Genomic DNA, 72089 nt, shown 5'->3' on the forward strand with positions numbered 1-72089 from the left:
TCCCGCAAAAATTCTACGTGATCCCGTTATTACGGGATCCCGCGATCCCGGTATTGCATTCCCTAATCATAGACCAGGCCAATATCATTTTTTACAAATCCACATTTTTGAAAAAATCTACTCCCTAAGGGTAATATTTGGACACCAACCATAAAGGTACCCTTAGAAAGATAAACTCCAAGGTTAGTGTTTATGCTGTTGTGTAAACTACGTCATACGGACGTTTTATTTAGTTGTAGTTGTAGTTATATTTAATGTCATTCATTTTTGACGTTAGATGTGGTTGTTAATTTAGAATCAATACAATATTTTCGATCATATGTTACGTATTTTATGTCACTGTGTTTCGTGTTAGGGTTATTTGATTTTGACTTTCTTTAGATAATCGCTTGTTTGTTTTGTATTGTAAAGTTTATCTCCGGTCATTGCGATAAAATTTTTTATCGCTACCTAAAGTTTGACGATAATCACGTTTCGCCGATAAGAAAATAAAGGTGTCTACTTTCGTTCGACGACGCCATTTTGATAAAGAAGTCTTGGTGTTGTAGAAGAAAGTTAGATTGTGTATTCTGCAGTTTAAAGTAAATGTTGAGGTCGAGTTTAAGCGGAAGCGCCTGTGTACGTTTGTGAAAAGTTGGTCGGAGTACTGTGTTTATTGAGCATGTGTTTTTATAAGGTTTCCCAGTAACTGATTTTTTCACCATCAAAGAGCCAATATTACATTGTAAGGTAACAATGTGGACGTTATTCTATTATATTTATAGAACGTGTGAATGCTGCCTTAACTTTAACGACGTTGGTGAACGCTAAATGTCACTATCTAACAATAACTAAGCATTGCGCACAATAACATTTCCAATTCCCGTTTTTATCAATAATAATTTTTGTATAAAAGGAGGATCCCTCTGTTTCACAAAACACTTTTTCCTCTCACTTGTTTATTTATTTATTGTCGCTCTTGTTCTAGGCCCTCAACAGGCTTAAGCCCAATTACAGAATGACCCTCATAATGCTTTTTAGAAGTGCCCCTGCAGAAGGTTTTAAGTTGTTCTATACTACTCTGGTATTTACCTTACGAATTAAGAAAACTGCAGGACAACCTAATTCAGATCAGCCGGTAGAATGCTCCAAACTGAGCTAAGGAAATTCCCATCTCTGCCACAGATGAAAAATTCCTACCTCAGCCTAGGTTCGAATACCCGACCTTCGGTTTTGTAGCCCAACGCTCTACCACTGAGCCACAAAGCCAATACCTAAGAACCTGATTTCCAGACATATCGTCATGACTAATAGCCTCCACTACCTATTATTTAATTTATTTTATTAGCTGGAACGATTTTAAGAGTGATTTTCCAAATTAAAACCCGATTCACATTATCGGTCAGGTCACGGTCAGATCACGGTTCGGCCACGGTGCGGTCAATTATTGTAGCGTGTATTTTTTATGAACATGTTCTAACCGTGACCTGATCGATAATGTGAATCGACCTAAGGAATACACGCTATAATAATTGATCGCACCGTGATTTGACCGTGACGTGACCGATAGTGTGAATCGGCCTTAATTGTTTAGAGTTCGCGATCTATATTTTGCAGTTTCCGGATCCGTCATGACCAGTTAAGTGACTAGTTATCGGCGCCAGTCTGACGGGTGGTCGCACAATATTAATGCCTTTTACGTAACCAAAATAGCTAAATGAGAATTACTCATGGTGGCGTCATGGAGCATCGTGAGAAACGTGAACTACGTGACCTTAAAATCTAGTGGACTTTGAAACCCATCCAAAAAAGGTTATGAAAATTCAGTGAAAATTAAACTCTTTCGGTAAAATCACCTTGCGGAAGATTTCGTATCTAGAACTAGAAAAATTACAAGGATGCGAGCGGACTTTCCCGGCGAATGTATCAGAAGTATCTAGTGACAGATTGTAATTGTAAATCTTCGCTTTAATGTAAATAAAATTGTCTTCGGCTGCTTAGAACCTCGGGTAGGTAACCTTTGAATTTGTTTGTTATTTGTTTGTTTAACTTTAAATGCTATTGATATTTTGATTTGTTCAGGATTGCCCAGTCAATGTTCACTCGATGTTTAAACTCATTTAGATTTAGCGACTTCAATCGTTTTTTTTATGGATCTGTCCTTTTTTAAATGTGTTTAACTGTTTGATCAATGCAGAAGTAAACGTAGGAGTGTTAAAAGTACTTAGTCGCATTCATCTCGAAATATAACCTTAGTCTAAGGTTACAATTTTCAGGACCTTCTGATACCTTATGGACTAGAAAAGACATTTCATGTACTTTATGTAAAAGTATTCGGAATGTTATTTTTCACAAATGGGAAAGGACTGGAGTTGCTTTGAAATATATTTGAGCTGTCCATTCTTTGGTTTATCAAATGTATGAAATCAACGTCAGATTTCGATTATTATTAATTTGTGTGTACTGTAGATGTGATGTAAAATGTGTGTTTAGCGTTTTCCACGGTTACCTCTCTTACTCCTGATTTCCACTTATATTTACCCTCGGTGAACAATGATTCGGAATTTTCTTCGGCTCAGTTCCTTTGTTCGATAAGTTCTAGGGGAACATAGCATTTCTTTGGCTTTAAACGCATTGTGTCTAAATTTGTAGGAACTCATTTGGCATTTTGATTCATTTTGCACTTTTGATTAATTATTCGTTAAACCATTATCGCTTCTAATTGTTTACTAATTTTACATATACGCACTATTTACAATTTGGTCCTAAAACAACTGCAGCTTGAATTAAACTAATTTACTAAATCAAAGCACGATGTTAACATACCGATAGCGCGAACTCTGTGTTGTCAGTGTGCTACTCAATCGCATTCATCTTATCTCACATTCCTGGATAAAAATAATTTGTTTAACCTAGTATCACATGATAAATTAGCACGTTAGCGATACAATATGAATTTTTTTAAATAAGTACACAAATATTCTCCAAACAGGAGTAACTTTAACTTTAACTTTATTGTCTCACTAAAAAAAAATACATTAAATTAATAGAAAATTTAGGCGAAGTTCAGCTTCGAAGTAATTCTTCTTAGCTGCTCTTACACTTAACCTCGTTGGTGGCATACTAAAAATGTACAAATACAGCTTTAAACTTAAACTTACTATAACATAATCATCATGGAAAAAAAAACAAATGCGAGAAAGAGATGGAAATGTTTGCTTTTATGTGTTCGACTTTGTAGCACTAGTACTTAGGTGTTCTTTTACTTTCTTCCGAAACCTGGATAAAGGTAACAACTTGAGATTATCAGAGAGATCGTTGTAATAATGTGCAATGCAGTAGGAAAATGATCTGCGCCCTAGTTCTGTTTTAATGACTGGTATACTTAACTTGCCTCTGAATCTCAAGTTCAGGTGGTGTACGTCCGTGCGGTAAGTTATTTTGTTGTATAAGTATGGTGGCGTTTTGGTTGAAATTATTTTGTGATACAAACACAGCATGTGTAGTTTTCGACGGTTGAGCATGTTTAACCAATCGACTTCTATTAGTTTATGGGAGATTCTGTGATACTTTTTAATGTTAAATATTAAGCGTAGACAAGTATTTTGAATTTTTTGTATTCGTGCAATGTCTCGCGAATCTAGACAAGGCCCATATACGGTATCACAATAATCGAATTTAGACAACACCAGGGAATGGCATAAAATTGTTTTAATTTTCCGATTCAGAATGTACCTATTTTGATAAATTAAACGCATACTACAGTAAGCATTTTGTATACATTTAGAGATATGCTGTTTATAACGAAGAGTGTGGTCTAGTGTTAGACCAAGGTTTTTAGCTGTTTGCATAATTGCAATACTTGCGCCATTTATTTTAATGTCGATATTGTTAATTATTCTTTGCCTATCGTCACTTCTACCAAATAGTATAACACCGCACTTGTTAGGATTCAGTATTAGTTTATGATCTTTACAGAATTTGCCGAGTTTGCTTAGATCTTTATTAATTAACTTGCATGCATGATCAACATCTTCGGGTGCAAAGCTCAAGTACAGCTGTGAGTCATCGGCGTAAAAATGACAGACACATGACTCGATAACATTTATCAATTGTGAGGTATAGATTGAGAAAAGTATTGGGCTTAGAATAGCGCCCTGGGGGACACCGGATTTTAATTCCAAAAACTGAGACCGTTGGTTATTTACAATTACGGATTGACTTCGGCGGGAAATTACGGATTGACTTCGGCGGGAGTAAAAACTAATTACTATAAAAAACCGTATCCTGAGATACATGACAACAACCTGAGGAAAATCACATGATAAATTAGCACGTTAGCGATACAATATGAATTTTTTAAATAAGTACACAAGTATTCTCCAAACAGGAGTAAAAACTAATTGCTATAAAAAAAACCGTATCCCGAGATACATGACAACAACCTGAGGAAACCTCTGCGTTCAAACTCTCGAAACTATCATATTTTATTGTTTTTTTTTTCTAGAATTACAATGACTTGCATGTAAAAGTTCTCAATAATTCGTGCAAAAAACCTAATTTTAAATGGATCAACAGAGGAGGTGTTCCATCCAATTACTTTCCGGCCTCAACGATAAACATATTTACCTTTGTGAGGGTGGGGCTAAAGATGTACCTACTAATGCTGCCGAGTATAAAGTAAAAGTTCCTAGTCCCAATTCTTAGATAAATTTTAATTCCAAATAAGTGGAGGTAAATAGAGAAAGGGTTATGTTCAAATAGGGTTGATCACCCTGAACATTATACATTTTTAGTGGTGGAGCTAAAATATTAAACTTGTACGTGGTGCAACTGGTTTGCATTCAAGGGGTCTGACCCACATTTCTTGAAATGCAATCTTGACTTTTTAAAAACGAACTTAAACATTTATTAATCAATTTTTGTAACTGACCCATTGACATAAATTTACAGTCACGTACTCATTGGAAATTTCTCCTTTTTTTTCTTCTGAAGATTGACTTTCTACTTTACTTTCTAGCAAAATTAAACAAATTTCGGTGTAGCTTTGATTATATTGGTGACAAAATCAATAAGGAAACGGATCCAGTTCACATTACTTTTCGCAGGTTTTCCATTTACAATTAATTTTCTTTGGGATTTTTTTACTTACATAGATTGATTTTTAGTGGCCACGGTTTTTTGAACTAAGGAACTAACATTAATTTAATTCAATTTTAATAGCGGCACACATTCAACTAACTCATTCACTGGGAGCTTTTCTGTATAGAAATTAAAATAAAGAAAAATGAAAAAAATTGTCGTAAAAATATACAGCTTTTAATGTAATGTTTTTATTTATTTATTTATTATCCCTCTTGTTCTGGGCCCTCAACAGGCTTGCACCCAATTACAGAGTGACCAGCATAATGCTTTTTAGAGGTATTTACCTTACGAATTAGGAAAACTGCAGGAAAACCTAATTCGGAGTAGCCGGCAGAATGCTCGAAACTGGTGTAATTTCCATCTCTGCCACAGATGAAAAATTCACCTCAACCCAGGTTCGAACACCCGACCTCCGGATTTATAACTCAACGCTCTACCATTGAGCCATAATGCCGTGCCGTGTAATGTCCTGTATATGGCGATGTTAGAATAAATATGTTAAGGGCGGTTATTCCTAGTTTGGTACAATGCTTCTTGAACTGATAGGCGGATACGGGTTGTAAAATGGATTTTTCCGTCGGATACCTTTTTTTCTGCGAATTTGTTAGAGAGTCGTTGCCCTCCGAATGGAGCTACTACCACAGGAATGTAACTGTGTAACGTCGGAACGTCTTTTGTATTACTGGTATAGAAGAAATGCCTACCACGCAAAATCGTATACTTTACTTTTATGAAGGTTTATTCCAATACGTGTGTTCAGTTTATTTTCGATAGGAAGTTAAATGCCTTTTTTGGAGCATTCGCGTCGAAGTGACTGAGCATCGGCCGTAAAACAATATTACTTTGTGGCGAAAAATAAAACGACACCGGCACTTTAAGCGAATTATCCTCAATTGATAACAGTTTGTCCACAACTAAACGAATTCAGTTTAACATCTTTCCTTTTTTTATTAGCACAACTGACTTCTTTACGATTAACAGATAACACTTGAGAGATAGACGCCTATTTTGATTCCAGTTGCTTTAATCCTTTTTTAATGGGAAGATTTTCGTAAAACTCACCAGAAATTAACTTTTCAAATCAATTGCCGCAAAAATAAGAACCTTCGCTCTAGTAAACCCAGAACGGAATTCTTTGTAGCAAGCGAATGTTGTGCGCTCTTGGTAGTCTCAGACCGAATGCCCTCAAAAACTTCCCAGACTAATCCCTTCCTATTTTTTTCAATAATAATTATATGACAGAGGAGTTTAGTGATTAATTTAAACGTTTCTTTCCAAGAGCAAACTTTATTGACGGTATCCTTCAAAATCGACTAGCTTTAGGCTGCAGCTTGTTGCGACCCACACTCCTTAATTTGAAGAAGTAACTAATTCCAATCCGTGGGGGTCTGAACCCAAGCAGGTCCTAAATAGCTCATAAAATGAACACAATGAAGATGAAATTATGTTCCATTAGAGATAACAAACTGTATTTTTGTTTCTGTTTAAATCAGATATTATCGGATAGTAATGTACCTAAGCATAATGACAAAATTGCCGCTTATAATTAATTTGACATAAAAAGTGCACTTGTAGTCGCTAACCAAACTTGTGAAACGACTCGATTAGTAATTAATGACGAATTGATTGGGCAAGAATAGCGCCAGAATTGATCACATATTCCTTTTAGAGTCAACTTTTTTTTTAGTAATCCTTTAAGCCTCACTAAGAAAGGATCCCATCCTTGTTTAATCCACGCTGCGACACTTCATCCTAATCCCTGCTTAAAAGCTCTTTTGTTTCGTTTTAACCCTTTTGTTTCACAGAATAACCTTTAGAAGTAAAGTACGCAACTCTAGAATATGCATGTTATTAAATCTTGCGTTGGTGTTACACGAAAGCCGGTTTTCTCACTCGCGACCGCAGCGTTTCCAACCACCACGCGAACCCGCTAAAAACTTAACTACCATCAAAATCAACGAGGTGTTTTCCATTTTGAACTTATTGTCAACACTTAAATGTCAGCTGACAGCACTTGCAGACGGTTAAGTTTTTTCACCAACAAATAAGTGGAGAAGTCGAACCAAATTTTTATGCTCGTAATTAGAGTTTACACAGGGTAAGATACGATAAAATCCTAAAGTAGATTTACATGTCTACATCTCGGGAGCTTTTACTTCGGATCCTTGCTATCGAGCTTTCGAGTCTTCAACTCAGTCAGCTCGTAGAATAATTTTCTAAGCGGATGTTTTATTTCATTTGTCAAATCTTTGACGTTTCGCCCTTCTCGTGTGACTAACACACCACCGATTTAGCAATAAAACCCTCTAAATCCATAAAACAGAAAGTACCGCGTGTCTGGATCCCAACACATATCTTGAGCAAACATAAACCAGCCAGTTAGTCGCGTTTTTTTTTTCATAAAAAAGTCTCTCTCCGCTTAAATTTCCTCTCTCGCATTTTTCCCTTCTCGGCGCGCGGAAAAACGGCGAAAGTAAGTCGGGCGAGTTTCCGCGGAAACGGGCGCAGTTCATTCCCCACATATGACATTTAAGTTTGACGCGACTTCAGGGAGCAATTTACTTGGCCAATCTTACACCGTATTCTCGCCGAGACAAAAAGGAAATTTAAGGGTAAATAAATTGAAAACTGGCGTGCTTTATGGAGGTCTATACCGGGAACATATTAGAAAGAATCTGGGGGATGCTCTCGCTTATTGGTTTATATTGACACGTTATTTGTTTTTTATGAATCTCATCTCAAATTAAATTGGCGAGACGACTTTTGGCACTCTTAACTAAAAAAGTTTTCCCCTCTACTAATTGACCCGAATATTGTTCTGAGGAAATTGAATATTTCCTTTGCAAGGGCAATAAGGTAACTTTACTCGGATTCACTTGACCTAAATTCTATATTAGACCTGATGGTGTGGAAACTTCGTAGTTCAATAAGTTTTGGAAACTTCTTTACGCCTTTCCTTACTGATTTGAAAATTTAGCGACAATCCCGTTTAATAAAAGTCATTGACTGATAACGATCCTGCTTCATTTTAAACATCATTGATCGCGAATATTTTCCGCCCGTCCTGTACGGAATGGATGTTTTGATCCTCCAACTCGCCCCGTTAATTTGGTTGTTACTCGTTTTGATACTAGTCTGACATATCTTGGGTTCTTGGTCTAGTTTAAGTCTGGGTAAGTTTGAGTTTAAAGCCTTGAATTTGAGGTTTGTGGGCGGACCCCTGAAGCCTGTGACCTAGAAATGAGGTCCTCAAGGTAAATGTGGAAGTGTAAATAGTCTTGTAGCCGACTTTGACTTCAAACTGTGAGTATCTACATATTAAAAATTGGTTCAAGGTTTAGGTTTGAGGTTCGAAGTTGGATTCGAATGGTTTCTGAGACTCTGTGATCTGAAAAGTGAGGAATATTAAAAACTGTCGTTTGATGATTTAAGCTGAGAAATTGAAATAAACATAGAAATTAAATTGAAACATCAAATCCAAAACCTGTACAGGTAAAGCGCATTTTTTTAACTGAAATAGCTTTTGTTTTGACATCACCAATGGATATATTTCTTGCAGAAGTCTAAATCGCCCTTTGTGAGTACCCTCTTCCGACAATCCGTTCTTGAGGTATAAGGGAATATACCTGCTCACGATAAGAGGTAGAGGAGGAGGGCTATGGTGGGTAGAAATTAATTCCTTTCGTTGAGACCTTTCATTAGAGTACCATGAAGGATAAAACTAGTTCCACTCCCCCCTCCCCCTCCACTCCGTACTTTGATAAGAGGACAGAAAGAAGGGCAGTAGTTGGTAGGAAACGGTTCCTTTCGTTGAGACCTTTAATTAGAATACAATGAGATATAAAATTAACCCCCCCTCAGGCCCCGTCACTCATTGATCTCGAAAAAGAGTCGCACGGGAAAGTTATAGTTTGTACAAACCAATTTATTTCGATGAGACTTTTCTTTAGAGTACCATGAAGGGTAGAACATGTGTTTACCCCCCTATACCCCCATTTTCTAAAGTTTCTAAAACAGCATCTCAGGAAATAATTCGTGGGGGGGGGGGTCTTTTACACAGCGAAATTTGATGGCCGTCTGGCACACATTCAAGGTATGGGCTAACTACTGCAAAAAATACCAGTACTCTAGGACCGTTCCCCTAAAAGTAGTTCGAAAGGACAGAAGTGGGTTCGGACGGACGGACGGAAGGACGGACAAAACGCAAACAATTACATTGGTTACCCAAGGCGTTATGCTAACATCACATTGACCAGATAATATACTTTATTTTACAATACCAAATTATATCGAGCCTGTACAAAGAAACACCTGCAACTTTATCATTTCACAATATTTGATCAGTTAAAATAAAAGTAACAATTTTGCATTTTTGTCTAATAATGGTCTAAATTCACTTTAAATCAACAGGGACCATCGGTAGCGTAATTAGTCTTGCTAATAAACATAAAATAATCAGGCCAACTAAGATTATGTATCAAATTAATTATTACTCATTACGGTAACTATTTGTATTTTAAGTGATAGGTGAAAGATAAGGTCATAAGATTATTTAAACTTTTGTTAATGTATCCAGTGTTTTTGTCATAATTAAACCGGGCCTATATAAAAGCGACAGTCGCAATGGAAAGCCAGAATTTATCATCGAAAATCTGCCCTCAGACTTGCGTCAAGTTGAGCTAGGGTTACGTTTTAAAATAAGAGTCTTCCTACCGCTTTCCGAAGAAAGATTTCACGTCGTCAGCACCACTGCGACGAGAAGAAGCACCTTCAATGGTAGAAGAAAGCGGAAGAATTTATCACGCGGAACACCGTCGACGAAAAGAAAATTCACGCCTGCTTCATATGCAGAGAAAAATTCGAAACGCAATCAATTTGTGAAGCGTTTTCATCGATCTTCTTGGAATTATTTTCGATCTACATACACGAAGCCTGCGGACTGCGGAGTGGAACAAAAGGTATTGAAAATCGGTCTATTTGTGTCCGATTAGCGTAGTTAATTACGAGTGCATTTATTTAATGGACAATAACCGCGTATATTTTCGACAGAAAACAGAATAATTTCCTTTACAATTAGAGTCGTAGGAATTACGTATGTAGTCAGCCGCATTGTAAATATTTCATAATACTTATTTTCATTTAGATTAATTTGTTTTAAAGGCCTACGACTTCTATCATTTTAGATACGGAGGAATAGCGCGATCTTGCCAGTTGTTTTTTATTTGTACAAAGCTTTCCTTTCATTTATTTATTTATACAAATCTTATGTTGAATTGAAACTCATTAAATGTTCATATTAAATCAATTAAATTGAATTTATTTAAGTGTGAACGAATTCCCGGTTATCTATTTCAGTTGCTTCACTCCCCATTTACTAAAGTGTATATTCTTCCAGCGGAATATTTAAGAAATTAAAATAATATTGTACTTGTTTGATTCATCCTTCTATACATCTAAGGCGAAGATTTTGTATCACGGACGACATATTACTACCAAATACAAGAAGCAAACCCCATCTCCTAAATTATCACTGCGTGAGGGCTACAGATAACGACTTGTAAGAATCTATGCGCTCAAAGAAACCCATCTGCGAAGCATTGCAACGAATTTAAAAGTAAATGGAATTACGAGTACGATCAGGTAGTAAGACGCAGAAAGGAAAAGTAGACTCCGAATCACAAGATACATTTTCACTAAACGAAAATTATAGGGAACAGAAGACCTGAATGAGAAATTGATGGAAATGATGAGGATCGTGGACACTTAATTTATACAGATATTAGAAGCAAATACACATACATTAAAAGCTACCGATACTAACATTTTACAGAAAATAGAAGCCAATACGAAATGAACAAGGGAATAAGATGGAAACACAAGAGAGTGTAGCAGTAGTGTCTAAAGGAATACCAAAAAAAATCCATCGACGTGTTTAAAGCACAACTCATCGAAGTGCGGGGGGAGAATTGCACAACAAGGAGACGACCGGGTAACAGCTGAGAAAAGGAGGAGCTACGTGGTGGAAATTGTATGCTCACTTCCAATTCTTCAACGGGCCCATAGCAGAACCACTCACTGGGACTACCACTGCACACCTACAAACAACATACCAGCCCCAATAGTCAATTACGGTTTTCCGAAAGAACACCAGACACGCCTTCGACTAGAGTAACGGACCATCACCACTCCATCCACCATGCACCATTCTGGCTAAGCGACCGCACGCCCCTTTAGATAGCAACATGAAACGAGGAGTAGAGACCATGCTTGCTGACCAAATAATCGAATTTATCACGTTCAGCTACGCTTGTTCGATACTCCGGGTTAAACCACATGCGACCAGAGCGTCACACTGCCCGAGAGACATGGTCACGTCATTAGTGTTCTCCACAGTAGATATCAAGTTGGGGCACGGGCAGGTACCCCTTTCTTGGGAATGACGTTCACTCACCGCCTTCACAACCATGACCAATTCAAGGTAACACCATTCGACCTCAAGAAAGCTTCATCAACATTTCAAAAACTCGATTATCTACGGAAACCTGCTGTCGGCAGACGGCGCACTGAAAACAGAGCTCTAATATGGTAAGACAGAACGAAAGATGACAGGAGGAAACTCTGCGCCGAGGACGGGAACCGACCCTACTAGCCGACTTGTTTAGTTGATGTACATTAATGCAAGCAAAGCCAGAAGGTGTCGTACTCCTGCAAAAGTAACTGCTAAGGGTAAAAAGAGCACGATGTAGAAAAACCTCGCAGTTTGATTAATACAGTCCAAAAATTAGTTAACAAAATAATTTGTAAAATTTGTAAAAGTTTAAGGAGTAAGTAGTTAACAAAGATAGTAAATGCATTTATTCACAATCAATGTTGGTTACACTCAAGGTTAAAAGGAAGATGGAAAATTACATGGCCTTGTAGGAAAATTCAACTATCAGTAAAAATATGTGGAAGTTATTGAATCGCAACTCATATATCAGACATAAACCGAAGAGCTTTTGATTAGCGTAATCTTGCCCCTACGATTTGTAGCATGAGCCCTCGTTCGGTATTTTCCAGCATAAAGTTGAGACTCGAGAGCAGTCCCAGATTAGAGTGTTACGACATTTGGTTACACTTTTTCCACCCCTGTGATCGTCTCTTCAAGGCGAAAATGTTAGGTTACAAACAAGTCCGTACGCATACACACATCAAAACAATTCGATAATTTCCACATGTTTAAAGGCATGATCAAAACTTATATGACTATTACTTCTCGGACAAGACCAAGTAATCAACACATAAACATAAATTGAGCAAACATTACACCAAAAACGTAAACGATTACAAACAATAGGATAACAGTATCAAACATGTGATTCTGCATTGCGGTTAAATCAAGTAAATTTCAAAAACAAAGATTGAAACACAAAAAATATAGAAGGTGGCATACAAAACACAAATACGATTAAAGAAATGCAAAAATGACTACCTGCATTAAATAACACAAAATAACAACAAACATTTATGGAGCGACGCGTTCACGACCGCCATTCAGACAAGATGCCAAACGTAACCAACGTTCGTGCTCTCCAGATGGCGCAAATCTTAAAAATTGCGAGGTTGCCAACTCTCAAAAGGTGTGCATCGTCGTAAGTGGTATATACAGGATTGAACCTCTCAAAACCAAAATTTTTACGCAAATGCTAAATTCCAAACTAAATTCTAATTTATTTGATTCGGTTTTCGGAATTGAAAATAATAAATGAGGACGTAAACCTATTTTCAACTTTGTCCTAAATTAATTAGAGGAGAAAATATTTCGATATAAACAATTACTATATTGGAATCCCTATCCTGCGTAAATCGTTTCTACACCCTGTATATTATAAATATATCATATTTTCCCAAATTTTGACGTGACATGTTTCTACCGTCAGGCATTTTTATCGATTGGTATCTGCTGCCTTAGTCCCTTAGTTAACATGGGTACATAAACAAAAGAAAATCTCCATGAGTCCATGGCCTACTACTTGTAAACAGTAAAACCTAAGGTCTTTATCCAAATGAGTGGTCAACATTAAACAAGTATAAATTGTGCACAACTCTTGTGCAGATAAAGCGCATTTTTTTAACCGAAATTGCTTTTGTGTTGACATCACCAACGGATCTTGCAGACGTCTCAATCGCTCTTTGTGAGTACCCTTTTCCGACAATCCGTTCTTGAGGTATAAAGGGAAATACCCGATCACGACAAGAGGTCAAGGAGGAGGGCTATGGTTGGTAAAAATTAATTCCTTTCGTTGAGACCTTTCATTAGAGTACCATGAAGGATAAAACTAGTTGCAACCCCCCCCCCCCCCCATCTCCAACCCGTACTTTGATAAGAGGACCGAAAGAAGGGTAGTAGTTGGTAGAAAACGGTTTTTTTCGTTGAGACCTTTAATTAGAATACAATGAGAGATAAAATTAATTCTTAACCCTCCCTTTTTTAATTCTTAAAAAATGCGCTAAAAAATATACATCTAGGTTGTGATACATTAATGTAATCAGGAAAAAGAATGCATGACGTTAAGATATACGGGGTGTTGTATTTAAAAAATACCAGCATTGGGTAAAATCCCATAGATGGTGGTAACATTTTTTTATTACTACGCTACTGGATTCTACGAAAAAATATCTAAAATAAGCAGTTTTTACTATCTCACAAGGGTAAAGATGTGATGACATCCAAAAAAGTCAAACTTTTCGTTTTCACCCTGTATCTCAGAACCAAGCGTAGCTAGCTAGATTGGTGATGTTTGTGGTGTTAAAAGTTTTATAAAAAAAGGGACAAAAGGTCCCGAAAACCACACAACCACAAGGTATACAATCAGTCTCTCGGACTAAGAGCAGAGGCTAACCTCAGATCGCCCGAATCTCAAACCTGCAGGGCTCATGGGTATATGTACCTATATGGTAATCGACACCTAGAGGTGACATCAGCTTATCCTTTTGTCAGTAGGTATAGTACCGTGTTGAATAGGAGGCAACCAAAAGACGGATGATCCTAGACAGATAAGATATAAGATCCTTAGCGACAGTTTTCTCGAATCGGGTAGGATGAAGCAACGGGCTCTCTCTGAAAAAAGTTGCAAAAGGAAAGAGGGTAAGCTCAATGGGCCTTTGGTGTGCCTAAGTGCTGAGCTAGTTGGGCTCCCCTGTAAACCGATAGAGGTACAAAGTTACATGCCGTCGGAGCATAATTTGCCCAAAATTTCGTCCCCACTTGGGTCGATGGAACCTTTGCTGCTGTAGAGGTAAAAAATGAATCTATACGAAATACTTTTTCCAACTGTAAGTATACACTTAATTCCTTTAATTGGAAACAATTTTAAGTTTTTCCAGCAGTTCAAAACAAAACAATCGAACATAAACTGTAAAAGTCGACAGGGATGCACAAAGGACGCGATTATTTATCTTATCAATTATGAATAGTTTCAAATAAGTCGAACTTTTCATGAACTTCGAAGTACGTTTCATTTGCAAGAAGTTAAAAACTATAAAGTGTAAAGAGTCGGACTAATTTATTACATAGCGAGTACAAACGAGATAAAATTCGCGTTCGATGAAATCTAAAAAGAGACAACGAGGGCTCTCTTCGTGAAGGTAGAAAATAAAATTAAATCTTGCATTTTCTTACAGGGCACTAGAAAGGGACGGCGGCATGCGAAAGTCAGTGTTAGTAAGCGAGACGGGTTCGGCAAAAAAGGTAAAGACGTCTTGAAGACTTTACGCGCTTGCGTGGAACTTCTGGTAAACCTCGAAGAAACGACGCCGGTTTGGGGCTAAAAATCCGGGCGTCTTTCCTGGTTGGCGGCCAAGACGGCGGTGGCGGTCTACCTCAACATGCCCCGCCCATACCCCAAACCCCTCACAGCCCCCGACGTCCACAGACGACCCGCGACGTCCCCGCGACGCTTCTTTTACACTTCTTAATGCCAGATCATCGCGCGACGCGAAAAGAAGTTAACGTTTGAAAAGTTTCGACGTTTTTTTCTTGGCCAGAATTCGCTAATTACAAACAACCTCGTACGTGTGACGGACTTTTTAGCGAAATTAATTTAAGTGCGCCAAGTTCGAAACTAGCGAAGTTGTAAAATAGGGGAGCGGGAATGAATCACGGAACAGCTGATTGTTGCTTCCCTTCGCGTTATCTGGACCAAACGTGAATTGACTGATAATTTCGTACACAATAACTTTGTGTAAGCGAAAATACAAATAGCGTTTGTCACCTCCGACTGTGATTGCATAATTAGAAAAACATATCGCGAAGTTGCGGATTAGCATCGGGGGGGAAATTGGGGTGGAAAACTCTCACGCGCACTTTTCCAGCTGTGGTTCGCGACCGCTACACTGCCCGGATAAAATCAGAGAGCGGTGGCGATTTTTCATATAAATATACGCGCCGAATGGATGACATTATACTCGCATGTTAAAAAGTGACGAAGAAATCTCGCGCGACTACACGCATTTGTCAAGTCGTCGTCGGGACGCGCTACTTCCTTTCGCATTTGACAAAGGGAAGGGAAACCCGTCGAAAAAATAAGGGACATCAAAGAGTTCTGTGGTTCGTTGCGTTCGAATTTACTGTGACAAAAATGCGTCGGCCGTACAGAAGAAGAAATAAAGTCGACCACTTGATTTGAAGTTAACGACGACGACTACGAACTTCGAAGGGAGGAAAAATATGCATCTTGCCAGCGAGGTGACGTCGACGACCAACCACTTTGATCGCAACTATGAAAATTTAACGGCGGAAATTCTCGCGGAAAGAACGTTGGACGGACTTATGGCCGAGCATCCTGGAGAGCTAGTTAGGACTGGAAGTCCGCACGTGGTGTGCACCGTTCTTCCGCCTCACTGGAGGTCGAATAAGACGCTTCCGGTCGCCTTTAAAGTTGTCGCACTCGGCGAAGTGGGTGATGGTACTTTGGTTACGGTTCGAGCCGGTAACGACGAGAATTTTTGTGGCGAACTTCGAAACTGTACGGCCGTTATGAAAAATCAAGTAGCCAAATTTAATGACTTGAGATTTGTCGGCCGAAGTGGCAGAGGTATGACTTTTTCTTTTACCCTTTTCATTTTGTAGCTGCACTAGGATTGCGGTAAGACTGTTAATGTCGACAACATAATTAACCACTAATGGAATGACTTGGACATAAATGATCTAATTGCAATCTTCATTGCAACCCTGTTTAATGTAGGTACACGAAAGCAATTTTCAATGCACCTTGTTCAGCAGGGAAGTAATTTAATCCCACGACATCGTCGAATGGTCTTTCTATAACGCGTGTAAAGGGTTTCCTTTAGGTTGCTGTAAATTAGGAATCTTAAAATCAAATTTAAAGTGATGGTTTACGTACAATGCTATAAGGAAAGTACCTAGGTATTACTAAATAGTTGCACAAAATTCTTCAAAAACGTTTTAGTAATATTGAGGGACGGATCATGTAAAGACTAATAGTCGTGTTGCCTTATAGACGACATTATACTATTTGCGTACTTTATTTTATTGGACCCTTAAAAAATCTGATTTTCAGAAACAATATTTTAAAGATATCGTCAATACTACTCCGGTTTGACAAACTAATAAACTGCGATTTAGGGGAGTAAAGGTCGATAGGATTAAAAGTAACAGCAGGAGTAACAGTGAACAATCGAGTGTGAGACAAAAGTGCATCTTTCATCATACTGATTAGTATAGGTCATTATTAGGCCACAGCTTCTTCAGAGGTTTTTGAATATTCATTTTTTACACAATTGACGTTTACTTAAGTAAGGCGTTTTGGTCTTATAACCAAGCACTTTTTTCTAATTTGCACTTTACCATTTAAGCTACTGTCGATCGTTAGCTATGGAGTAAAGAAATAGTATATTCAGGGTGTGACATAATACGTAGGACAAAATTTCTTTTCGAAATGTTTCCAATAAAATGAATTTTGCGTTTAGAAGATAACTTAAAAAAAAATGTAGAAATTTGCATTTTTCCTTTAATCTTTTTCTCGGCAACCATAGGAATAACAAAAACAAGTGGCACTTCTTTGAACCGTCCGATTAAATTTAGTATCTGACAGGTTTTTAACAAGAAAAACATGAATCGGAAACTAATTTTGAAAAACTAACAACTACAATTCGGGGAACTCAACGAAAGTGGCAAGAATTCCATGAGTATACAGTAATAATAATAATAACTTTAATTGGGCTTCAATTAAAGTACATAAACAGCTTTCCAAATAAGAAAAATAAAAAAATAATAGTCTGTTTTAAATTAAGTCGGTGTATTGCTTACCAAAACTGTATTTTTGTCTACTGAATCCAGATCTACTGTAATAAAAGTAAACTATCGCTTTTTTCAGATAATATCAAAAATATGACTTTTATATATGTAATACCCTGTATATCATTACATCATATGACAGCCTATTAAATTCTCTACAAAAGTTCTTAATGCACCATAGCCAAAATACTTCAAGTACCTAATTTTTCAATTATTTTCATGTCGATCTAGTTATCCATGAAAAAATGGTAAAAATGACGTATTGTTTGTTGTAAAGTATCTGACAACTAACTTTGGGGTTTATTACATAGTGCTGTTTAAGTTTATCTCTTAGAAAATATGCTTTTTACGCAGAAAGTGGAAACTTTTTTGAACACCTTCTTTAACATAGGTAGGTATAATTATCTACTTTAACATGTCAGTTATTTTTATATGTATTACTTCATATTTTGCACCTCTTATTCTTGTTTTGTTAATCACGCTTTAAGTATTTTGGTTACGGTGCATTAAGAATTTTTGTAGAATATTTAATAAGCTGTCATGATGTAATAATATATACAGGGTTTTCCATATAAAAAGTCACTTTTTTGTTATCTGAAAGATGCGATGTTGTTTGGTTTTTTAATTACTTATAGATTTGGAGTCAATAGAAAAAAACAATTGTTAATTTAACCGTCATTTTACCATAGTGGCCACCTAATTTGAAACAGACTGTTTACTTCATGGGTTAAAAGGAACACAAATTGGGGTGTCCCCTAATTTTCACAAATTTGCATGGGTAGGTAATATTGAAAATAACAAAAAATTAACGATTTACAGTATATGACACTTGAAATATTAAGGTTGCTAAACAATTCGATTTCTGAAAATTACCTTTTCTTGAAAACGTCGCTGTTTCTAGTGATATAGAACTTCCGTTGTGACCAAGAATGCCATATAATATAGGATTACCAGATCACCGTGTATGTTCGCCGCATATAGTGGGGGGTTGTGATTGTGGCGTCACTTACAGACCTTGCTTCGGATTATTTTATTAGTTTTCCGTAGATTTGTGCACCACTTCAAATTTAAATATATACAGCGTGTTCCTAAATATGATGTAAATACGAAAGGGGCTAATTGTTAGGCTTATTTTATTACTAAATGTTCATATAAACATACATTCGCAAACACTTCGTTACCGATCTACAGGGTGTTACAGTTTTATCGTACACTTTACAATGTAAACCTTTACTTTATTAGCATACGAAACGAAATTTGGTTTCATAACCTACCCGTGGCGCACCGAAAAAAAGTTCAGGGGTCGAAAATTGAGCATGACTCCTGAAAAAACGCGCGGAAAAACGAAAACGACACGCGGAATAAAATGTAATTGAGTAACAAGATAACTCACCAAATGTGGATGGCTATCACTACTAATACTATAATAATACAAGTTTGAAAAGTCATTATGCAAACATAAATGAGGAGAGCGTATTTTCCCTAAACCGGACAAAAATACCGCTGGACACGAGATCCTTACCGCATTTACTTTCTAATGAACCGCTTATCGTCGAAATCTTAATGAAAAATAGTGGAGCGTATACAAATACAAATAAATTTTGAATGGGCATTAGTTTTACTTTAATTCGAAGTGTCTACATTATTATGAAACTTTTTTAAATGCTTTCGTATATAGCATTGCGCATTGTCTACATTAGAAATTTTATTGAATACCTTCATAAATAAAACATACAGCATGCGTTAACAGTAATTTTGAAACCGGTATTAATTTTAGTTTCATTGAAAGTGCCTACATGTGATATTTCATTTAAATGCTTTCATAAATAAGAAAGTTTGCATTGCGCATGCGCACAACAACAATTTGAAAACGTTGTTAATTTTACTTATATTCGTAGTGTTTACATATAAAGTTTCATTTACATATCTTCATAAATAAAAAAGTTAGCATTGCACATGCGTTAAACCAAATTGTTGTCACTGCGCATGTGCAAAACCAAAAAATATCGGTATGCACGGAATCCTTGGATCAAGCTCTTTCAAATGAGCCCTATATTGCCAAAATCGGTTCAGTGGTGTAGAAGGAGTGCGTGCGACGGACGGACGGACGGACGACAAAGTGCAGCCAATCGGGATTTTTCACTTTGACGAAAATATGCTAAAAAATATATAAATGAACCGTGAGAAAAAAAAACCTAATGTTATAATAATTTCATGGTACCACACACACACACACACACATATTTTATCTGCACCGTCTGTCCACTCCCTTTCCCCACTTGTTTTTCGTACTTCATACGCATGCGCGATCCCGAACTCACTTCTTTTTAAAAAGCTCCTCTTAACCAGTTATGATAAATGATTTCCGCGTTCGTAATTTTCGTAGAAATACGGCTAATATTACACCTACATACTGCACATCGGTGACCCATCTAGCTCGAAGGACTAATATTCAAATGAGAATGGCTTAGAAAGTATGTACAGGGTGGTGCAAATTGGCGACTTTCTTATGGAAACACCCTTTATTTTATTAGATAGAAAACAATGGAGCTAAGTGTCTGAAGCTCAATTTTATAAAGAAAATCACAAGCCCAAACAGAATTCAGGTCTCCCTAATCGTTTAACCGCGTTCACGAATTTAGTCGATTTCTTTAATCCCCGATAGCTTTCTTATTATTAAAGATAACTGATTTTGGCAAAATCTTGCTTAGAGGCTTAGAGCACTTTTGCTTGTAGAATCCATCTCGATACACAGTTGTTACAAGGTGTTTGGTTTTATATATACGACCCTAAACTACATCATTCATACGAACCGCCGCGCCGTATATATTTTTGAGTTTTTAAAACTATCGTAAAATTTTTGGGGTATCAGTTCTTAAATATTATTTACTTCGCATTTTATACATTAACATCTGTATTACTTATTTACTAACTATATGTTGTATTACCTATTTGTTTTATTCACATAGGGTTTCACTGTTTCAGCGCATTTTTTTAAGAATTAAAAAAATGTGCTATTGTTTGCGTTTTGTATGTCCGTCCGTCGGTCCGGNAGGATATTTCATTTAACTGCTTTCATAAATAAGAAAGTTGGCATTGCGCATGCGCAAAACAACATTTTGAAAATGTCGTTAATTTTACTTATATTCGTAGTGTTTACATATAAAGTTTCGTTTAAAGATCTTCATAAATAACAAAGTTAGCATTGCACATGCGTTCAACCAAATTGTTGACACTGCGCATGCGCAAAACCAAAGATCCCCACATAGCATTCGATATCTTATGTATATACATTTTAAATCCATAATGTACAGGGTATGGATATTCTATAAATATACATTTTGGATATGATATGGATGTTTAGAGGCACACACATTGTATGTATCTTTTATGTATAAATCTTATACCTCCTCACGAGGATCTTCTATGTATATTATAATGTTATGTATATACGTTTTGGATTAGATACATGCGTTTTCTGTATTACCGACGTTACAAACGTTAGCGTCTGATTTTCTGTGAATTACCACGATGAAGATAGTAAGGCGTTGTTGCAAATACAGTTCATTTTTCAAAAATCAGGAGTGTTCTTCTGCGAGTTATTAATGACTTTCTTTGTCTAATTTGGACAGTGAAAGTAATGATTTTTATTTCGTGTGTGCATGACCTAACGTTGGAAATATGTGTTAGTGATAATATGTAAAGACTGGGAATGGGAATTAATATAAGGGCAAGAATGGCAGGTATGTTAGCAACCTATTTGTTATGAACTCGTGCTATTATAGTGTTGAACAAGAACACGATCAAAATGACTCAAGGCTACAGTGTTAAATAAAACAATAATAATTTCTTAAGCACGTTTTCCATTGTATACTAAGAGACTTAATAAACAAAAACCTTCACTCAGTGAAAAGAATTTATAGAACATCCATTCTGAATGTATACAACATACATAGAATATCCTATTGAATATCTTTGCATATTACTATACAGGAATATTCATGGTATATCCACTTGTCAGTATACCAATATACACAGCAAGTCTGATGCATATACATGCATATACATAAGATATCCAAAACGTATATACAATGTATTATGTGAAGTCTGACAAACTTATATACCATGCACATACATCGGACATTTGCGACATACTTTTCCACATTCTATGGATATACAAAATCCCACGTGGAATGTGCATGTTATATACAATGTATATAGGTCTGCTATGTGGGAATATCGGTATGCACGAAATCCTTGGGCAAAGCCTTTTCAAATGAACCCTATATCGCCCAAATCGGTTCAGTTGTGTAGAAGGAGTACGTGTAACGGACAGACGGACGGACGGACGACAAAATGCAGCCGATAGCGATTTTTCACTTTGAGGAAAATGCGCTAAAAATATATATAAATGAACCGTGAGAAAAAAACTTAATGTCATAATAATTTCATGGCACCGTCCGTCCATTCCCCTTTACCCATTTGTTTTTCGTACTTCATGCGCGAGTCCCGGTGTTTGGTTTATTTATACGACCCTAAACTACACCATTCTTACGAACCTCCGCGCCGGCTGCGCCGTATATATTTTTGAGTTTTTAAAACTAGCGTAAAATTTTCTAACTTTTGAGGTATCAGTTGTTGTATTTATACTAAATATTATTTGCACTATTGCATTTTATAGATTAACATCTGTATTATTTAATTTATATGTTGTATTACCTATTTGTTTTATTCACATAAGTGTTCACTTTTTTAGCGCATTTTTTTAAGAATTGTGTGTTATTTTAAATTTAAAATACATATGTAGAACGAATATCAATTTCCATATAACCAAAAATTGTCGTTTTAAACAAACTTGCCATCTTTTGTTCGCCATCGAAACCTAGATGTCAGTAATAAAAAGATTTTACCCAACATCGTCCTGACACATTCATTTTCATGCTTACTTTCTGTTTCTATGACAGAGGCAGAGCAGACTACGTTTCCTGCCACTTGTCTAAACTGGCCGCACCTGTCACTTTACCGGCCGCACCGTCACTTTACCGGCCGCATCTGTGACATTGCTAAACGTCTGGGTACGTTCCACTTAACGCCCGTAACGATCACGACCGCGACCGCTGTTTTGTCGTTCCACTAGCTTAGAGGCGTTGTGGGCGAAACCTTAAGTGGAACGCTTTTGAGTACTGTGTGACGTCACGCTTGAGTGAACAGTTTTCCAACATGGATGCCGTTGAGGAGATCGTAATGCGTAAAGGATACAAAGTGGGGTGGATTATGAATTCAAAAATCACATTAAGTTAGTAAATATTTTTTTATTTTTCAGTACCAATTATTGACACATACTTCTTCGCTTTACACAAGATTGCTTCTTGTTAATAAAATATTGAAGACGACTTTTGAATTTCTATCATAAATGCTACGGCCATACTTAATACGATGATAATGAACACTTCTCCCCAGAATTTCTTGTGGGAATGCTGCTTCGAAAACAATTTCTCTTCTTCATTCAAAACTAACGTGCATTCTCATTTTCATCAATCGTTGCATTACCATTTATGTCTCATTCGCATTCCCTGGTAAAGCACTTTGCAGCAAACTACTTGTGTTAAAGCAGAATGTTCCTTAACAAATAACTTTAACATTCAGGAATCAGCAGATATACTTACCAGTTTGTGCATGTAGAACATCCATAGTGTAATGTCCACCACAAGGTTACGTTCTGAAACACGTAATTATATTTTCTCCATAGCGAAAACGAAAAATTTGTAACGCATGCGTGTTCAAACTATCATTGTCTGACAGTTAAATGTCTCTAGAAATGTCTCCTGTCAAGAATGTAAGGTTATAAAATTAGAACGCCCACGCTGACCCAGGTACGATAGGCGAGCGCCGTGGGCTCGTTGCGGTCGCTAGTAATGACGTCATATCTGACGTCGCGATTGCGACCATAACGACTGTGGTCGTTATGTGGAACGGCTGCCGGGCGTCGTAGTCGTTGCGGGCGTTAAGTGGAACGTACCATATAATGACTCCTGTCATGACTGACAGATTGACATTAGTCAAAAGTATAATAATTGAAAAATTGAAATTTTATGATAAAATACGATTTCGGGTAAAATTTAATACAAAACTCGTCAGTAAAATGACATTACCTGACTCATAAATTAAAGTACTCGGCCCCAAAGGGGTCTCGCACTTCAATACTTCCTCCCCAATAATGTGTCATTTTCTGGACTTTTATGTAAATAACTATAATGTATAAAGTACAATATTGTAAATAATATTTAATAGGAATATACTGGGTGTTTGTTAAACATGCGGCAGAAATTAAAGAGGGCATTTGCGTAGAATTGTGACTCGGCTTACATGGGTCCACTTTGTTTACACGGACACTGGTGATGTCGTCACGTTACTGGAAATGTTTGTTTTTGTGAACCTAAGAATCTTATGGATATGCGAGTGGAACTAGTTTTATCCTTCATGGTACTCTAATGAAAGGAATTAATTTCTAACCATGGCCCTCCTCCTCGTTTTGTAGTGTCGCCAGTGACTTTTAAAGTTTTAATGTAAGAATTCATTTCTGCAGGGCAGTCTGTTGTAGTTAGTAATAATCCATTGTTTATGAAGAAAATAAGTAAAGATGGAAAAGCGCAAAATGAAAATGATATTCTGGAATGTAGCGGGAGTAGCTGATACAAACGCGCAATTCTGGGAGTTTGTAGGAATATATTATGTCGTGCTTGGATAAAGAATGTACCTAAAAGAGAAATAGAATTAGACAAATTATGAAGAAAGAAAGAAGAGGGGAAAATATTAGCTTTTGTTTTGACGTCACCAATGGATATATTTCTTGCAGATGTCTCAATCGCCCTTTGTGAGTACCCTCTTCCGACAATTCATTCTTGAGGTATATGGGAATATACCCGATCACGATAAGAGGTCGAGGAGGAGAGCTATGGTTAGTAGAAATTAATTCCTTTCGTTGAGACTTTTCATTCGAGTACCATGATGAAAATTAATTGCAATTGGTTGTCGTATGTAAAAGCTATGCACGTTATACTTTCAAAAACAGCATCTCAGGAAATAATTTCTGGGGGGGGGGGGCCTTTTAGACAGAGAAATTTGATGGACGTCTGGCACGCCTTCAAGGTATAGACTATCTACTGCAAAAAATTCCAGGACTCTAGGACCATTTGCCTAGAAGTAGTTCAAAACGGCGGAAGTGGGTCCGGACGGATGGACGGACGGACGGGCAAAACGCAAACAATAGCACATTTTTTTTATTCTTAAAAAATGCGCTAAAAATCGAAAATGATTGGATTTGGGAAGGTGGGTGGAAAGACAAGAAATAGAAATGGAGGGGGAAAGAATAGAAGAGGTAGGTGAAAGAAATTAAATATTTGGCGTTCCAAACCAAAGAAACAATGGGGAAAATGCACAGATAAAGGAATTAGAGGAAGAAACCAAAGTGGACGAGATAAGGATAGCGTCGGGGCCCAGGGCGGTAAGAATCGAGGAAAGGAGCGATAGAGAAAGCAAATTAGTGAAAGAATGCTTTACAACGAGGATGAACTCAGAAGGAATGTGGGAAGAATAAAGTTTTCCATTTTCCAGGAAATTTCTCTCGATTTGGGCGCACCATCCTGTTGAAACCAGCAGTTTCCAATTTGTGTGTGCCGTATATCGTTATATTCGTAATAAAAAATGTTACTCAATATACAGTGTGAACCTTTTCACGGGTGTTTAAAAAATAAACTGGATTATAATTTCCCTGAAACGAAACATTGAATTGAAAATCTCTCAATGCTCAATGACAAAGTGTTTTTTATTTGTTGTATCTGTTCAAATAACATCCGATAAAATATATATACGAAATCGGTAAATTTCGGTTTCTCTGGCATACGTTCGGAAGTGATCGGAATTTTCTAGTTTTCTTTAAAGCACGACATCTATTCCCTAATTTGACCATCTTCGTGTCTTCTATGGCTTCATAGATTCCCATCATTTTCTTGGACACCGTGTATTTTTATATTGTTGTACCTACATTTGTAATGAACCGAAAACGCCAAATGCAGCATGACTCCTGAAAAAATGCGCGGAAAAACGACACGGGGAATAAAATGCGAACATAAATGAGAAGAGCGTAATTTGCTTTCTCTATCGCTCCTTTCCTCGATTCTTACCGCCCTGGGCCCCGACGCTATCCTTATCTCGTCCACTTTGGTTTCTTCCTTTACCAACGCATTAACTGTTATATTGTCTTTCTAACTTTATTTTTAGAATACAGGATGCTATTGTATGTAGTGGCAACTAAAGCGTTAATGCACCTATGGATTAGAATTGTACGTGTATATATTTACGCTCAAAATTATTAGAACGTCAACCTATTTTTGTGGTTTTGAATAATTCGAGAATAATAAATGGTTTTGAAAGTAATAAACCTGAGTACATTTACTTATAAAGTAATGTCTGTTGTGCAATACGCGTTTGCCGCACTTCACACATTGAAACCGGATAGTATTTTGTAGCTTTATCGGGAGCAGAATAATGATTAATTTACAAATCTAAAGGATATTGTGACAAAATATAAGCGAACTTGGCACGCTTATTATTTGCGTCAGGATAAACTGGTGTCGTATTCTTCCACATGTAGGTACTGTTGTCCATTGCGAAAAATCACTTTTTGTAAAGAAAATGTTCTTATAGCACAAAGATTGACATTTATGTATTGCAGCAAGTTATCAGTTGATAAATACTCCAAATGTCATTAAAATCGCCTCCGCCTGATTAAAGCTTTTAAAGAGAGCGGCTAAAGGTAGCTGTTCTCTAAATCCAAATGAATGCACGACTTAAGCAATGCTAATAATAACTAATTAACGTAGTTGATTGATCTAGAAAATCTGAGAATAGATTTGGGAAGTTGATTTTTACACGACTAAATTATTTAATGGGCATTTCCTTTTTTTGGAAGACACATTTGTATAGTTTGGCACACACCCCTAAAAAGTAGGTCGATAACATTTGTATATAACATATCGGTCGTTGATTTCTGTTGATAGTTTTATTCTATTTTATGATCAGATAATGCTAGAAAATACGCGAACGTTCCCGATAAATTATGGATTACAGGCTCGCCAACATAACTCATAGATTTACACCAGGAAGTCGAGCCGAATATCAAATAACTTATGAATGTTTACGTAAAACTGGCGGTATTTAATTAAGGTTAGATTGTGCGTGCGTATACCTAAATTATTACCGGTGGAGCGTTAATTTTTTTCTCGCCCGCCTAATTAGGGGGTAATCGTTGGAGGATTTTGAAGAGGGTGAAAGCCGAAAATACCGTTGCAGCAGATTGAATAAATTCGTATCTGATGGCCGATAGAGTGGCTGCGCTTGACATTTTTGACAAATGTAGCGGCGTCGATTGCAAATCCAATTTTAAGAGCGACGTTAACGGCAGGGATCCTTTAAGAAAACATTTCTTGGAAAATAATCAGAATTCTGACAACGCTCTAAAGTTGGCCGTAATAAAAAACACCGCTAATACATCACAATCTTCCGGTATTAATAATACCCGCTCTAGTAGCTACGTTTCGATTTATATTTTTTTCTGCGGGCGCATAAATTATGGCGCCTCGCGTTAAGGGGTTTAAATTCGAGTGCAATAATCGGCGAATTAACTTATCATGTAAACAAGTTACGTTGTCGCGTATTATATAAGGCTTAATTTCCATTTTTAACGCTCGCCTGTCATAATTTTGCGGCTCTCCGAATTTCTACGTTTCCCCAATGGGATAAACGTAAAAATGAGATTACATATAGAAATATTTATAAGTCGCTCCCTTTAGAGCTTCATCGACCGAAAGCAAACCGCCATAGTTTTTCCGACTTTGAGACACTTAAATCTTCGCGCGCCTGTATTTTTTAACGCAATTCAAAATGCAAATCGCCACGACTGGCGCCCAGTTTATTTAACATAATTCAGTCGTTTTTTCTATTGCAGGGAAAAGCTTCACGCTGTCGATAATTGTTTCGACGACGCCACCCCAAGTAGCCACTTACAGTAAGGCGATAAAGGTAACGGTGGACGGACCAAGAGAGCCGAGATCAAAAACGAGACAGCAACTTCATCACTTCCCCTTCGGTCCGAGACCTTTCGGACCCGATCCACTAACAGGTGTATTACCATTCAAATTAGGAGGTGAGTGCACGAATTTCGTTCTAATGAGGTTAAACCGATCTTATTTTGACGTTTGTAATCATCTTCAAGAACCGAGATAATTGCTCCGCTTTAAAGATATCTGAAGGGTAGATGTAACAAGCGCAACTATTAACGCGATAACTACCAATTACAGATGGGGCTTTAAATCACTTTAATTAGCGCGTGTAGTACAGTTGATTATTACTGTGACGTTAAAATAAATTTACGGCTCAGTAAACCTAAAAGCTTCACAATTTTTTCGGGATTCATCTCCTGATGCTAATTAATTAACGAGGGAATCCGCAGCAGTTCGCAGCCTTTCCTACAGTTGAGGAAACGGGCTGCATTGATTTACAGGCGGCTGAGCATCTGTAAATTTAACCCTTTCGGTTTGTATGTGTGAAACGGTTTGTGATACACGCGAGAGATGGCGTATACCTAACAATTTTCGATTTTCTCTTCTCTTGGTTTTGATTTTTGTAAATCTGAACGGTTTCCCGAATGTAATTGTGGAATTCCGTACTAACATTTATGTTTTCTTTTCATACTAAATGGGCGGAAAAATCTTTCTATAAAACACACTACACAGGATCGTTTGAACTGATTAAACACAAGACAAATAGGGTTAATAAAAATTTGAGAAGTTCGCAGAGAACAAAACCGGCATACACAAGCCTTGTTACAGAAGTGAACTGACACACCCTATACGCTATCCCATAAAACTACCCCATGGAATTGTCTGTCAATTTACCACACACATGCGACGTACTGTACACTAACAGTTGACTTTTATTTGAATTTGCAGTATACTTGGTTGCATAACCAACTAATTTCCCAAATTTAAAATTGTCTTGTAGTGATTCCTATCCCACGTCATCCTTTATTTATTTGTTGCCATTATAACTACAAAAATGTTCCCTTAACCTAGGCAAAATTGTCACAAAATTTAAAATAATTCAATAATTAATTTCGGTAGTCAAAATTCAAGATGGCCGTTGAATTTTATGTTTGATTAACAAATTTGTAACTTCGTTATGCGGCAAAAATGTTTAAAATACAAAGATAAATGTATAACAAAATATCCACCGCCTTAATTTTTTTTTTCAAAATTGCGGCCATTAAATCTATTTAGTTTTGAAATATTTAAATGACCGCCATTTTAGAAAAAAATATGTACCTACTCAAAGTTCACTGCCGCTTTAGTAGATTTTACTAATAAAAATGCCCTCATCAAAAAATTAACACAGATTTTAGAACTAAACGTATACTGAAATTGAAATGCATTTGAATTTCTTCTCGTGTGGTCTACATATTATACCAAAATCCTAACCCCCTGTAATGTTCCTAGGGGTCTATCAAGCCGACACTGAAAATGTTGACTTACCCAAAACTTACTGTTGGCAACTCTGCGAAAAAACTACAAGCAGAGCCACCTACCTTTCAAGTCGAAACTTTGGACGTTTCGCGGCACTTTTGAATTTGGATGGCAGTCTGCTTGATATGGGTGGCACGAATGGACTCCTACGTTGTGTAATCGGTTCTTGTATGGGTTGGGACGTGAGACATAATCGGGAAGCGAATTAAATAAAAGACAGAACTTTTGTGCGTAAGAAATGATAAGAACAAATAAATATATTACGCACACAACAAGACCATGCTAGGGAAACCTTCTACGGGACAAAAACCCCGGCCTAGGCTACACAAATACATGAAATAAATCACCTCCCACATAGCAGACCTAAATACATATACTATGTACATTCCACGTGGGATATTGTATATCCATAGAATGTGGAAAAGTATGTTGCAAATGTCCGATGTATGTGCATGGGATATAAGTTTGGCAGACTTCACATAATACATATTATATACGTTTTGGATGTCTTATGTATATGTATGTATATACTTCAGATATGCTATGTATATTGGTATACTGACAACTAGATGTACCATGAATATTCCTGTAATATGCAAAAGATGTTCAATAGGATATTCTATGTATGTTGTATACATTCAGAATGGATGTTCTATAGAGATTCCTCTAACATTCGGGAAGATTACAAGCATCTATACCGACATAAATAAATTCTTTTCACGGAGTGGAGCTTTTTCTTTATTAAGTCTCCTAGTATACAATGGAAAATGTGCTTAAGAAATTATTATTGTTTTATTTAACAATGTATAGTCTTGAGTCATTTTGATCGTATTCTTGTTCAACACTATAATAGCGCGAGTTGATAACAAATAGGTTGCTAATATACCTGCTATTCTTGTCCTTATATTAATTCCCATTCAGTCTTTACATATCACTAAGCGCCGATTCTACAATGCAGGTATATACCGAGAATAAGTTATACCTAGAATAAACTTTGTCAGTTGCGTTGGTTACCATTGGGTCAACCAATGGGATAGTTGTTGCTATGGCACTTATTCCAAGAATATCTTATTCTGCGAATAGTTGTAATTGTAGAACCGGTCCTAACACATACTTGCAACGTTAGGTCATGCACACACGAAATAAATCATTACTTTCACTGTCCAAATTAGACAAACACTCATTAATAACTCGCGGAATAACACTACCGATTTTAGAAAAATGAACTGTATTTTCAATAGCACTTTACTATCTTCATCGCCGTAATTCACAGAAAATGAGACGCTAACGTTTGTAACGTCGGTAATACAGAAAACGCTTGTATCAAATCCAAAACATTTATACATAACTTATAATCCCATGTATATACATAGCACATCCAAAATGTATATTTATAGAATATCCATACTGGACATAAAATACATATGTCTATAATGAATATACATATTCCCCGTACATTATGGATTTAAAATGTATATACATAAGATATCGATTGCTATGTGGGCTACAGCAATAAAATGCAAGAGAAAATACACATAAATAAAACATCTCAAATTGTATGATAAAAATCAGATAATCAAATCAAATGCATAAAAACAAAATACACAAGACATCATAAATGCAGTGGAAAACATGATAAATCAATTCAGTACAAAAACACATCAAAATAAAATAAAAATAATGTAAATTACATATAACTTATTTAAGATTAGAATATAAAACCCAGGAAAACCAAGATATTTCGAAGACTATCAGAGATAGGTATAGGACATTATTATCAAAAGTTGAAGGTTTTGGGAGGAGCTAAATGATGACAGAAAAATATACAGGGTGTTCCATTTAAAAAAGCAATGTTTTAATATGAAGTTTTGCAACCTTGGACCTACCAAAAAGAACACCCTGTAAGCTGTATTTTTAATGTCTCATAGTAACGGCCGAACAAAAATTAGTTGCTGTCGAGTTGCCTTTGGAAGTTCAAGTTAAATACGATTTTCCATGTAAACAAAAATTTCAAAGGCGACTCGACAGCAACTCATTTTTGATCGCATAGTAGATGTATTTATTTGACTTTTACTTAACCCAGGATAAAAGATATAAAACCTGGAATCAAAATTTAAGTAATAATTTTGACAATATACTGACGCTTGCAAATGCCCAATTTTTCTTAAAAATCGAATTATCTTTAAAACTAGTAACTGTTCGGATATTAACCATATAATAAAAAAGACATACAATTACACGTAGAATTCAAAAATGCATTCAAATACAGGGGGTTCTATTTAAAAAAATGTACCATTTGGGCGCACCCTGTATAATTCCAAATATTTTTAAAATGTGAAGAATATTCAACCATAGCATAACACAAAAACACTATCGAAAAATCTTATCTTCAAGGCATTAAGTTACTCCGCGCAATCGTTGACTCACCCTGTACGTAAGATCGGAACGATCGAAGCAATTCATAAGAGCAATGCTCTCCAAAAGGTTTCGATAGTTCTTGCAGTTACAATTCAGGAACAATATTCAAATCTCCAAGTGTAAATCTTTCGAAGTAGGTCAGTACCACGTGATGTCTCCAATGTCAATCTGACTTAAGATGGCAGGTCCATGTAAAATATGATGCCATCTAGGTTCTGCGTCGAAACACTAAGGTAGATGAATAGAATAAAGGAAAAGTAAACCAGAAGGAAAATTAGGAGTCTTAGGCGAGAATGAGGAAAAACTTAGGAGAGAACAATGAGGAAAGAAAACAATGAGAGAAGACAGACCCCTAAAAACTTACGTTATAATAATAATAAGTCAAGTAAAGGTAATGGCGTATTAAGAAAAAGCAACCACTATGAAAGCAGAATCATTGAGCTGATAGGTTTGCTCAAATTAGATTTTGCTATGGTTACAATAATGCTGTCACAATTGTGTCTAGCAAGATAAATTCATCACCTTTTGAGCTTAATTTCTACCAATCCAATGTGTTTGGCCAAAACAGGGCGAATCTACGCAGCATATACAGCGTGTCTCCCAATTGTTTGGCCGTCTCTTGTAAAAAACAAAAAAATTCGAATTTAATTTTGAGCTCTGGGATCAGCCCTGTTTTGTTAAGAACTAATTTATGATATAATTTTAGTTTCGAAAAATCAAAGGTGCCTTTACAATTTGCAAAAATCGTTACCGGTAACTTTGGGCACGAGATGCGCACATATGTTATTAACAAAAGCTGTTCAGAATGAAAAACTGAGTAAGCGTGCAATTTCAAAGTCCTAAGCCTACTTTGATTTTTAGCGCACTTTTTTAGAATTAAAAAGAATGTGCTATTGTTTGCGTTTTCTCCGTCCGTCCATCTGGATCCACTGCTACCGTTTTGAACTACTTCTAGGGGAATGGTCCTAGAGTCCTGGAACTTGTTTGCCATCAAATTTCGTTGTCTAAAAGGGGGGTCCCCCCACGAATCATTTCCCGAGGAGATGCTGTTTTTGATAGTTTGATAGTAAAACATGCATAACTTTTACATACGACAACAAATTTTGCATACGCATGCAAGTGCCAAGTTAAACTTTAGAAAATTTGGGGGGGGGGGGGGGGGGTTAAACACATGTTGTACCATTCATGGTATTCTAAGGAAAGGTCTCATCCAAATAAATTGATTTGTGCAAATTGTAACTTTCCCGTGCGACTTTTTTTCGAAATCAGAGAGAGACGGGGCCTGAGGGGGGGGGGTTAAAAATTAATGTTATCTCTCATTGTATTTTAATTAAAGGTATCAACGAAAGGAACGGTTTTCTACCAACTACTGTCCTTCTTTCTGTTCTCTTATGGTACTCTAATGAAAGATCTCAAAGAAAGGAATTAATTTCTACCAACCATAGCCCTCCTCCTCGACCTCTTATCGTGATCGGGCGATTGAGACATCTGCAAGAAATATATCCATTGGTGATGTCAAAATAAAAGCTATTTCGATTTAAAAAGATGCGCTTTATCTGCACAAGAGTTGTGCACAATTCATACTTGTTTTATGTTTTTATATTTAAATGTTTTTTAAGGAAATGTTACTTAACAAAATTGTTCAAAATAGAATGTAATGACCGTCTAGTAAATTTGGAGCCGATAGTTTAAGTAACATTTTTTCTGATTTCCTAAAAAATCCAGTTAAAAAATAAAAAATAAAAAATCGTGGAATTAAAGTAGGCCTAGGACTTTAAAATGTTGCACGTTTTTGATTCTGAATAAATTTTCTTATTACCATTTGTGCGTATCTCGTCTCGAAATAGCATTTTACCGGTATGCAAAAAATGTTTTTTGAAAATTAGAAAAGGATCTTTGATTTTTGGAAACTAAAATTTTGTCACAAATTAGTTTCCAACCAAGTAGGGCTGATCTCCAGAAGCTCAAAATTCAATTCAAAGTTTTTTACGAGAGACCACCAAACTCGGGGGGGGGGGGGGGGAGGGCATCTATACACCGAAAATTCAATTTACGCAAACTGCACACGCTACAACTTGTATGTACCGTCTCCAACATTAATTCGCCAAATTGGAAAATATAAAGGAAGTGGAAAACTCGGATGTGTAACCCTAAACCTCGCCCTAAACCCTGATCACATTTGCCGGTGCGATCACACATTCTGAGCAATGACACCAAAAGGGCGTTTTGTTGGTCTGGTGCATAAAAGTGGAATTTCACTGTTTGTTTTTAGTTGTGCAACTCAGTATGCGACACACAGGTTACGGGTTACCTAGTAGTTGTGTCAAAGACGAGGTTTTTAAGTCCAACCGTTTGAGTCCAGTTCTCCTGAACGCGAATTTTTCTTTGAGCGGTTTCTTGGCGGTGGTGAATTCTCCATGTGCGAATACTCAGTGCCCTAAGAGTATTCGCACATGGAGAATTATATTTCAACGGTAAATCTCCGGGGAGTGGAAGTGAATTTTTACGAGCACACCTTCTGGGGGAAAATGTTCTAGGGCGAATATTCCGTAGACGAGTTTGGAGGTGAAATATTCTGGGAGCAAATTTACCAAGCCGAATCTTCCTACAACCTAAATACAGGGTGTAGCATGTAAGACCCCTCGAATCCTAATTCCTTTATCATAAACTATATGGAAAAATTGTGCACAATTATCGTCGTCACGTTTCTAAAATACTTCTGGCCACCAGTGGCATGCTGTATTCCAATGGCGTACCTCTTAAACAGAAAGATCCTATTTTTCCACTATTTTACAAACAATGAAAATGTGGTTAATACGAGAAGCTGTTTTAAATAACGAAATAAAGCGTGGTGCACCGTCGTGTTGAAATGAATAGATATTTATTTTTGCTTAATAATCTTCTAGAATCACATATACTTATTACAAATTCTTCTCGGAAAATAATATAAAGATACAGCTCTATTCCTTTTAAAATTAAACTAAAGACTTGATTATAGGAACCATAAAATGCTTCACACTGGGTAACTCGGAACTTTTATAACACACGCAGGGTCTTGGACTTGTGGCACTCACATTATTCACACACCAGCTGTCTTCGAAGGGTACATCGTCATCTTCCTTGCAGATGGACACTGAACAAAACAGTCTACCATTCTTGCAGAACTGTCTAACGATCGATAAATCGGTAACCACATACATTCTTCCTTTAGCAATACTGCCGCCGTTCGTCGCCTGGCAACTAGCCGTCCGGTAAATCTCCCCACCATCGTTTAGGTTCTTCAGGCAAACTTCGAAATAGTAATCGTCAGCTTCTTCGTTAGAGCCCATGCAAAGGACTCGCCATATCACGAAGCCGGTCTCACTGTTGATTTCGATCACTGTCTTGAACAGTTTCCCGTAAATGTCTGACAGTATGTGGTAGTAGCTGATCTTCGATTCGAACCAGAGCGACAACAAAAAGTGCCGTTTACGTAACGTGCTGAAGTTATCAAAGTGGCACTGTTGACCATGCGAAGCGACTTGTCCAAGATATCCCGTCCATAAGCAACCGTTGGTCGACTGCAATGGACACTTAATCCTTTCAACTTCTTCAGCCACCTGCACGAAATGATGACCCAACAGGCATATTCTGCTAACAGGATGCACAGCCGCTCCACACTTTGCGCACACTAAATCCATTGTACAGCAAATTTTTTAATTGTCACTAACTCGGATTGCGACCAAGTTATAACGGACAACAACTTCAACTTTCTCTAATTATTAAATGCTCAGATTAGTAAACAATTCCCAAAACGAGATTATTACATACGATTAGGAGTGATACGGCGAAAGTGTAATTATGGAGTTCTCACTTATCTGCATCTCGATAATTACATATCAGTTTAATTCGTTTCACTTTTAATTTCACTGTTTTTGTTTCGTACTTACTCGACAACTATTTATCTAAGTTTTCCTAAAATGTGTAGAAAAGTACTAGGTGCCCGCCGAGGGGGAGAGAGTTGAGTGTTTTGCGTAGTGGGAAAATTACAATGCGAAGGAAATGATGTTATCGTAATGTTTGGAAATTTTGAATCAATTGTTTGGTTTATACAAAAGTACCTAGTTTTTTCCACGATCATGCTCATTACTGATAATAATGCATTTTGATGTACACGTTGTCGGTCAAAGATGATTATGAACCAAGTGTTTATCACTACTTACAAAATTTGGAGTTTATTTTCATTTTATCTGACTACAATGACACGTTATCGTTGGTGAAATGAAGCTGAAATGTCAGCTTTGAACATAGGTAACACTAATTTAGATTCTTTGCGTTGTGGCATGGAAGTGTGTAATCAAAAAATACTGTCCGGTATTTATTGTCCATCTGTCCGTCGATACACGGTATAAACTAAACAGCCCCTGAACTGACCCTTGAACCAAATGATACCTTATGTACCTACTCTAGTGCAACTGAAAATCTGTTTCCCCGTCTGTCCTTGTTTCAGTTATGATTTCCCCAGACTAGAAAAGAACTGTATATTGCCTTCAATCCCTTTCAAACAAAGTGTCACATGACTCCGTTTTTAATTCAAAAAAATTGTTGAAGTGGACAACAGAACAGTGAGCTGATACTTAGATCTAAACTGAATTAATGGCACTAATAACGTTTTTTAAAGGTTCTTCAAGATTATGGAAGTCTATTAAAGCCTTTTAAAAAGATAATCCTTTTGTAAAAAGCCCATGAACCTTCTTGGAAACTTGTAGAGATATTTAAAAACCCCAAAAACTTAAAAACTCATAAACAAGTATAAATTGTGCACAACTCTTGCGTAGATACATTTTTTAAAACCGAAATAGCTTGGTAAACGGTTTTATTATAAGAAAGAGGGTACTATTTGGCTCTAAGGTAGTAGCATATACTACATTTATCGATGCCCTGATCGATGCTTACCTTTTTGGTAGATGATTAATGGGGAAGGGGCTCTTTACACATAAAGATTTACAGGCCCCTGGCACACATTCACGCTATACAGGGTGTTACATGATCGCATGTAAAAACAAGTATAAATTGTGCAGAACTATTGTGCAGATAAAGCGCATTTTTTTAACCGAAATAGTTTTTGTTTTGACATCACCAATGGATATATTTATTGCAGACGTCTCAATTGTCCTTTGTGAGTACCCTCTTCCGACAATCCGTTCTTGAGGTATAAGGGAATACACCCGATCACGATAAGAGGTCGAGGAGGAGGAGTATGGTTGGTACAAATTAATTCCTTTCGTTGAGACCTTTCATTAGAGTACCATGAAGGATAGAACTAGTTCCACTTCTCCCCCCCCCCCCCCACCGTCCCGTACTTTGATAAGGGGACATAAAGAAGGGCAGTAGTTGGTAGAAAAAGTCAACCAATTGGTCTCAGATTTGGCATGCGCGTGCCTTTAGGGGTGCTAATTTAAACTTTAGAAAATTGGGTGGGGGGAACATGTTCTACCCTACATGGTATTCTAATCAAAGGTCTCAACGAAAGGAATTAATATCTACCAACCATAGCCTTCCTCCTCGACCTCTTATCGTCATCGGGTATATTCTTTTATACCTCAAGAACGGACTGTCGGAAGAGGGTACTCACAAAGGGCGATTGAGACGTTTGCAAGAAACATATCCATTGGTGATGTCAAAACAAAAGATATTTCGGTTAATAAATGCGCTTTATCTGCACAACATTTTCAATTAACTACATGCGTAATTAGGCCACTCACTAGTAGGCGGGGGACACTTTGTAATCCGAAGGCCCAATCTTCAAATGAGTATAACTTTTGTTTGAAAAATGATTTTAAGAAACTGTTGGACAATTTTGTTCCGTAACTCATCAAGTATGTACACAACAAATTTCGTGGAATTCTCTCCATTATCGTTGTCTGGCCAAGAATTGCGGTGGAACTTTTTTTTCGAATTTTCAAAAACTAATTCCAGATTCGTGATTTTTATTTTCAAAAATGCCCAGATACCAAATTTCGTCGAAATCAGAATTTTTTTCGCACCCCCAAGTAGGGGTGCGCTCATTCGTGGTAGGAATTTCGTTAAGACTTTTCATTAGAATACCATGAAAGATAAAATAAGAGTCGCACAGCAAAATTGTGCAAACCAATTCATTTCGATAAAACATTTTATTAGAATACCATGAAGGATAGAACGTGTGTTCACAAAGAAGGAGTGAGGTACTGGATGTGGAGCGAGGAAGTGAGGAGTGGATGACATGGATTTAAAAAAAAATGCAAAAAAAATTGCATTTTATTTTGTTATAAGCTTGATCTGCAAAAAGTTTCCCTAAGCTGGATTCTAATAAGTAATAAGTATGGAGTGATTGAAAAAGTGTTTTCCATTTGGCGTTAATAAGTTTTGATTGAGATTTTTTAAGCGGCAGAGCAAAGCGATGCAAGCTTTATAGCGGAGTCGATGGTGTCCATCTGTGCGTCTGTCCGTGAACACGATAACTGTCAGACGCTTGGACCGATTTGGTTCAAACTTTGCACAGTTGACCTATATGCCACATGTAATAAGCCTATTGAAAATGGGTCAAATCCAATGACCCCGTTGGGTCACGCTTCTCTGTCCTTGCCAAACGCTTGAACCTATTCGGTTGAAACTTTGCACGGTAGACTTATATACCACATCTAACAAGTCAATTGAAAATGGGTCAAATCCAATGACTCCGTGGGGTCACACCGAGGTGCTCTGCCGCTTTTTTAAACGCTCTTTATGGTTTTATTTATTTATTTATTTACTTACTTATTTATTTATTTATCTATTTATTTATGTATTTATTTATTGTCCCTCTTGTTCTAGGCCCTCAACAAGCTTACGGTCAATTACAGAGTGACCCGCATAATGCTTTTTAGAGGCACCCCTGCAGAATGTCTTAAGTTGTTCTATACTACTCCGGTATTTACCTTACGAATTGGGAAATCTGCAGGAAAACCTAATTCAGAGTAGCCGGCAGAATGCTCTAAACTGATCTAAGGAAATTCCCATCTCTGCCACAGATGAAAAATGTTGTATCCCAACGCCCTACCACTGAGCTACAAAGCCGAGATCATTTGAAATAAAAATAAACGTGTAAACACATAGCAAACAAGCTCCTGGGTATGGCTATTGCATTGGCAAAACCCAATTTGGAACCTAGTGTTGGCGTTGCTTTTATTCCAAGTGTATCTGTATGAAATTTCATTTAATTGATTCCATAAATAAGAAAGTTGGCACTACACATCATGCAAAAAACCAAACTTGGAAACTGGCGTTAAATTTGCTTTTATTCCAAGTGGCTATGTAGCAAATTTTATTTAAATGCCTACATAAATAAGAAAGTTGACACTGCGCATGTGCAAAACCAAATTTTGAAAGTGGGGTTAGATTTGCTTTTATTCCAGTCGCAAGCATCAAATTTTGATTAAATACCTTCAGAAATAAAAAAAAGTTTGCAATTTAGTTTATAAATGGTGGAGATGTGAAAAGAGCACTGTGAATGTTGATCGATTAGGCTCCACTTTTGGAATTGCGTTTTATATGGCTAAAGCTATGCCCATACTGAATTTCATGCAATTCGGTTCACAATTAACGAAGGTGTCAAAAGGGCTTTCCTTATTTTTTGGGTCACATACGAACTCTGATCTAAAAAATTGGTAAACAATCAACTGCAAAATTTCGTCGTAATCCGTGTATTCGTTTTCGAGATATCGTGCGAACGGACAGACGGACAGACACCGCAAAATTATAAACTAGGAGCTCTATAATTAACAAGGACGCGTTTCGGCAGCAAGTCTGTCTAGAGTGACGTAGTAAAAAATGTTGGACAACAGTTTCCGAGATTTGTCCCAAAGTTGGTATTTTTTAAATGCAACACCCTGTACATCAATCTATCAAAATGTCAATTGTCTTTATTCTTTTTCCTGATTACATTGATGTATCACAACCTTTTTTTTTTACTTTATCCACGAAAACCTTATTTTCTTACTGATTTTAAATAGTAGACCATAGATTCATGGAGAGTTTGTTTTGTTTGTTGTATCCATGGAAATTAAGGCAGCTGATACCAAACATAAAAATGGCTGATGATGGAAACATGTGATTAGCACATTTTGAAAAATATGGTATAAAATATAATTACAGAAGAAATATAGGTGATATATCAGTGTAATCGGGAAAAACAATTGCCGTAAAAATATACAGGATGTTGCACTTAACAATTACGAACTTTGGGTAAAATCTCACTTTCAACTTTCACTTATACAGGGAGTTTACGGTTTTGTGATTTTGGTTTTAAGGGACGATTTGACACATTAAAACAAGCTGATTCGCCCTCAAACACTTTACAAAGGTCGAATAATAAGGGGGCTACGGCTTTTTTTTTCATTATTTGTTCAAAAATTATACAAAACTCCAAATCTGTTGTGCCACACAGATAACACCAAAAATAGAGACTATCATTTGTTGTGGCACAACAAATAATTATTAATATTACCTACCCTGCTGTTGAACACAAAGTTCTCAGTTTTTCTTGACTGGCCGCAGTATATTTGTGTGCACAACCAATGTAATACACTCTAAAAAACTAGCCTGAGTAGAGTCAGAGATTTTTTTGGCTCTGACTCTTGGACTACATGGATTTTGGAGGAGGTATATCTATTTTTCCGAAAGACTGTGGTGTATTAGAAACAAATATTAGTACCTACTTACGAGTATATTTTGGGATATCCAAAATTTTCCATACTCTCTCATGACCAAGATTTTCTTATGAGCGTGGAAAACCTACAATGAGGAGTATGGGGCTCTTAGGTGAAGTTGACCGGAATACTTTCGAGATATGGCTTTCCAAAAAGATGAACGTAAAATGGTAAATAGTGGATTGTCTATTTACCAAGAAACAGTACCCAATAAATGTTATTGCAGCATTAGCTACACATCTGATCGTCTTTAAAAATGGTATGGATTTCCATGTATACAGATTGCTCTAAAATTTCTAACATTGAAAAATTACTCGTTGCTATCTGACAGTAAGAGGTACCAATTAAAGATTTTAAATTTTTGATACTAAATTGTAATTAAAAACTTTTTCAGAATTTAAGGCAATAGCGGGCGCATAAATCTACGCCTCCACGTTACAGTTTTTCTCAAATTGCTTTCTCGCGTCTTCCAAGAAACGCAAAAAGGGAAAATTTGATTATGCAAGTATAGTGTGTTGCGGGCTTTCTCCTTATAGCGGTTATAACGTGTAAGGCAATTGTTGTACTAAATGCAATAATAATTTTCGTTAGAATTAACTGATTAGGTGAAGCCGTTGCGAAATTTTATCTTCAATTTGAACGTGTGGCTTCGCAACGCTAAAAGTAAAAGGAACCGCTCGCATCGTAATGTACTGACGTCAAGCTTGTAATCAGAAGCACCGCGCGCGTGTTCCAGACACCTGATTAATGACACCCTTCCGACTGCAAATTGCCACCCTGGACTCCTTTAACATGCTGTTAGATAATATTCGTGCGTTAAAAGCATACTGTAGGTAGAACGTAAATGATTAAGTACGATCTTATGTAACACTTTTATACTTTATTTACAGATACATAATTTACCTACTTATCAAATCGACATATACAAGGTTCAGGGGTGTACACAGACGACACTGGTTCACTTTTCACTTCAGATTCACATCCATCCCTCGGCCGTTGTACAGAAATTGTGTAATAGAGATCACCATTTACGCAATATTTTGCTAGTGACTGCTTGTGGGTGGACACATACATGTTGGTAGTTGGCAGTTCGCTTAAGCACATCGGCTGGCAAGCACCCTGAACGGTTAGGGTACCGGCGCCATCCGTAAACTGAACTGAGAACGTGAACTGCGACGCACTTTCGGTTGGGCCCAAGTAAGTCACCCTCCACATCATAAAACCCGTAGAACAGTTCATATCCCACGAACATTGGAAGAGCTCTCCATAGGCCTCCATGAGAAGATAAAAGTGCTTCAAGTGAAGTACGTTTTTGTCATCGCAGGCGACGAAGTTTTCACACCTTAATCGTTGCCGGTTCCTCCTAAATGCGTTGTTGGGGTGCACCTTGAGACAGTGCTCCATCGCGTTCTGGTACGCTCCAATCCATGTGCAAAAGTTTAACCCTCGCAGTGGGCAAGTTGTGAACGTGTACCTGCAATGGGTTACGTGCGCCTTCACCTTTTCCACTCCACCCTTAAACTCGCACCCGTCCAATTGGTTCGAGCAGTTAAACACGATGTGTCTCCCGAACTCTTCCATTATGTAGTTGCGCGTCCCGTCCTGTTCACTTCGACACAATGGACACAGGGTAACCTGCTCGTAGCAGTCGTTACAGTAACTGTGCCCCTCGCTACACATTCGAATAGGCGCGGCCATGATCTCCCTGCAAACTGGGCACACAAACTCGCTCAAGACGTCTTCGTTAACTTCCATGTGGAATTGCCCAAAGACGAAGTACAATGAGGAAGTGCAGGTTCTGCACTCAATTTATAAAGGTGGCGATCGCATTCCAATAAATCCACATTTTAATTAGCGGTAATTATCAAAATATTACCAAGATCATTAGGCGGAAGAAAGTTCTCGTTTTAATTACTCTTGAATTACAGGGAAATATTTTTCGCAATTCCATTACTCATGGATTTTCTATTTTTGTCTAAAATGGGTAAAAGTATTTCTACAATGGAAGCTTATCGTGTCCTCTTAGTTTTGCTCTTATTGAAAGTGTCAGTGAAAAGCTCTTCAGAAAGGGCCAAGAAAATACTCTCCATGTACTCGTAGTGTTTTAGTGTCTCCTTAACCACAAAACATCTCTAAACTTGCCCATTTTGTCCAATTTGGTTCAGTACGCTTTGTTGATTCTGTCAAATGTGCAGGTGTCTCAGCTACAGTCCGGAAACAGCAGATTATCGGGGATAATATACAAGGTATCGAACACAGTTTAATATACAAGATATTGAGCAAAGTTTATTCAATAGTTTTATGGTTCTTCAATGTCTACTGGTCAGCAATAATTTTAATTATACAGGGTTGGTCATAAATGCATTTTTTTAATGGATCGCCCTGTAAATTCTTCGATATTTCAACTGTAAGCAGTCTGTCAGAAGCATACTGTACCCCTGACTGTACCCAAATTCAATCGTTTTCGTACACGTTATGGAGGTTTGAAGATAAATGCTATTGTTTAAAAATTTATTGAATGATCGAAATGCAGAACAATAATCATTAATGATTCCCAACAATAATAAAAAACGTCAATCGGTTTTTTTTTCAGTACCATATAAGGTTTCCAAAAGAAATTCGTGATGCCATCAATTACTGCTTTTTATTCTGTAAACTTCAAATCTATAGCGTTTATTTTCAAAACTGAAACGATTGAATTTAGGCAAATTATGCTTTTTACAAATCTTAATTATTTATTTATAGTTTTTTTTCAAATAATTTTTAGGTTCTATTCAAACCCCTTCTAATTGCCTCTACTATTGTGTCTCTTCGGTTGTTTTTGCAAGTTCCTGCAGAATTCGTTTCAAGTTGTTCTCAAGAACTTATCCACAGTTTCGTTAAACACTTCTCAAGTGTCTGCAGTTCCTCTAAAGTTCTCCTCAAAGTGTTTTGAAGTTCTTCATAAGCTTCCTTCAAGGTCCCAACATATTTTTCTCAAGCCATCCACAATTTCTTCTCTCAAATACATCTCAAAGTTCCCTTCTTGTTTCCCTTAAACTTCCTTTAAGTTTCCATTAAACTTTTCTGTTTTACTCAATTTTCCTTTCGCGTTCAATTCTTACCTTTTTCTTCAGTTTGACGTTTAGGCAGGTTTATCCCAAGCCCGTCACGTTTCCTCTTAGGCTCCCATAAAATTCCTCTCAAGTTCTCGTCACGTCTTCCTAAAGTTTTTCTCAAGTTCAAGTTTAACTTACTTAAATCTCCAGCTTCCGACATTCTCAAAATTCATTCCTCCCCTCAAGTTCATTTTACGTTTTTCTTTAAGCTTTTCCTTTATTCCCTCATGCTTCCCTCAACTTTTATTATTCCTTAGGTACCTCTAAGAGAACTTTTATTGGTTTTGAAGTGTGACTCAAGTGACTCCAAAGTTTTCCAAGAATTTGAAGAAGACCACAACAGCTTTAGTGAAGACTTTTACTTAGTTTTGAGATTTGTTAAAAGCTTTTGAAAGTTCTTATGAGCTTTTAGACATCCTCCTCAACTTTTTCGGTCTTCCGGAAACCTACTGAATCCTTCAGATTCTTCAAGAGTTGTTTGTATGAGCGCATTTAAGCGCCTTTAAGAGTCTGTATGAGTTCTTGTAGGGTCTTCAAAAACACGAAACAAAAATATATATAGGTCGAGAGATCTATACGATTCTCCAAGATTTTAAAACGTTCCCAAGTGGTTTTTAGAACCTTTAAATTTATAATCGTTTTTGGAAAGTCACAAATTGTAAATGGTTTCAGATCTTTAAAAAGGTTATATGATTACGTAGCAATAATAATGTTTTCAAGGGATTTGCACTCTTACAGTCAATTAAAATTTTACAAAATGTTTACTAACCTACAAGAGACTTTAAAAGCTTTGTTTTCGAGAGTTTCCAAAAGTTCAAATTACTTTTAAGTATATGCTATAAGGGTCTTCTATGGTTTTAGAATGTCGAAGGCAGGGTCGAAGGGCTTCAAGACATCAAACAGGAGTTTTAATATATGTGCCTTGAACAGTATTTAAAAGCCTTTAAACGCTTTTTAAAAGAAGGGGATTTTAAATGCTGAAAACGGTTTCCAAGAGTTTCTGAGACACTCAAAATGCTACCAAGGGTCTTCCAAAGGTCTTTAGATTCTTTAAAATTTTTCTCTCTCTTTATGACGTTAAGAGCTTTTATGGGTATTTCCAGGGGTATTTGTGACGTTTTAAGTGACTCCAAAAATATTTACCCAAAATCGTCCTGAAGCCTTCATTTTCATGTCCGGAAAATTTAGTTTCCGCGACAGAGACAGAGCAGGTTACGTTTCCTGCCGCTTGTCACTTTACTGGCCGCACCCCTTACTTTACCGGCCGTACCGTCACTTTACCGGCTGCATTTTTGACATTTTCAAATGCCTATAATGACTCCTGTCATCACTGACAGATTGACATTAAAAAAACTTATAAAAATTGAAATTTTGTATTAAAAGACGATTTCGGGTAAAGTATAATACAAAACTCGTCAGTAAAATGTCATTACCTGACTCGAAAATTAAAGTACTCGGCCCCTTTTGGGGCCTCGCACTTCAATATTTCCTCGCCAGTAATGTATCATTTTTCTGACTCTTATGTAAATAACTATTACCTAATTATTAAGGACTCTTTAAAGGTTTTCAAAATTGTATATCAGAATTTCTAAAGATTTTTAGGACTAAGATATAAATCTTCTTTAAGAAGACGCATGAGTTTTCCAAGGATCTTCTAGAGGTCTTAAGAGCCATTAATTATATTTTATGGCCTACAAGAGTCTTTAAAGTTTCATAGTGTATACGTGCACCTCATAATACTTATTCCACTTAAAACTTTTCCTTTGTTCCTCTCAGACTTCCCTAAAACTTCTTTCTATTTCTCATAGACCAGTCCCCAATTTGACACTTTCAAGCCAGTTCCTTTTAAGCTAGCCTCCAATTCCCATCTCCTCCTTGTGATGTTTGCTCAAGCTCATTTCTGAAAACCACTTCAAGTTCTTCTCACATTCTTACAACGTTCCCACTATCAGAACAATAATTAAAGTAAATACAGTGTTCCTAAATATGATGTAAATACCGAAGGTGCTAATTCTTTGACTTATTTTATGATTGCAAGTATGCTAGCATTATGCGAAGCTACGTATGTCTGAGGAAAACCCCTGACAAAACCCCAGACAGAGCAGTCGGCAGCGGGATTCGAACCCACAACCTTCCGAATAGCATCGGTGAGCGCATCCACTGCGCCACGTGCCTCGGTATATCGTGTGGGTTTGAAATCGGTTCTTATACCTGTCGTTACCCTCACCTTGACCACTTGGATCTTGGATTTACCAACATTTTGTTAGGTTTATGAGGGATTTGACGTTAGTTTCAACAGGATGGTGCATCCGCGCACAACGCCGTAATCGTGCGAGAATACCTATCGGATAAATTTTCTGGAAAATGGGAAATTTGTCCAATACATATTCTAGCACGATTAGAGTGTTGTGCGCGGGTGCACCATCCTGTTGAAAGCAATAATTTCTAACTTTTGTTTTTTTTGTGCCGTACATCGTTGCATTGTTAGCAAAAAATGCTACGTACTCAATACAGTGTGTACTTTTTTTTAAGGGCCATATAGAAAATAGATGATTTCCCTGAAACGTTTTCTTGTAGAGCTCAAAATTGTGGCAAAAAACCGTGTTTTTTATATCTGCTCAAAAACATCAGAATAAATTAAAACCCAGGTCGGTAAACTTCGGTTTTTCTGACATATTCTGGAAGGTTTCAATTAATTTGAGGAGTCATGCAAAACTGCCTTGTCTGCATCTTTTATCTGTTTTTTTTTAAATCCATTTATTCTACTGATCCCTGTCTACTTCCTGGTTTTTTTTAAATTTTCTTTCAACCCTACATGATCGCCTTTTATTTTTTTTCTTAAATCTTTACTCATCTACTTGACCTCTTGTTTGGTCTCTGCTTTCAATTCCGCTCGATCCATCTTCAAAGTTTGCCCACTCGAATCTGCTTAAAATCAGCTGACTTATAGTCTTCCTTAAATCATATTTTCAATTCTGTCATGTTCTATATTTTATCTTGATTTTTCAATAGCTGCATTTTGTATCTGTAAGAAAAGATTCTGAGCCCGCGAAATCATACTTTCTGAACCTTTATCTACTGGGGATACGTGTCTACCTTTTCCTCGTCTTGGGAAAGTTCGCAGATGATAAATGAGAAGGAACGTTATTCTACAACGTATCAGAAATTATTATGATTTAGAGTCGCTCTTTTATGTTACCGTTAAATATATCTGATATTCAGTTTCCACGAAAGTACATGTATTCAAAGAGGAGGATATTTATCAGATGAGTTTAAAAAAAGATGAAAGATCAATCGGTTCTAAATTATTTGAATTTTTTCAAAATTTTGTGTGGTTTTCCACTATAAACCTGCTATTTTTTATATACAGGGTGTTACATGACCGCATGTAAAAAAATCGGGTGATAGAGGGGACGTGTTTCGTTTTGGAGCCACCCCCAGAGAAGTGGCGAAATTTGGATTTCTTCTTCTTCGAAAAAAAATTCCAGTTTTTTAAAATAACTTTTCAAACAAAAGTTATACTGATTTGAAGATTGGGCCTACGGGTAGCAAAGTGTCCCCCGCCTACTAGTGAGTGATCTAATTTCGCATGTAGTTAATTGGAAATGTAGTCCAGTAAAATTAGACAAAATAAGGGCCAAACCCGGAAATTTGAAAAAACAAGCTGAAAATTGGCAGACTTGTTCAGGATAGTGCCAGAACCAATTTCCGAAAAGTCCCAAAAGATCCCGGTTGGGGAACGGAGGCCATCTTAAAAAAACTACCTCTAAACTCGATTTCTCGTGTTTTGAGCAAACCCAATGAACCAATGGTCTGATTCTCGTTGCTAAGGTGTCAAAATGTTTGTTCTAATGTGTATTTGGAGTAAAAACATAATTCCGCACATAAAGAAGCCCTTGGAAATTCGAGCTTTTTAGGAAAATCACCCCCAACCTGGATTTTTCACGTTTTCGGCATTTGTTGTTGTTTTGTTTGCGCAATCCGAGGATTGGTTGGACGCAGTCCTCCACCTTTTCCTATCCCGCGCTAATCTTTTCAGTTCTACATAACTACCCTTGCCTAGGTCCCTAACTATTTGGTGTATGTATTTAAGTCTCTGTGGTCCTACCTCTATCTTGCCCTCGACCCTACCTTCTATAGCTAGTAGTGCTATTCCTCCGTGTCTTAGCACGTTCGCTATCATTCTATCTCTTCTTCTCGGTACGGTTTTCCATATTTCCCTATTTCCTGTACTAGCTCCAAGACAGCTTCGTTTGTTACCCTATCCATCCAGCTAATCATCATTCTATCCTACTTTTGCCTGCCTATCGTCCAGGTTTCGCACCTGTATGACGTACACTCCATTTGTACGTTTTTAGCAATATTTTCCTAATTCCTATATTTATCTCGGATCTTAGCAGGTTCCACTTTTATGCCAATGCTTTTTTAGCCTGCGCTATCCTGGATTTTATATCTTCCTTGCAACGATTATCTTGTGTAACCTTACTACCTAAATAGCAAAAGGAGCGGTTATCTTAGAAAGTGTTTATGTAATACGGAAGCTGGTTTCCTCATCGGCAGCTAAAAGGGCGCTAGAAGTTAAATCACCTTCTGTTTCCAATTCCTAAAAGAAATAAATAAATCTGGAAGCTACGGTTTCTTAGTAACGAAACACCCAAATTTATATCACGTTTCGATACCGTGCGTTCAGGTGTAACGGTTACTTTTGTAAGAGTAGATCGGTTTCTGATTTTTACTCATAGTATAGATTTTCGTCATTGTGTTGTCGTTCGGTCTCGGAATGTTTCCAGTTTAAAACCTGTGTATGGATTGATTATTTTCACGCCGTTTTTTTTAGTTATGTGCGAATAGTTGAAAGGATTCCGCTTATTTACATTAATTGTAAAATGCATTTAAATATTTTTTACGTGCAACTTAACCTGACTGCAAATAATAATGAAAAATATAATGAATAAAATAGTGTTCATTTAGTTAGTACTCTCAATCTTGTTCTGAACTCTGAAGGTTTTTTTACCAGAAATTTTGACATTCAGATAGAGAACGTCAAGAAGAACGATTAGATACATCAATACTAATTATCCGAAGCTTTATTTAACAACAATAGCCGGAAAAGAGAGAAACCCATGATGGGGGTGTTTTTTTTTTAAAAGGTCACAATTGCAAGGGCATCGTATTATACGAAATAATTATTTCACTCAAAACAAACATCAAAACAACCATTTTGACACCTTGACGACGAAATTTGGACCATCCGTTCATTTGTTATGCTCAAAAATCGGAAAATCAAATTTAGGGTTAGTTTTTTCAAGATGGCGTCCGTTCCCCAACCGGGATCTTTTGGGACTTTTCAGGATTTAGTTCTAGCACCATCCTCACCATGTATGCCAATTTTCAGCTTGTTTTTGCAAATTTCTGGGTCAATGACTATTTTTACTGGACTAATGTTGCAAATAGCAAAAAACTAACGAAAAGTGTTGGAATTTTTCTTAAAGGTTCGAAGAGTTCAGGCATAACATAGCATAGAAAGTGTACAGGGTGTCAAAATTAGAGGGTCACATTTTTCAATAAATTGTACGACTGGTGGTCGTGAAAAAGTCCGAAAGTAATTGGTGGAATTAGCGATCCCTTTTTTCTGCGTCTTTAAATTCTATGGAGTATTGTTCCTATAATGGTTTCTGGAAGTATTAGACTGCAGTGAGCCGGAGAGTAATCTGATCTTCATAGGGCTTTTGCTGCACAGATATGAGCTAAAAATGACGCAACTTTGAGGTCAACAGTCTATTATAAAAATACAATTCAACATAATTTCCGTGTGTGGGTTAGTTTCTTTGACACACTGGGAGTGCAGGGTGGTTCAAATTCATCGCTCACCATCGGGATCTTCGTAACTAAAGCAAAGTGTCTCCTTTTTAAAAAACACATTTAAAATTTTTAAAAATCTTTGAAAATAACTGAGATATCACCGAAGCACTGAAATGAGCAAATCTCGTTTTTATTTTCCCTAGCTTAAACGGTCGGAAATGGACTATTGGCACTTTTTTTCGGAGCTTCTCTATCTCATTCCGTCAAAATCCAATATCGCACCCCTAAGAAATAAGTTAGTAGCCGATAGCATCCACACTTGCGGAGATTTCGGCGAGATTTCTGGGAATTGCGGCGGGATTTCGGGTGAAACGTACAGTGATTTCAGGAGCGGTTACCCCCCTGTGCCGTTTACAAGATCTTTTCGACGACACCCGTTTGAGAACAATGGGACCGAAACTGTAGAAGAAGATAGGACAAAACTGAAAAATCACCACGTTAGCAAACCACGTTCGGGGATGGCGCCCAGATGTCGCCGACCCCACATCATGTAGCCTCGCCGCTAAAGTTGTTAAATACACGGCGCTACACTCCTTGTCTTTCTACAAGCGTTCTTCTACGGGCCTTCATTTGCTGCAAGCCATCAAGTCGGCCAAACCCTTTTAGGTACCTACAGATAAATCTGCAAAAATGCTAAACAAAGGAAGGGGTTAGTCTAGAACGTTTTTGAAGGTATTCGGTCTAAGCTACCAAAAGGGAAACCCAGGTTCCTATTTTTTTGGGCATTGATTTAAAACGAATATTTCCCTCATATGTCATAAATGCCATATGAGGTGTGCAATTATCGCTCAATTACAGCGACAATTCAACTCATGTATAAAAAATCGCATAAGCCGCAGTGTAATTGTCACTTTGACAGCGGCAAAAGTTACCTGCAACTTTTCCAGCGACAAATGCACTAGTGGTTTTTTCACTTATTCATTTTCGAACCAATAATCGCATTATCCTTACCCATATGACTAGTTTGACGTCTGTCAATAATTGATTAGTTTGGTGAATTTCTTGTTCGTTAAATTGTCCTGCCGAATTACACTCGAGGTTTGCATTTAAACCGAGTAAATTTGGGTTGTTGCAATTCAAATCTGTTTCCTTTTAGCAATTGAACTCGAAAAACTGTCAACTTAAAAATGCTCCACCTGCGGTGTCGCATTTTTATTAGTTGACAGTTTTTTTCGTCTAATTGCTAGGCAACAGATTTTCATTACCTTAACAACCCAAATTTACTCGGTAAAATACAAACCTCTTGTGCAATTATAAGTGATAATTGCACTGTAGAAAGCGAAAGAGTCCTGCGATAATTGCACTGTCCATATCCATGGCAACTGGCAACTCCTTTGGACAATTTCACAATACACCGACAATTTATAAGTAGGTAACGTCAGTTTGACAAGTAATGCTTGTTCGGGAAATATTCACTTATTTATTGCACAAGAGGTTTGTATTTTACCGAGTAAATTTGGGTTGTTTAGGTAATGAAAATCTGTTGCCTAGCAATTAGACGAGAAAAACTGTCAACTAATAAAAATGCGACACCGCTCTTTCGCCAAAATATGAAAATAAACTCATGCAGTTTTTAGACAACATGCTTTCAAAAAAATTATCGGTAATTTTGATGCACTTGTGCAATTACCTACGATAATTTCTTGCGTGTTTTCCGAAAATCTTACAATTGGAAGCAAAAGAGACAGAGAAAAGAGACGTACTATATGGCTAATGGCCCATATGGAATTTCATGCAATTCGGTCGGAGATGTCAAAAGAGTCTTCCTTAGTTTTTGGCCTGCACTGCCAATTCGGTCCTCTCGTTTTCGTATTATCGTGCTAACGGACGGACAGACAGCAAAATTATAAACTCGCTAGGAGCTGGTTAATAAAGACAACTGATATCGGTCGATAGAAATTGCTCATACGTGCCGGTTATCGTGGTTATTGCAATTGGAATATTGTAATACGGTCGATGCTTAGTCACTCTGGTGCGAATGCCTCAAAAATACACGTATTGGAAAAAGCTTCATAAAGGTAAAATGTATGCGTGATGGGTAATTTCTATTACGGTAATACACAAGAAGTTTCGAATCTTTAAAGAACTCAGCAGCAGTTCTTTGCTTTCTTGCAATCTATAAACTTTGGAAGTTAACGTTACCTTCATCAAAGGGCAACGATTTCCTCACAAATTCGTAGAAGAAAAGGTATCCGACGGAAGGATCAATTTTACAGTCCGTATCTTTTCACGAAAACCGGAATAACCGACCCTAACCTGTTTTATGCCAACATCGTAATCTGCACAAGGACGTTTTTTGTATGAGGTCCCGTTATATTTATGTAAAATTAAGGGTTTATGACAAAATCGTCGTAAGTCATATGTGAGTGAAGTTAAAAAAATCTCAAGGAAAATTTTAAATGGAATGTTCTTAAAGATAGCCATCTCTGGACAATTAAAAACGGTTGGTATTGCATGCATTATGATGGAAATAGTTATAACTAATTCGTTTTTTTTTTCAATTAACGTAAACAGAAAACCTGTGAAATGTAAACTGGATCTGTTTGTGTCATTATTGATTTTTCGATTTATCGATTTTTGGTAGCAAGCAGTTTTGAAGTCAATTTTTAGAACAATAAAAAAAGATAAATTTTCAGTTAGTACGTCAACGTAAAATTTATAAGGGCTAGACGTGGGACAGTGGCACAATTTTCTAAAAATTTTTAAGGTTCATTTTTGAAAAGCCATTATTGTATTTCAAGGAATGTTAAAATTGAATTGTGTACAATTTACACCCAAAGGTGTTTTTGAATCTCGTGTTTCATCTCAAAATAATACGAGTACAACTACAGCCTAACTTCGGTAGATACAGTACAAAGTTGGAAGATGTTTAATTAATTAATTTAAGGGATTTAGTGTATGCAGAAAATTCTAGTTTAAAAATTGCGCAGGAGCTTAATGCATTATATTGATATGGATCTGAGCATAAGAAGGCACCAGAAATTCAGATGTTGTTTATTCATATTATAAAAATGCTAATAAATTTGAATTAATCCCCTGACCTTATACAGTCATTTTCAATGTTATCACCCCAGGAGATTTAAAAGCGCTAAATTCCGTAAAGGAACAAATTTTTAGCATTCTTAAGGCGTATAAAAATGGAGTTATCTAAAGTTTCATCTTTTGGTTGTACGGTTTTCTAAACGCCTGCCATCCTTCCTTAAGATATCACAAGCAACAGAAGGCGAGACTATAACTCAATTATTCCCGTTTCCACCTCGGAACTTCTGTCGCCCTTTGGGTAACGGCTTTCCCTCCTTGTTTAACATCGTTTATGTCATACAAAACGATTCCTGTTTGTCTTGTTAGTAATTGCGTTTTCAATTTTCTTTTACAACAAGAACTGAGATGCTGTCTTGACAAATGTGCACTGATTGTACTAGATGTACTTGCTCAGTTTCATCTAAACATAATTTATGTGTTGTTTTCACAATCGATACCTAATTGGCAAATCTAGGATCCCGAATAGTCTAATATTAAAACAAACTTTAGATTATTCTAATACCCGTGCATATCTTAAGACTTCACGTACTAGGCCATCATCGCAGCTTTATCCCCGCTATTCCACTAATGCATTCTCTCTGTGAGAAAGGATTTCACCTTAACACTTGCTTAGCACGCACTTTAAACCACAGCAGGCTTCACCGTTCGTACATCTTCGTGGCGGCCAAAAACAGTTGCCAAAATGATCCCGTGGGGCACGTGGGAAAGAATGACTCAAAAATTCGCGAGATAAATTTTTACGGTGTAAGGGTGCGTACGTTATGAATCGGTAATAACGAATTCGGTTGGATCGGAAACGAACGACGATTTCGAGTCGGTACGTTCAAGACGATGGTAACCCCTTAATGCCGCGCCGGCATTAGTCTTGCTCCGTTTTAAAGGGGTTGAATAATCACCAGCCCAACACCTCAGCTTAACCCTTGCAAGATAAATGTCATTCCGCCCCTCATTACTCCGGCAATCAACTTACGGAATCTATCTGAGAACGAAGCTAAAAATCCCCGGCATTGTTAACACGGCTCAGCCCGGATGCCCGCTTTAACGAAGTTTTTCCTTCGAGGGATTTTAAACGAAGTTTTTCAGTTGTAAAGGGATGTTTTTTACGCCCCAGGCTTATCTTTAAGGGCTACTTTAATTGTGAGAGAATCCTCTAAATTTTCCTTTCACCCTTACGCGTTCTACGGATTCCTTAAATTGCCCTATTTACCCTCTACTTAGATTAGCCTGTTCTTTATTTTTGAATTAGTGACACTTCCGGCCCCGCTCGGCTTGCGAATTCGTCTCCCCACGTTCCCGTCGACTATGCCTCAAAGTAAAATTAATTCAAACTTTGACTTCGGAATCAATATGAGAACAAACAAAACATAACACAGTGGGAAGGAGCATAAAACATGCCAGAGTTTAAACGCAAAGCGACCCGATATTGTAACCTAAAGCAAAGTACATGATATTATAGTGGCTCTGTAAAATCTTCAAGGATAATAGCAGTCGTGATGACTTATAAGCGGAAGGGTTGACTCCAAGACGTGCTATTGGTTGGGTGGGGCACCCTCAAACCCGATTGGCGCGCCGCAAGGACCTGCTGTTAACCTTTACTACCAAGATCTATACCGAGATGTGTTGCGCTCACAGGATTCTAGTTTCCAAGTTATTGTTTGCAGGAAATATAGGATTATGGAGCTTATTATTGAGTCCTTAGGCAGGATGTTATTATGCCTGTAGGAACTTAGTCGCTCTTTCCGTAAGAGGATAACGCTCTCCTTTCTTCCATTCTTACTGTTTAAATAAGTCTCGAGTATTAAATTTTTTATTTCATATATCGCTTCGCCCACTCAAAGTGCAGTATAATAAAGTGAACCCTCGTTACCTACACCGACGCGTCGCCTCATAAATCGGGATTAAATGGGTCGGCGCAAATAGAAATATTAAAATCCACTTTCTTGGCACGTCAAAGCCTTTAACATTAGTTATTGATTTCAGGAATAGCACACCATTTGGCGGGCCTTCCTGGACCGCCACCGGACTGGGTCACGCTTACTGGAAGACATCAATATCCGCACGCACCTTTTCTACCTCATCATCATCCGCATTTTCCTCACCACATGTTCGCTGCTTTAGATAACCGTCCGATAAACACGTCGCCGAGAATTACTCGAGGTGAGTTTTTTTTCTTACACTGCATACGTCAATAATTACTTACTGCTAAAGTGGTGCTTTTAGTATTTTGAAACTGTGTTATTCCGTAGACAATTCACTAAACACGAAACACACAATACAAAAGATTTTATAATTATGTATTAATAAATACCCTTCTACCAGATAGGAGGGTGGTTTACATGCACCATGGCGTTGTTTTAAATGATCTACCTATAGCTATGAGATTACTTGGCTGGCAGTGTCGTAATATTATTATTTTCAGATGTGCAGAAGCTGCATCTTGTAGCACTCCCGAGTGCCTCTTCATTCCCCTAATGACCTTGTGCTTTGAGTTTTGTCTTTAGCTCATTTTGGCCGAGGGCACCTTTAAGGTTTTGGCTAGCCTCTCACCAGAGAATTTCTCGAATCATGGGTTGCCTCGACTAGCTCACTCGAATCCAACAATTTAGATCTTACCTTGTTATTCTACTAATTTTGAAATGCCCTTTGACCTAAAAAAAACTCCATTGGAACCCCTGTTATACGGAAATCACAGGTCGATAAGAAAACTCAAATCCTACTAATCCTCTTATGATTTGAGATCATGTAAAATTCCAAATAAAGCGAATACACTATTGTGTACTTAAATGGAAGAAGGTTCATTAACTGAACTCTATTATAATAACGAGTAAATAATCCATCTAATTCAAAAATTACCTTCACCAGTTCATATTAAAACCTTATTTGCCAATTTAATATTTGCACGTTGCAGTTATTTAAACTCATAAACTAATAAAAGCAAAATAAAATATTTAACAACAAACTAATATTATTATGACACTACTAAGATACTTAATTTACGGCGTTGGAATTACAGTAGAGTAACCAAATGCACAATACCTTCTAATTTGTATTAGACTGAGGTAGCATCGATTTCCATAAAAATCGTTTTGATTAAGAATTCCCCTAGGTCAAGGCTCGTATTCTTGGTATATGAAGCTTACAGGAATTGACATATCTAGATCCAAATTGAATAGTACGTGCTTTATACCGTTTCAGCTCTTCTTAGGTCAAAGTGTGTCTTCGTTGATAATTGATTAAATACTGCCGAGTTGAAATTTCTTCAACTTATGCGCTGCTTGAACACGTGAATTACGATGCGCTTACGGCAATTAAATTGGATTGATTTTCTTTTCCGTTGCCCACCATAATCTTATACACTTATAAGCGAGTTCTGGTAGCGTGGTGCTCACTCGCACTGGCTACTGCAATAAACAATGCTGCTACGGTAACGCGTTGAAGCGAGAAACTACTAATTTTCATTTGGGATGTAATTCAATCGGTTGTTCAGTTGTCAATGGCAATGACATCATTAGGTGCATCTCACTGCCAATCACTACCAGCATCCACACTGGAGAACTATACGGCATCCTAGAAGCCATAAATACGCTAACACCAAGATACACCAAGGTAGCAGTATGTACAGATTCCCTGGCTTCTATACATTCGCTCGAAGATGTATACACCCAAAATCCGCTCGTGCAATCCATTCACGACTCCATCAGACATCTTTCTTCCCAGGGCGTATCCATAACTCTGGTATGGACACCTTCACATGTTGGCATTCCCGGAAATGAGGCAGCAGATCGTGCCGCAAAGAAAGCTTCTCTGAACAGGATTCAAAAAAACACCCAACTTTCCACAGACTTAAAAGCGTTCTATAAGAGCCACATACGCAAAACCTGGCAGACGCACTGGAACAGTGTTCACTCAAAACTTCACGAGATCAATCCAACAGTAAAGCCATTTAAAGCTGCCCCCATGTCCAGGAAAAGTAAAATTATCATCCGAAGACTGCGAATCGGACACACAAGATTGACTCACATGCATCTCTTAACCTCCGATCCTCCACCCGTCTGTGAACACTGCAACAATCCACTGACTATAAAACACATCCTTATCGATTGCGCACATCATGCAAATACTCGACGCTTCCACACACTGAAGAACAGCTTAAATGAAATTCTAAACTCTACCGACCAACTCCACCATGTGACCAAGTTCCTCCAAAGTATCAATATATATGACAAAATTTAGCGAATAGCTCTTAAGTTAAGTTTAGAAATGTGATTGTTCCTGTGTCTTGTGTCCTTTGATGTTGAGACACATTAATTTTAAATAAAAAAACAAATAAAATACGGCTCGCATTCGCGAAAGTTTTCCCATAATTTGCAAAATTTCTTTGCCGGTAAAAGATCGAATGGCACTTTTTTTTCTCAACGGGTGCAGTTAATAAGAAATAAAATATGCGATTTACCGTTAACCCGTCCAGCCGTCTCAGTATGCAGATTTTTTGCAACCCCGCCTGTGTTGCAATTATGATCAATATGTAGCCAGCAAAGAAAATGGACGTGTCACAAATTGTTTATCGTCCTTCTCATCTAAAGGCGCCTTGGCACTACTCACAAGACCGAAAAGGAATCGCCCTGCGAAAAATTTGAAAATGGAACCGACCTCGTGTGAAACTGCAGGATGTCGATAGCTTAAAGGTTAAATAAATGTCGAAACGGTCTTGCACGATAACTAACGAACTGCACCAATATAGACAACGAGCGACAAGGGCATTTCCGGCTGACGAGCATTGAGCAAAATTTAATCAGTTAGTCTCTTGACAATTGTCTGCCTATTACTGAAACCAGAATTGAGAAATTCGAAACCGTTCGTGAGTTATCATGAACACAGACGGGCGGACGGACAGCAAATCCAAATTCACGAACTTGTTGGAAAGTCAATGTGGGCGAACGTTAGATATCCCACTGGGTAGCGATGAAATTAAAATATTTTACTTTGAGTCGTAGCGGCAACCTTTCTGAGCCCAAAAGGGTGCCATCTGCCAATAATCTGCGATCAGATAAAATGCAAAAAACAAAAAGGGAGATGGCATGAACAGCAGAGCATTGCGAGAATAAAATTAACGTTTGACACTTCGAACAACTGGAATACTGGGAATCGTAATCAACACTCAAGAAAAGTACTTTAAAAAGCAAAAATAATTAAATTTCTATACAACAAAAGTAAACCAATTTACTAGAAACGTAAGTAAATTAACACGAGTAAAGTTTTCGTCGACAAAAGTAACGTAATGCGAAGCAAGTGAATGGTTAACAGGAGTAATTGTATATTACCTGATGTTTTCTACTCGTATCATAAGATGGCGGTCAAGTACTTTTCTAAAGGGTGGGACAGTTCATTTTGGGTGTAGGTAAATATATCGCAACCGATGTCGATGTCAATGTAGGAGTTAATAATCCTAATCTTCAGAGACAAATGTAGGAAAAAAAAACACCAAAGGAAAAAAACCCTAAAATGAATATTGAAACAGAGAAAATTAATACACAGCGAATACAACCCACTTCAAAAGGCAAAGCCGTCAGGTAACATGGCGTGTATGTTCCTTACAACGAACACGTAGTGCGCACGCAATGTATCAAGGAAGAAGGAGAAAAATTATTAAAAGGTACTTTGGATGGCCTCTAGTGACAAAAGAAGGAAACACAAAATCAAATACATAACATTCGTATAACTTACACGAGATCACAGGTATCGGGAATTGAATGAATTTAAAATATCGTAGATGTTAAATGGAAAGAATAAGAGGCAAAACAACACGCGACAATTTTAAACAATACGCTACGCCTTTAGGCGACCATTAGTAAATGGAAAGTTTTCGCTTTATGGTGACAGTCGGATGCGGTGCGGATATTATTACTTTGATTGGTACAAATTATAGATAAACACCTCGCAGTACTCACAATTTTGACTTAACAACCCTCAAAAAAATTCACACCCTAAATTATTTTACACGCTAAGAATGATCAACTTCATGCTTACGCAGGCAGCACTAAGCTACACCATTATTACCAAATTTTATTAAAAACTAAATTCTGGGAACATTATAAATCCAAACTCACCTACTAACACGTTAACATAAGAAGAAGAAAAAATGTTTTTTCATTAGTTGGCCATGTTTTGTGGGCAATTCGATATGATTGTCTTTATTGGGCCCGATAAATAGGATGGCATCGAAGTATATAATATAATGTGTTTTTCCGTTCCAGATCCAACGCCGCCAGCACTCGGTCCCATAAGTATCAACTGCCAAAATAACATGAACGGATCCCCGAAAGGGTCACCCGTGCAAGTCGGTCTGCTCACAACAGCGAAAGGACCGGTATCGCCCCAAGAAGACGACATATCAGTAACAGCATCACCGACCCCGTCGCCGCAACCACCTCCCGCCTTCCCCGGCGTACCACCCAATGCTTCGTTACAGGGCAACCACCTCTTCAACAACGCGCTGGCAGCGAGCCTCTTCCTGAACGCACCTCTACTACCACCGCCAGGTCAGTGGTTGTATTCCCAGCTGTACCCTCCCGATTGGTCGTGGATACATCTGAGACACTCCTCCATCCTCTCCAATCCAAACACGTCGCCGACAGATCTCAAATCGACTGGCGTAGATGGCGCCGTGGTACGCAAGCAATTAACCGACGCCGACAGTGGCCGACAAGAAGACAGCGGCGAAGAAGATGGAAGGAGGAGCGCCGCGAAGGACGAGGGAATCAACTTGACCGTCGCCAAAGGAAGGAAGGCCGCAATAACGTTGGTGCGACAGAGGAACGAGAGCTCGTCAGGTGAATCTGTGAAAGCGTCGCGTAGTTCTAGACACTCGGACGTTTGGAGACCGTACTAGACGAAACACAAAATCAAATGCCCGTGCAGATGCAGTGTATGTAAATAGGTTAATGTAAGTCTCCCGTGATTCATCACTCGATTTTTTGACCCACGAACAGCGGTGGGGAACTTTTGGTAAGCACCTTGTGTACAATATCCACCATATGACTAGTTCTTAATATTGTAAGTAGAAAACTATGGCTGTTTATAATTTTTAATGTAATAGTTTTAGAGTAATCTGTTAAAATAAAGTTGATTAAAAGATCGTTTTCTTAACGTACCTGTATTTTTGACCCCTCGACGGGCAAAGCGAAATTCCTATCGCTGGTAGTTCCGTTTAGTAGGAAAATGTCCCGTGCTCAGTTGACTGTTTGAAGGACCCGTTAAAGATGATCTCCGAATCTTGTGGTAATTGTGATTGGATTTGGACACCAATTCCCTTTAGACTGCCACAAATCCTTCTTCAGTATTCAAGTATTAGTGTCCTAAAAAAATATAATCCAAAGTGATTCGAATACTCTCCATTCCGACAGACAAATAGGGAACTTGAAGCCTTATTGCGATCCGAAACCCTTTTTTTCCCATTTGAATCCACATATCCAAATTATTAACCGTCTCTTTTTGAAGTATTCACGTCCTTAAAGTGATTCGAATACTTTCTATCCACCAGTACAAAAACAGAATTTGAATCTTGTTATAGTGACCCGAAACCTCTTCCAATGATTTCAATCGAAACGGACCTTCATGGCAATATTACAAGAACCTTTTGTCGACTGGCACAAGTTCCGATCACGAACCGATTTCTCTTTAAGCAATTGGATTAAGAAAGAATCGAATACCAAGCGATTAGAACAGTTTCCGTGTATAACGCACCCCTGACCTGTTGTGTATTCGGACCTGTACGGATCGGACCAAACAGTACGAAGAGGTAATTTCAAACCTGTTATAGTTATAGTGTCCCAAAACACCTCCTCTGGTGACTTAAATCGAATCGAATTCTCTTTAAACTGACACAAATCCCTTTCTCTTACAGCGTTTGAAACCTTAAAATGAATCGAATCTTGAGTGATTCGAATACGTTCCACTCTCCAATACACAGAAAGAATCTGGGTGCTGTTGCTCTTCTAGTGATCTGAACTAAATCGAATGATCAGTATAATATTCGAAAGATGGAAGAAATTGCCCCTTCTCCCTCTTCCACGGTAAGAGGCAATACTTGCTGACCAAAAAACCACAGTCACCATCGCACCCTCGACCAGCGATAACACGATGGAGCGGAGTGTCGGAAACCCATGAGAAAATTTTACATATGTACCGCTTCATAACGAACATGAACATAAGTATGCCTGGCGACAGCTACACGTACATTTTTGATAAAGATGTGCGTTTCCTGAGTTTGAGTCTTAACTTTGTAACTGCCTGTTACAATTGCCTTGATGCGACAGGTGGCCCTTCCCCTCGAGTATACCAGGACGTCGACGTTAATTTATTGGTTGTCAATACGTAAAAGGCAATGCTTTCCAGTTGCAAAAACTGTCTTCTTTTCTAAGGCGTTCAAGTTTAGACTGTGTGCGCTTCCAAAAATTGTTTTATTGAAATGTATCCAGCTGGCAGTTTTGCTTATTTTCGAAGTAAACCTGAAATTATAGTGTGTATTATACCTATTATACTACTCTTATTACCTTAACTGTTAGTGTACACGTTAAACCCATTTTGTATTTAATGTGTAGCACTAAAAGCAGTCCATGTACTGTATGGTCTAAGATGACGAAATATGAAGTAACATAACCTCACATCTCGACCAAATTAAGTCAACCTTTTTTAAGATTTGGACCTTCTAATAATTTTTATTAATTTCATGATCGTAACTCAGGGGCATATTATCATATACCCTCACGCAGGACAATGTGTAATTCGTTACATTTACAATGAGTTGGAAGCCTCACTTGCATAAAATAAAATTGGACTTCTACGACTCTGGCACAACACTTAATATGACAATCCATTTTTACGTTTCCCACTACTAGCTCAGTAATAAAATTGCTTTTTTTCCTTACCTTGAGGAAGTTTGTGTTATTATCTGCTTCTAAGATCTGAAATTCAAACTCAAGTACTCCGGTTTTATTGAACTCCAATAAATACACATATGACTTTAGTTGAATGTATTAGGTAAGTACAGCAACATCGATCAAATTTTAATTTTATGTATATGTGGACATAAAATATTAGTTTGATTCATAAAAGGAAATACAAAAAGTAAATACCTACTTCGTGATCACGTGTCCCTGCTAAATTTGATACTTATCTTAATATTTCATCTTTACCGTATGATAAATTCCTGGTACATTTCGAAATACACACACCTTGAATACGACATAAAATTTTAATCTAATCATAGGAATGGTATTACAGAATTAAATGCAAATCTCAATCGATGAAACAAAATAATCCAAATTCTTTGCTTGAACCTGGGCCTGCAATAAATAAATGAATCGGTTCATGCGAACAATTCTGATGGGTCGATTCCTTCAGGAAAAATTAAAATTACCTCAAACAAATTCCCAAAATCAACCTACCACCATTTTATACAAAAAAATTCAAATAATTTACAGTTATGGACGTGGGTAAAATACTCTTCCGCTCCGCATCGATCTTATCTCTAGTTGGAAAAGGTACCTTTTCATAGAGATATGAAAATAGACGGCTTTTTTGCGGTACACTTTAAACTCTTGCACCACTCCTGTACCGGGTGACCCAATAAGACTGTTCCTCGGCCATATCTCGAGAACCGTTCGTCATATGACTTAGGGGAAAAAAAATTATTGGGTAAATCGGTCATGAAGAATCTTTTCAAGTTCTAAAATTGACCAACAGAGCGCGTAACTGCCATCTTAAATTTTAAAATTGGATTTTCGCATAATAAACTAAAAAATTTTTTCAAATTTTTAAAGAGAACCAGTTTATATCATTTTTGTAAAAACAAAACTCAGTTATTTCAAAAACAAAGATGGTGTGGGGCGTTCAATTGTTTTTGCAATAACCTGTTTTAACTTCTTAACCGTTTGACCGATTTTAACAAATTTGAATGGTTGAAAAGAGCATTTCTTGGGCAATGAGAATCGACCAAAATATAGTTAATTTAGTTGAATTCTGCTACGCCAGGGGGCTAGTTTTGATACTATGACCCAAAATCTTAAAAAAATTAAAAAAATGAAATGGAATGATATGACTTTTTCTTTATGAAAAAGTAGCCAAATAACATCCAAAGAAGCCAGTGAAAACCGTTTTTCAAAATCTCGTTTCTAACTTCAAATAGGCTATTGGGAAAATGAGATTAATTAATTAATTAATAAAAATGCTTAAATTGTATCTTATTTAACGTATTTCCGGTATTTGTCGATGGCGCGAAAGATTGTTTGGAAAAGGACCCTACACTTTTAGGTAGGCTTTGGAAAATTAAACAAAAAGAATGTTTAGTTTATTATGCGAAAATTCAATTTTAAAATTTAAGATGGCAGTTACGCACTCTAGTGGTCATTTTTAGAACTTGAAAATATTTTTTAGCGATTCTTCATGACCGATTTACCCAATAATTTTTTTTACCCCTAAGTCATACGACGAATGGTTCCCGAGATAGGGTAACCCATCTTTGTAATGAATACAAATTTTAAGGGAAGTATGAATGTCGAATCCATACAAACCAGCTTCAAAATTCGAGAAAGTAATACTCGAGACCGTGGCCATCAAATGAGTCACTTTCCAATAAATCACGCGCTCGGCTTTTCGCACAACGGTACGAAACTTTTAGGTCCGAAGAGATCGTGGCAACCACGCCCGCTTTCCGCAATACGTTTCTTGATATCGGGAGCAGTTTCAGCAAAATTTATTTTTTTAAAGGGAACAAGGGGGAGCTGAAACAAAGAGGGGTATAACAAGAGAATGGATGGGGATTCAGATTGAAAGGCGATAGGCGACATCTAACGTATGAATTTTACAACACCTTTTACAAGGGTTTACAAATCAAGTGACCGTTATCGATTTTTTTTTACAGTGGCATGTCCTCTGTTCACGCGGGCGAAACCGGAACATCACGTGTGCCTAAGGAAATGATGTCTATTGGAGCAGGATCGAAATTCTGGGCCAAGATACTCTCGTTGACCTGCTCCAGGGTCCAGGTTGAGTTGTCCAAAATGGATTATCGTATCGGCTACTCTCGCACTCTCACGCAAGGTGCGGGACTCGGAAACAACCCCCCTTAAAATGGTTTCGTTTCGGAGAGGTTTGTGGGATAGTGTTTCCTCAGAGATTTTCATATTTTGATTCCGTGAGCTTACGTTCTGTCACAATTTAATGCTTTAAAATTTACTCTGAAGCTTTAAGTACTAGTTGTTTATTTGTTTCTTACTTACCACCCAATAAATATTTTCTATTTTGCTGTGCTAGGTTCTTTTCCATTCTCCATCCTCCTTTTCAGGTTTAGGAATAAAAGACTTATGGAACTCTTTTGGTATTTAATTTTTTTAGGTTTTCCATACCCCACCCGTGGCTCTCCCCAAACCATAAGCAAACTGACATTGATTTGTACCAAAGTTTGTGGAAACAGTCACTGATATGTTTTCGAGTATGTTTTTATTTTATTTATTTATTTTATTTATCAGAGAATCTTGCATTTAGTCAATTAATTGACGTTATTAGGTAATTAGAATATAGGTTTGACTTTATAACCACTGAGGTATCCTCCACCTACAATTTCCCCGCAGTTTGTCAAAAACCGTTTGTACACCGCTGGGCTGCGTGACCACTGCCAAACCATCCACCTACAGGGTTCCAATAACTATTACAACAAATTTATCTAAAAAGGACACTCACCTCTTCTTTGCCTACTTCATTCGAATGATGCGAATTTGGTACCTCTGGATTGTCTTCGACTTCCTTACCACTGGCAACACTTAAAGCTAGTAGAACACAGATCAACGTTACCTTAACGTTAACCATCGTGACTATCATTTGTAGACGTAATTCCCTTTGTGAACTTGTGGTGACTTATCTGTTTTTTATCATTTGTTTTTATTTATAGTATCCGCGCACTAACATGAAATTGTTGACTTCGACTAAGTCACTCGGGGGGTCATGCACTTAAAATTTTTATTACATAAATTGTATACTATGTTCATGTTAATCTAATCGAGCAACAATGCAAAATGCTTGATATGCAGTTGGGAAAACGATTAAAAACTTATATACGACTGTGCACCCTTTCGACGCAATTATAACCAAACAATAGGCAACCTAAAATGCCCACTACTAATTTTTGTTTGGATGCCATCAAATCCATAATTTACACAAAGTTGCACACTTTCCCACATACGCTCCTTGTCCTCATTTTCTTCTCACTGTTAGCTTCCTCCGCCCTTGATCTTTTTTCCTTTTTAGCGCATTTCCACAAAAAAAATGCGCTATTGTGGCCACTTTGTCCGTCCGTCCGTCCGACCGTCCTCTCGTTTTGCGACGCTACTATAGTTCTATCTTAAGAGCTATTGTTCTACTTTTTTCGCTATTTGGTTCGTTATGGTGTCGAGTCTTGCACCAAGGAAGGAATTTTTTCTGTACCGCTTACAAAAAAAGTTATTGTAAAAAAACAAAAAACCGTTTTTTACATGTTCCACAATTTTACACTTTTGCCGTTTATTAACGATCCTAGAGATCGTTATAATTTTGCATTGCTNGGTTAATATACTATTTTACTCACAATCGGTTAGTATTATCTGAATTCCTAACCTTCATAGCGGTTGCGAAGCGACTCATTACTCACCTTAGCCGGGAAAGTAACTTTCCCGGCTAGCTGTCACTTTCCCGGCTAGCATCTGTCCCTTTCCTTACCTGCAAATGCTATTCATATTATCCTTATATGAAACTTATACTAATAGTGACACCGCCAATGTAACCATTAATGTTTACAACAATAGCAAATTACGAAGATGAACGAAACTATTTGCTATTGTTGTAAACATTAATGGTTACATTGGCGGTGTCACTATTATTGACAGTTAAAGTAACACCTTGTTGAATTATATACTTTACCTTAAATGATCGATTGTGAGTAAAATAGTATACAAACCTCGCTGGTCAGTGGTTCATAACCAACGCCTCGCGCTTATACCTTAAGCCCTCGGGGTAGGTAATGAACCACCTCCCAGCTCGGTATGTAATCTACTATTGTTTCACGTAAAATTCATATTTTCTTTAAGCTTAACCCTCGTCACGGATTGGTTCTTCCATGTGAACTATTTTGGGATCCCATGTTCTGTTCTTTTTACTTTTTCTTTTCTATCTAATTCCACTAATTCCACCTTTGTCTGTAGCAGACAATAATAGCAGTATAACATATACGGCATATTTACCTAAAAATAGTTTTTTGCCGCATATGCAAATTTCGATCAAGTATTATAAAATTTCGCGTTTTTCAAAGTATCTATAATTGAACATCATGTGTGTAACTTAACCTGCAATTTCTATGTCAAAACCTTAAAAAATGATGATGGCATAAAAAAAAACACAAAAATGTGTTTAACTCAAAACTGTATTTCTGCAGATACGGCATTTTCGTTAGCTTGGGCAGTGCTAGCCTCTTCGCGTTCCAGAACTTAACCATTGTTTGTCTTGTTCCTTCTAGTTTTCCTTTGCCTCTTACTCTATTCCTTGTCTTCATCAATTCTCTCTTTTGTTACTTCTACCTCGTTTTCTAATATCTCTGTATCCTTTTTTCAGAATCCGGAAAACGTGCTCAAAACTTCTCACGAACTCCATTAATACCTATGATGATGCCGTACAATCAACGAACTTTCTTCAATAAACAAACTAAGACGTACTACTAATACTGTCGGACCAACACCGAAAAGGGCTCAGATACACGGCAAAACGCAATGGCAACGAGCCAAATTTTAAATGTCCAGAGAAGTTTTCGTTTCGTATTCTCTCTGTCACCTTAAAAATCTCCTTTCAGATTTCGTAAATAAATACCGAATCAGAACCACAGTTGATTAATGCCAATTTCCAAATAAACTGCACACCTGTCGTTTTCTTATCGGCGAAAACACTTGCTTATCTCGAAACTAATTAAATTTCACCTTAAGCAACGCGATAACAAATGTTCTTATCGAAATGGCCAGACAAACCTTTCACTATAACGTGCAAATACTACCCCTTAAGACGGAATTTCACTTTTACGCTTAAGTAAACAAATTGAGGTTTGGTAATTTAAAGGTTGACAGTCTCAAATCGTGTCTCACCGGACAACTTCCGACAGACTTCGATTACCCTGCAACTTACCATTGAGCTATATACTCGTAACTGGAAGAGTAACAAGCATGTTATTAGTGAAGCCAGACGAGTGGTAGTATCTTTATCTCTCACACTAGTAACATTAAATTCATTGACTATTTTTTCTATTTCACTTAAATTCATACAGTCGTATTATCAGGCGTGCTAACAAACATACTGGGCGCGATGAGAGTGAGTGAAATAGTTATACCACCACCTTATTCTGTTGCTCATACCGGTTTCCCTTCCAGTTACGTTGTTTATAGTTCAATGAAATTTACACACCCAGACGATGTCCTTGACCATCTTTTATTTGCAATGAGGTTGTTATACAGTGTGTCCCAGATCGCGTGGGATTGCATGGGTAACTTTGTTATTACTAAAGATAGAGAATTGGTTAAATGGGAAATGTTTTGCAGTTTTGGATGCTTATTTAAAATTTCCTTATGGAAATTCAAAATGTCGCATTGGTTCGCCGTAAATTCAAAAAAACTAAAATTGGTCATTTCCTTGAATGTCTTATATCATCGAAAGTATAAGAGATATAAAAAAAAGTTTTATATAAAAATGACTGTCTGAGATCGATTCTAAATTAAGCATACGCGATGTAAAAAAAAATTTAAGATGGCCACTTTTGAGGAACATTTACCAATTTCCTAAAGTTAAATGGGCGCCATATTGGATTTTTAGATTACTTGATAGATTTTTTAATTCTCTTTTCAACGAGCCATCATAACATAAGATTGAAAATAAGATACCATATTATATTAACGGTTTTTGTATTTTAATCAAGTAGTCTGTGACGAATAAAAAAAAACAAAACAAAATCTATTCAAGGCAACAAAACAATGAAAATAATTACACCACATGTTTAAAATACTGGCCATTATTAGTGAAACACACTTCAAGACAGTTTAGTTTAGGCAACGTGTTGCCATTGATGATTGTTATTATTATTGTAGTGGTAGCTCTTCCACTTTACTTTTATTTTTTAATTAAGTACTTACTTTTATAATTTAATGTACTGTACATAATTCGTGAATTGTGCCCTGAGCAGCCAGCTTGTTGGTAGGTAGCATAAACCAACCCTTTCTTCGAAACATACGTTGTCGAGAAAAATCCTTTAAGGAAGTTTATTGGAGAATTTGTAAATCATGACGAGCAGTTAAAGATCCAACGAAGATTACCGGTCCAATTACATGACTTCCCATTATGCCATAAAATACATTAATTAAAAAATATATTACTTGATTTCGGCGTGAAACTACAAAATGTAGGTTTTCCTGTGACGAGTATAGTGTTCATTATGTCGATTTGAACACTCCGCAGTTAGAAAAAGATTCATCTGTTCATATACTCGGACTGGTAAAACTGTTAGTTTCGATATTCTTGCGGATAAACCACCTACTGACCTACAAAATGTGACCTGGGACAATGCATCAATGGTAAAATAAAGCTAAGTGTCTTGAAATGTGTTTAACTGGATGATGGCATGACATTTTTTCGAGGGCATAGTTTGTAGTTATACCACCATTTGTAGGTATTTAAGTATGGATAATAAGATAGTCAATAAGTGATGTTATAAAAATCAAAATTTTTCTAGACCTACTTATATAAAATTTTGGAGGGAGTTGTAATGCCCAAACCCCCCTCTCATGAGTGCGCCCCTGATTTTTTAAACACCCGATGTAATTATTTTCATTGTTTTGTTGGCTCGAATAGATTTTGTTTTGTTTTTTTTTAATTCAACACAGCCTACTTGTTTAAAATATAAAAACCGTTGATATAACTGGTATCTTATTTTCAATCTTACGTTATGATGGCTCGTTGAAAAGAGAATTAAAAAATCTATCAAGTAATCTAAAAATCCCATATAGCGCCTATTTAACTTTAGGAAGTTGGTAAATGTTCCTCAAAAGTAGCCATCTTGAATTTTTTTTTGACATCAATTCTAAATTAAGCGTATCAAGGACAGTCACTTTTATATAAAACTTTTTTTTTATATCTCTTATACTTTCGATGATATAAGACATTCAAGGAAATGACCAATTTTAGTTTTTTTGAATTTACGTCAAACCTATGCGATATTTTGAATTTCCATAAGGAAATTTTAAATAAGCATCTAAAACTGCAAAACATTGCCCATTTAACCAATTCTCTATCTTTAATAATAACAAAGTTACCCATGCAATCCCACGCGATCTGGGACACACTGTATACTCATGTTAATTATCCATCATAACATTCGTAATAAATCATTTCTATATGGCATATTATATAATTTAATTATACATTACTCTTCTAAAAGTAGTGATCCTGATCATTGCTCTAGATGTAGGTACAATAAAGTCTCCATAAAAGATGAGCATACGTTCACCCACTATCTAATGATTTACTCAGGTTGAAACGTTAAATAATTTAAAACATGAAGGAAAGTGGGGGAAGAATTAGTATGTGAATTTGCCTTCCATTTGATATATGATGTTATAAACAATTTGCATTAAATTGCCATAACCTACTATTAAAAGTGGAACGTTCATTTATGAACACCCGGTATATTATAAATCCGGTATTCATTCCTAACCTGGTTTAAGAACAAAAGTTAATTGGATTCAATCATTTTTCCAAATTTCTGTTTCACAAGTATTCACTCGGATTGTCCAAATTTACAAGAGAAAAGCAGTTTACTGGGTTCCTAAACACAAGTAACAAACTTACAAAAACTTCAAATACCACAGAAGGAAACAGAAAACGTACTTCTTAAACAAACTTAAACAAAAAATTATTTGAATAATCTTCAAGGCGTGCGGATTTCTTTCTATTGACTTCTCTGATATCCAAAAACGAAATGGGTCGACCATAAGTTGTATTACGAAGACTTGACTCATTCAGAACTGGAACTTTCACAAACTACAACGACGTATATTTGAAAAGCATCAAATAAAAGTGATTGAACTAAATACTTTCAATGACTCCAGTACCGTAAACTGTGAGAAAGCCTATAATGTGAGCGTTTCCGAGCGTACCTACTTTAAAAACACTTGTCTTATCACGTCATCGAAATGTTATCATTTTTTGCCTTATCCAAACCCATTAACTTTACATACATCTGTGCATTTTACACAAAAGGGATACCTAACAAATAAATTGTAAACCTTCAAACCTGATAACTCACTTTTTTGTAAACTGGTGGCTTCTGCAGGAGATAAACACACTCTCTAAAAGTGACTAGTATATACACAGGGAGGAAGTCAAACGCTGTCGATACAGAACATTTATTTTCAATACAGTGCACATAGCAATTCCAAAAAACGATTTAGTTCAACCCAAACGCAAGTATACGATCACGATTAATTTGAAAATAAATATAGTACTGATTGAAATACGTGACATTGTCAAAATTCGAGACGACATTCCAATACATCGGATACATTCGAGTGGTTGCCGTCTGTAGCTGTTGGAGACGTTGCATTGGATCTGAGGTCGTCTGGTAGATGGACGTTAGCGTTGCTGCGAGCTGATTTTGAACATTGTAGGGCAAATTTGACTTCAAGACCACTGCCGGACCTTCAACCTACGGTTTTTGAGCGGGTATTAAAAATTAATTTAATTTAAGACTCACATTAACTGTCGCTACTACATCGTCAAAATAATCGGAGTGTATGACCTTCGGTTTCACTTCCACCTTTTCACCATTTGCAACACCAAGAGCTAGTAGCACTGAAATCCACGCTATAGGAACTTTAGCCATCGTTTTGTCAACAGTTCTCTAATCGACCCTCTTAAATATATCCGTTCTTATCGATGTTCTTATGTGTACATAAACGTACCATTGTAAATTCAATAGGAATGTGCAGTTACTCGCTGTGTCGGGATGCTTTTTTGGGCTATGACGTGTACAAGGTGAAATTTTGGGAGTAACGCCTATAAATTGATTTCAAATGATATACGTTGTTTTTGCTTAAAACACAATGCTTAAAGGTCGACGCCACTGGGTGGGGTCAAACGTTCAATAAGATTATAATTAGTCACGATGTGATTATTTCTGTTTTGTACTATGTTATCTTCATTAGCCCTTATAAGTTCTAAAGAACCATTTTAAAAAACTTGAGGTAGCCAAAGCGCGGAGACCTCAAACATCCACGGTGGTCCAAACATCTCAAATTTGTATATCGAAGGAGTAGTCTAGATTCGCCAACTAGATTCCACTTGTTGCATCGAGTTAATACTAATAACTCATAAGTTGAATAGTAAAAAGGCTCTAAACTCCCTCCCATTCACGTTTAAAATTAATAAGGTTGTCATCATGCGTCATCATCAGGCGGATGTAATAAGCTTGTTTGGGTTATTATCTTTTAGAATAATTAACAAAGTGTGTAACGGGTGATCGCTTTTTTTCGAATCTGTATTTGGGTCAGCATAGGAAAATTTACACATGTGCCGCTTCATAGCGAACGTGACCAAAGGTATGTCTGGTGATAACCAGCGATCGCGGTTGCCACGATCTCTTGATTTCTTCCGTTTTGTTTAAAACCAAGCACGTGCCACAAATGCAGGTTTACAATTCGTTTATAAGGGTACACTAGTCGAGATCGTTTCGTTCAGAAAAGAAGCCCCGTTTCGGTATTTCTACCGGGCGAGATTCAAATAACGTGGCAGAGTGAAAGAACCTTGCTTCAGTTCTCGAGTCGAAACGTATTATTTGGGTGCGTTAAAAAAAAGAGATTCGAAGACGAATTTGCGAGCGATCGCGTACATGTTTGTGCATGAAATTTTGCCATTTTGTGTACGAGAAATTTTATTTCGTGTATTTGCGGCGAAGAAAAATTCAAAGGCCATCACGCACAATCCTTTCGTGCGAGTTCATATAGTCGCCGTAACTAGTTTTCTTTTGAGTGAAAGTACAGCAACCAGCTATTTGTTGCAAAATACCAAGCGCGTATTTTGAAGCGTTAATTGGTGCCAAAGTGAAAGTTACCTGTAACCTTAATTTTGCGTTAGAATGATAGATTTAGCCTAATTTGAAACAAGACCGTTTATTTACAAGTGACAAAATTTACGCGAAGAAACATTTTCGAGTAGGGGCACTTTTCGAATATAAAAACGGGATTCAATAGACTGATATTAAAATTCATTGTGATAAAAAGAGAAAATTATTTTTCGAATTGTTAACAGTAACGACTAATTAAAAGTGTTTTAAAGTTTGATTAACGTCATTGAGAACGCCTTGTGCGATAAATAAAATAAACGGCAGGGAATTGAAGACCATTAATTGGTGCATTTACCCGCATAAAAAACTAGTTAATAAATTGGATAAAATTAATATCAACACATCGGAATATTGTTATTTTATTCCTTTGCATAATCACGATCTCGAGTACTACTTCGGCGTTGCGCACTATGCCAAAGAATCTAGAAGGTGGCGTTAATTAAATCTCAACGATGCTACTTAGATGTTACAGGGGTTCTCGGATACGTAATAAAACCACGCACAATAAGAATGCTACGTAATAGAGAATATAAATCGTTACACTGTACCATTAAATCGGTGTGTTTCCATATTTCTCAATGGAGCAGCACCTTCCAAGGAACGGAAGGATCAATTTATTGTGACCTGAAAGAGATCTCATCCAGGTCAATCATTACTGTAAGATAATTTAAATATTTAATTTGTATAACGTAGTGGTCAGGAATTTGCATATTAATTTTGTTTTAATATTCCTAACGAAATCGACCTATGAGAACAATTTGCATTAACAGACTTTCTATTGTA

General features: G+C 37.1%; 2 protein-coding genes and 1 long non-coding RNA gene across 3 annotated transcripts; 1 reads left to right on the top strand and 2 right to left on the bottom strand.

Moving 5' to 3' along the window:
- The first annotated feature begins 15100 nt into the window (after window positions 1-15100).
- Window positions 15101-59251, top strand: LOC116179797 (runt-related transcription factor 3). Its single transcript, XM_031499647.1, has 4 exons — window positions 15101-16199; window positions 27429-27626; window positions 54107-54283; window positions 58381-59251. The coding sequence occupies exons 1-4, from the start codon at window positions 15833-15835 to the stop codon at window positions 59013-59015; spliced, it is 1377 nt and encodes a 458-aa protein (XP_031355507.1). The 5' UTR covers window positions 15101-15832; the 3' UTR covers window positions 59016-59251.
- A 3671-nt stretch (window positions 59252-62922) lies between these two features.
- LOC116178954 lies at window positions 62923-64212 on the bottom strand. Its single transcript, XR_004146923.1, has 3 exons — window positions 63866-64212; window positions 63406-63813; window positions 62923-63349 (listed from the first exon to the last, which is right to left on the bottom strand). It is a non-coding gene; the product is annotated as an uncharacterized LOC116178954 (long non-coding RNA).
- A 5363-nt stretch (window positions 64213-69575) lies between these two features.
- LOC116178923 lies at window positions 69576-70099 on the bottom strand. The gene is made up of 2 exons (XM_031498582.1): window positions 69939-70099; window positions 69576-69890 (listed from the first exon to the last, which is right to left on the bottom strand). The coding sequence occupies exons 1-2, from the start codon at window positions 70065-70067 to the stop codon at window positions 69633-69635; spliced, it is 387 nt and encodes a 128-aa protein (XP_031354442.1). The 5' UTR covers window positions 70068-70099; the 3' UTR covers window positions 69576-69632.
- Between the last annotated feature and the right edge of the window lie 1990 nt (window positions 70100-72089).

The sequence above is a fragment of the Photinus pyralis genome, unplaced genomic scaffold (genome assembly GCF_008802855.1).
Source record: "Photinus pyralis isolate 1611_PpyrPB1 unplaced genomic scaffold, Ppyr1.3 Ppyr1.4_LG8, whole genome shotgun sequence".
NCBI lineage: Eukaryota > Metazoa > Arthropoda > Insecta > Coleoptera > Lampyridae > Photinus > Photinus pyralis.

Coding starts and splice junctions, on each gene's coding strand:
- LOC116179797 (XM_031499647.1), top strand. CDS start 15,833: ATGCATCTTGCCAGCGAGGTGACGTCGACGACCAACCACTTTGATCGC. Junction 16,200..27,428: donor TGTCGGCCGAAGTGGCAGAG/GTATGACTTTTT, acceptor TTTCTATTGCAG/GGAAAAGCTTCACGCTGTCG. Junction 27,627..54,106: donor ATTACCATTCAAATTAGGAG/GTGAGTGCACGA, acceptor TATTGATTTCAG/GAATAGCACACCATTTGGCG.
- LOC116178923 (XM_031498582.1), bottom strand. CDS start 70,067: ATGGCTAAAGTTCCTATAGCGTGGATTTCAGTGCTACTAGCTCTTGGT. Junction 69,891..69,938: donor ATGTAGTAGCGACAGTTAAT/GTGAGTCTTAAA, acceptor CAAAAACCGTAG/GTTGAAGGTCCGGCAGTGGT.